Genomic DNA, 72089 nt, shown 5'->3' with positions numbered 1-72089 from the left:
AAGAGTGGGAATATAGTGAGCTTCTAAGTGTAATAACGACAGAAATACGGAAAGAGAAACAACACGTTGGGAAGGACAAAATAAATCGAAAAGCTGGTGTAACAGGGAGATACGAGAAGCGATCGCCAAACGACAGAAAGCATCCGGAGAGCACAGGCAGGCAAGGAAGGCACAGTTGCCACAGGATGAAGTAGCCAGTAAACGGGAAATATACCAGGAGAAAAAGTCCATGGTTTAAATACTGGTGCAAGCAAAGATTAAAGGTGAAAGTGAACTTTGGTTGTCAGAAATACGTGAGAAAAAGAAGGCTGCAACTAGAATATTTTGGAACCAGATAAAATTATGTGGCAGGAAGTCGATCAACAACAACACAACAACATATCCTAGACGGCAATAAATTACATCCGAAAATTAACAGCCGAATCTTTCCAAGGCAATGCCGAGATTGTGTTTGAAGAAAAAAAGAGCATGAAAGAGACCTAGGTGGAAAAGGAGGTGGTGCAGACAAATTTCAACTGGAAGAAAGCCGAAGAGAAAATTCCTAAGCGTACAGCCACAGGGCTAGACGAGGCTCCCGTTAGGCTGATTAATGAACTAGGACCAAAAAGTAAGGAAGCTCTGGTGAAAGCAGTGTAAAAAACTTTAAAAGATAGACGAATACCAGACAGTCGGCGACAAAGTAGAATGAATTTAATTTATAAAGGTGAGGAGGAGAAAGATAGAAGTCACTAGTATAGACCGTTGACCATTACAACGGTAATATACAGGCTAGCAATGCAGGCAATCAAATTAAAGCTCCAAGCATGCGCAGAGAATAATGGCATTTTGGGAGAACTTCGGAATGCTTTAGAAAAGGTAGGCGCTTAGATGATAACTTATTTGTTCTTACTCAATGTATCGAAATATCAAAAGTAAAAAGCAGACCGTTATATGTGGCATTTTTAGACATTGCCGGAGCCTGTGACAACGTAGACCGCAACATATTGTGGGATATTCTGGAAGTGGAAGGCTTAGGTGCAATTGTCTACAGCTTTCCAGAGATTTACCTATAAAATACCGTTTGCGTTGAATGGGAAGTCATGAGGAGTGAGGAGAAAGTTCATATCAACAAGGGACTGAGGTAGGGGCAGTGGCGTAGCAACAGGGGGGCAGGGGGGCCGTGGGCCCCTGGTGCAAGGGGCCAGTTGGGGGGGGGGGGGGGGGGGGTGTCATATACGCCTGAAGACTTTCCGCCGGCTTGACTGGGCGCAAATTGCAAAGAATGCTCCGGTATCCAGTAGCCCGAGCTCAAGTACCCGATGCGTTGCGCCGCAGAATTGTCAACTGCAGCTCTATCAACACCCCACGAAATAATTGCGCGAATGTGCGGGCTAAAAAATTTAATTCGCGAAATGGTCGCTAAACTACTTGCCTTAGCGGAACGTTTCATGTGGGGTGCGCTCGTGCTGTGCGTTCATGTTGGGAGCAGGAGTCGCTAAACATACAGTGAGGCGTTGTAAGGCGTTGAGGCTCTTGGGTCCCTCTTCCGTTCAGAATGCGCAGCGAAGACGAACAAAGACAGCAGCAAGAGGGCGTTTACGGCGAAGCGTTCGTTGAGAGCGACGTTGCATAAGTGGGGCCGTCAAAAGTCGCGAATGGGATTCTCTGGATCGTCGTCGGTTCGGCCGAAGAGTTTGGCGGCGTATGACTCGACAGGCTGTAGTCGCGGGCCCGCGCGATGCCCGGCTCGCTTTCACTTCGCCTCTCCCGCTCGCTCCGAGAAGCCGCTGCGAAACCTGCCGTTATGTTTCACGCTTTCCTTCTAACCCTCGAAAGTTTCAGAAAACTGTTGTTGTGGTGTGACTTCATGTCACAAGTACAGTCTCTGCATCAGCTGCACAGAATTTTATTTTAAAAAAGGTGAATTTCGTAAGGATATTTCCCGATCGAGATTCTATGAAGTTATGTCTTTTTGTGATTACTATAGGAACTCGGTAGCGCGAAAAATATGGCAGATAAGTAATAACGATATCCCTAATAATCCCGTAATTAGTACTTATAGAGAAAACACCTCAATTCGAGAATTGAGTACTCATAGCTCAACAAAAACTTGGTGCGCGGTAAGGTGCGCGGTATCCAAGGCGGCTGTACTGGGGCTGAAACCCGGAAATTGGGGCGGAAACCCGGAAACCCGGAAATATCCTCGCCTTGCTCGACTACATAAGGGCGGGGGGGGGGGGGGAGGGGTGACAGAAGACCTATGGGCTCCGGGTGCCAGACGACCTAGCTACGCCACTGGGCAGGGGTGCCCTTTATCCCCACTGCTGGAAGTAATATTGGCTTTAATCTCTCACACAAACAGGCAGGTACAGTAGTAGTGCAGCAACTTCCGGGTTTATTTTATGCGGACGACATTTTGTTGCTAGCTAACAAGCAAAGTGATTTGCAACGTCTGGCTAATATATGTGGATAGGAAGGCAACAATTTAGGTTTGAAATTTAGTGTTAGAAAATCGGGTGTTATGGTATTCAATGAAAACAATGGACAGACAGTGGCGATACAGGGCCAGGAAATACCTCAAATAACAGCATATACATACCTTGGTATATGGATAAAACGAAGGCAATAGATATATGGAAACACAGGAATAAACAATAACAGTGAAGGGGAAGAGAAATGCAATCATAATGAAGCACAGAGCGCTATGGGGATACAATATGTACGAGGTCCTCCGAGGTATGTGGAAAGGTGCAATGATTCCAGGACTTGCTTTTGGAAATGTGGTTGTTTGCTTTAAATCAGGGGTGCAATTAGGACTCGATTGGAACCAAAGGTCAGTGGGTTGCCTCACATTGGGCGCTCACGGAAAGACTACAAATGAAGCTGTGAAGGGTAATATGGGCTGGACTAGATTTGAAGTGAGGGAAGCTCGCAGTAAAATTCAGTATGAAGAACGACTGAGGAATATGGAAGAAAATAAAAGGGTTATGAGAGTGTTGAGGTATCTGTACAGGAAAAACATTGATTCACAGTGGAGGAAAAGAACTAGGAAGCCTACCAGCAAGTATGCGGCCTGTAGGGTGGGCAACACAACAAAGAACGTCAAGCGGAAAGCCAGAGAGGCTGAAATAATCTCATAGGTGGCGGCAATGGAAAAGAAACCTGCCATGAGTAACTACTTAAGAGGAAAAAGCGAAATCAGGAAAGAAACAATTTATGATAACTCAAAGGGAAGCTCATTATTTTTCGAAGCGAGATCGGGATGCCTTAGAACACGCACCTATAAAGCGAGATATAAGAAGGAAGAAGAAGCATGCGCTTGCTGTGGTAAAGCTAGGGAAACTATGGAGCATGTTTTCTTAGAATGTGAAGACATCTACCCAGCGGTCGACTTAGGCACCACTGGCCTCCTTGAAGCCCTTGGGTTCAGCGATAGCATTGGAAAAGTAAACACGTTCGCAATAGGGATTAGTAAGAGGCGATTGAGGCGATCGGAGGATTGGTGAAATAAAAGTAGGGAAACGACAAAAAGCGGAGACATACAAAAGCACAGTTCACAATAGGGGATCAGAAATTTTGGTTGTGGGAGCTTATCGTGTTCTTTTTTATTCTTTTTTTATTGTTTAACCTATGTAGGACATTAACCAGTATAGTAGCAAGAGCTTGATGGAGCAACCCCCCGCCCCGTTCCAAAGGGGACGCTGATAACATCCATCCACATCCATCCATCCATACCTGGAGAACACTACCTTTAAAGCTATTCGCAGTTATTTCAAGTTAAAACTAGACGAACTTCCTTGACAATGTTTTTCTGACTTTTTCAGCAAAAAAAAAAGTTGCTTTTTGGTCTGCTGCCTTTATTTTTAAAAATTTTTTGGACAAGAGCGGTATGTTCGCGTTGTTCGCTCTTGGTCTGCGTTTAGCAGAATATTTGCATCATAATATAACCCTCAGGCTTTTTTTTTTTACTTTTGCATCTCTATAGAAGATTGCATTTGTCGGTGTAGGAATACATGCTTATATTTCATGTATACCTGTAAGATTGTGTAAGTTTGCATTCTGCTACACAACTTTCTTTTGTTAGTTTGTCTGTACAATTTTTCAAAACTTATAAACTGATTGTGTTGTTGCTGTAATGTTGGGCCTGCGGCTTTGTCAAGCTATCGAAATGACAGCTTTTTCCACACGCCCCTTTGTATCGTTACACTGCACTGATGCGAAAATAAAAATCATTGTCAACCTGCTCTGCTAGATTTTTGAAATGCTAGTTTGGACGTTTGTAGAACAGTATATTTTGAATGTTCCAGTACGCTATTTCCTGCTAAATCTAGCCAAGTCGCCTTCGTCACCACGCTTAGTATCGATTGCTCCTGGCATCATCTGCTATTGACGGCTGGATGGATGGATGGATGGATGTTATGAGCGTCCCCTTTGGAACGGGGCGGTGGGTTGCACCACCAAGCTCTTGCTACTATACAGCCTAATTTTCTACCTAGGTTAAACAGTGAAAAAGGACACAAAAAAACCACTATGAACTACCACGCCCAAATTTTCTGATCCCCTATTGCGAACTGTGCTTTTGTACGTCTCCGTCTTTTGTCGTTTCCCTACTTTTCTTCCACCAATCCTCCAGTCGCCTCTTACTACTGTCTATTGCGGACATGTTTGCTTTACCACTGCTCCCTCTGAACCCAAGGGCTTCAAGGAGGCCAGTGGTGCCTAAATCGACCGCTGGGTAGATTTAGGCACCACTGGCCTAAATGGCGGCGAGGAGTTACGGAGTCGCCATCTATCGGAAGCGCCTCGCTGGCGTAGTATGAGGGATCGCGTGGCGCGCTCCTCATAGGTTTTGCTGTCAGCGTTCACTGAAAACACCAAGCGCGAGCTCTCCCGGACATTTCTGTAAGTACTTTCGAAACGAGAGAAGTTTCTTACTTTCTAAATAATAATCTTGGGCAAACTGAAAGCACACAATCGTTTACAGACGCTATCTCTCTACCGAATACGTACAGTGAACGCCACTGTGCGCAGTCGCCGCGATGGAGTCTCCCGAACCGGCTTCTTGCGTGAAAGGTAGGTAAACGCTGAGATCAAACTATGTGAAATATGTTCTTATAGTGTTTGCATAACTAAAAGGAGTGTAATAGAACGAAGCCTCAATGCAGCGATCGCGCAGATTCGCAGCGACCGACTGCGCGTCTGCATGCTTGTCCGCGCAGCTTCGCTTTCACCGCGCGCGCGTTTTCGCACCGTGCCATGAGCTTCAGGCCGCAGAATATGAGCATTTGACAGTATACAAGCAAGCATTGTTGCGTGGGCGCTATCAGAGCTGTTGAAAAATAATTTCATTGTAGAGACTTCGATGCCTACGCGGACTGTGATGTGCCGTCGCGACGATTCAATCTTTGTTTTTTTTCTTCTAAATTCTTTGACCTTTCAATATTATTTCCCGAGTTACGTCGCACTGTATGTTTATCGGTGTTCTCAGCGTGCAATTTCCCGCTGCTCCTTTTTTGTAATCCAGTGCATTAATTCATAACACAAACATGACCATATGCCATGTTTTTTTTTTTTTAATGTGCTTCTTACCGCTGCCTTTCCACTCCACTGAACTTGCCAGTATCTATAGCATCGACAAGTTCATAGACCAAACCGTCATGACATTAGTCGGGCAGCGGACTCGGACGAGCGTCTCAGTGCGCGTTTTCAGAACATCGCAGACCGGGCGCGGTTGCAGAAATCTTCCTCGTGTCTGTGCTTGCTGCTGTTACGACACCCAACCGGTGCCACCAGTGTTACGAACTTGCACCGCTGCACCACTATTACGACTTTGTGGTCCCGTAGCGCTCGTCACCCGTTTCGTGACAGAGCGTTGGTAGCGAAGACTCCGAGCCAGGCGTCGATGAGAATAACGAAAGGGATTTTATACATTATATACAGGTCATTGTACAGGACAAGATCGGATCGGCACTGGGGCCGAGAGCTCACACAAACGCGACTGTTCCCGCACGACGGCGTCCGGCGAAAACGCGTGACACATCTCACCCCAGTCGGGAGCGACACTCTCTCCCGGTGGGTCGGCGGATCCTGTTTTTCAGGCGGCGTGTCGCGTCTTTTATAATCCCCGAGGAACCATTGTCACTCAAACGGACCAATACAAAGTCAGCACACGACGGTCGTCCGAGGGGTCCAACCAGCGACCGCGCTGGCCACCCGGTTCAAAGTTCGCGCGCGCGGTGACCTCCAGGCAAAGGGAGGTGCGGCGCCGGGCTGTCTGGCACACGCTGACACGTCCAAACTTGCGGCTCGCCGAGGCTTCTCCCGCAGGACCCCGCTGCCTGACGGCTCAGCATCTTGACTTGTGAAGGGAGAATTAGGGCGCTCGCAGGATAGATTCTGCATCTTGCAGATTCGGAATCCGGGCTTGTGGTAATGGCACAACACTGCATACTCGAGTTGTAGCCGATGACTGTTTGCCGGTTTTATGCTTCGCGAGCGAAGCTTCACGTAGCTTCTTGTCCTACGGCTACGTATGAATAAGGCTGACACCGGGCTCCGTTGCGTACGTCCGGCACTGCGGCACCGAGCAGTAGCCTACCATGTTTCGCGCTTTCAAAGGCAACCACTACATATTGTAGTGCTTTGAAGCGTTGTGAAGGAGACACTCGAAGCGGGAAAATCTCGCCACTGAATGAGGAACGCCCGCGGCGTACGAGGGAATTAACGGGCAAGATATAGTCCGGCGTAACGCGCGCGCGCGGCCACGCGCGTCGCGGTTAAGCGACGTCGGTGGAAAACGCGCACTCTACAGTTCGGCGTCACTCTACAGAATGGCGGCCTGCGGTGCGCGTACGGACCGTGCGGCTGTGGTTTTTTCAACATCCGTGTGTGATGACAGCGCGAGTGAGGACGCCTGCTTGAAGCGATTAGCAACCATCCATGTGTATACGATGTGAAACGCATGGACTACCGCCACACAGAGCGGAAGAACAACGCGTGGGAAGCTATACGAAAGCAGTGTGGTCTCGCCACAGGTAAGCTGCATTTCGCAGCTCCTGTACTAGCTGGTGGTAGACGCCGAGTTGAGGGCGCTTGTCGAATAGCTTTCGTATGTACATGGTCCGCTTCCTTTTTTTAACGTAGCCGACGTACTAGCATTATGAGTGGTAAGTTAACGCCATGCCGCAAAAGTTTTCGTTTTATGCGCGCGCTACCCGAACGGCGCGCTATTCGCCGCAGCCGTGAAGTTGCGCTCCCGGACGCAGAGATGGCGCCAGCCTCGCGCTGCGCGCGCACGCCGAACTGTAGAGGAAGCAAATTTCTTGCACCCCTGGCGTCGCTAGCGCAGCGTATCCGACTTAGCCTGCCGCAGCCTGGCGCGCCGAGAATGTCGGACTATATATCTTGGCCTTAAAACTCGTTTTCAGCTCGCTTCGGCGCGCCCGAAGCAGCCGGCGCGGCCGCTATGTCCACGTGATCCCTCCTAGCACGTCACGCCGACGGTGGCGCCAGCTTTTCCAGTGGTGGAGCTCGAGGCCATCAGCATAGCCATCAGTGTGTACATGTGCGTTGGTACGGCCTGTACGGCGGCGCTGTTGCTGCTTGCTTGTCGCGGCGCACTCATGATTTGTCGACCCTTTTTCGACGACGAACTGCAGCATTTAGCCTTCAGCTACCGCGTCTGCGATGTAATACTGCGTTTGTCCAGCGTGTGGTGCGTGTTCGGTCGCCCGCTCCGTTGGCCACAGACATTTCGTTAAGCACATCACGAAAGACATTTTGATGCCATTCTCAGGAAACGAGGTGGCGGGTGCGGTGGGTTAATGCATGCACTGACCCACAATGTGGTTTGGAATGTCTGATAGAAGGGCGGATCCACAGTGCCGCCCCCCCACCCCCCAAAAGAAAGTTACGTGCAGACTTGTGGTGCTCTTTGCCATATAATTTTAATTCAACTTCCGTCGTGACACAGCTCGACCCTGCCAGTTAGTTGGCTCAGCGTAACCCTTAATTTCTTTGTTAGCTCCTGACATAGGTAGCGAGATCATTTCGTGGGCGACGTTTGTCCAGCGATAATTACTGCAATAAGAACAGGTAACAACCTTTGCTTAGATACCGGTTTCGATATTGTTCTGTATGCGCATAACACATGGGTGAAAAACAGTGCAAAATAAACGGGGACAAGGGCGGAACACTGCATGACGAGCTCGCCCTGTGTTCCTCGCTTATACATGTTTATTTTGTGGTTTTTCACCCATGGATTTGTACCAACTAGCTCACATTCATGCCTTTTTAAATTAACACAGTTGAGAAGTTTAGGCTGGGTACATGACCGAATAAGCAGCCGAAGTTTTACCTAAACATACCTGAAAAAAGAAGGGCGGTGCAGAGAGAGGGAGAAGGGTAAACGTACTACAAAGGCGCAACAAAAATTTCACATGCGTTCCGGCGTTTTCTTGCCTATAACAATATGTTGAGTGCAGCTCTTAGGTGCCCGCTCTTGCAACAAGCGTCGGCTAGCCGAGCGGGCGAGCACAGCGCAGGATGAAAGAGCGAACGCAAAGTGCAGTGGTTGAAAGACGCGCGGAGGAGGAGGGTGCAGCGGAACCATCGCGAAGGTGCAGTGTACTGTGCAGTGCAAAAACCGCTAATGGTCGGGACCCCTAGTCCAGGGCTCCGCTGGCTCTTGCCATCTTCTCAGCTCTCGAGCTGGACAGCAGTGCCTCCCATTGCTTTGTGGCGTTCGTGTCAGGGTGTTCTATATTGTGTAGTGTGCACTCCCACGTAATGTGGTATAAGGTTGGGTTTGCACGCCTCATCCGTGATACGTGCCACGCCCTTTTACACGGTGGCGACACGTAAAGCAGGAATTTAGGTTCTGTGCTCGCTGACAGTGTAAAAAATTATAATTTTCGCAATTTGTACGATTATGTACATTGGAATGTTTACATCTCACCTTAGGAACAGAAGTTGAACGCTTACAGTAAAGCAATACCAGAATGTTTCGAGCCCAGCAGATAACTAGTCTTTTGCCTTGCTTTCGCTTACGCTAACAAATTTGTTTCAAGCACAAAGTTGACGCACATAGTGTACACTGAGTGTTTTGGAAGTTGCCCTTCAAAAGGACTGACGCAATTTTTGATCGTAAAACTTTAGCTGCGTCAAGGCGTGAAAAGATAGGACAGCTAGAATACGGCAGCGTTACCTATAGCATGAAGGTACTGTATTCACCTAGACAAAAGTTGCACATGTTGAAGGTAAGAATGATAAAGAGCATGTTGTCGAAAACAGTCTTACATTAGCAGAGACAAACTATCTTAGTGTAGCAAAGCAAGCTCGAGGTCGCGGTTTTGATCATGGCCGTGGCTGCCGAATTTCAAAGGGAGCAAAATGCAAGAACGCTCGTGTAGTTAGGTGCATGTTAAAGGGCCCCTGAAACGGTTCAGACAAATTTTGTAGACGTAGCTAGGGTACAGCTTAAGTTAATCATTCGCACCACCATTTGTGTGAAACATCTCATTAAGAGAGCTACGGACGATTACAAGTTCCCCTCCTCCATAGTCATGCATTTTCAGCTCAACTCGTTCGCCAAGTGATCAGGGCTAAGCTCCGCCTTCGCTGGCTCTGCGTCATGATGAAACGTCATGTCGTCGACTTCCGGTACTCTAGGTGCGAGCACGCGAAGCCTCTCCAAACTTTCCGCCGACTGCTTGGCAGTCGACTCCAAGCGAGAGCTATCGAAGTAGCGTGCGTTGCAATCATTTTGTCGCAGCGCCGAACGTGTCTGGTATTCCAGTAACCACAGGCGAACTGGTCGTTTCGATGGTACAGTGGAGGCATAAACTCAAGCTAATGAAGGAACTTTAGCGCAGACGTACGTGAGCGGCCCGATTGGTCTGCATGGTCCATCCACCTCTTCACGCAGAGTTTAAAGGGACCTTGAAACGATTTTGTACAAACGTACTGAGCCATTAAAGTAGGTCCTTCTGATTATTAATTGACGCATTTAAGCGCTCCGCATAAAGCATGCAAATTAGCCCAGCTCAAGAAACTGTGCTTCTAAAACGCGTAATTCTCGGTATAAATAAATACTCTTGCATTTTGACGACTGGTTTGGTAGAGCTCTTGTGGCTGGAATGCTACAGCATATGCCGTATTGCGTAAGAAAAATAACCCCGTGCCTTCTACAACGCTGCCTGTCGTCTGCTTCTTAGCTTCATTGCAAGGGACAGCTCTGCATGGCTTTTGCACTGGTTTACATGTACATGGCACATATAACACTCATTTTCAAAGCATAAAATGAATCAGTTTGTTTAATGAATATTTCGAAGTTCGGCAGCGGTGCACCACAGAGCAACGACTAATTTCTGTATCTTCTGCAGCTTTCGGCACGTGCCCATCTACCGAGCAAGGCATTGCTTCGTCGCTGGTCCGGTGCTATCAGCGGCCGTCAGCGGATAATTGCAAGCATTGCAAGCTTCGAGTGGCGGAACAGCGCATGCACAAGGACGCCCCTGGTGGACGATTCTGCCTATATTAGGAGCAGCGCCTCAGCTGAATCTTCAGTTCCGCAGCGGTGCACCACAGAGCAACGACTAATTTCTGTATCATCTGCAGCTTTCGGCACGTGCCCATCTACCGAGCAACGCATTGCTTCGTCGCTGGTCCGGTGCTATCAGTGGCCGTCAGCGGATAATTGCAAGCATTGCAAGCTTCGAGTGGTGGAACAGCGCATGCACAAGGATGCCCCTGGTGGACGATTCTGCCTATATTAGGAGCAGCGCCTCAGCTGAATCTTCAGTTCGGCAGGGGTGCACCACAGAGCAACGACTAATTTCTGTATCTTCTGCAGGTGAGCAATATTATTTTCTATTGTATAAAACCAGAAATCTTGACTGTGCACTGCTGCCGAACACAGCAAACATTGTATTTGACACTGCCATTGCTTTTGTTGGATACTTCTGTAAGGCACTTGCTATACTTAAACGTAAATGGGTAAGGACGTGAAAGATATTGCCAAGGCGCTTGATGACCTGAGGCGAGAACTAAGTACAGATCTCAGATCATTGAAAGAAAGTGTGAAAAACTTCAACGATACCTGTGATGGTGTCAATGAAATCATAAGTGAAATGAAAGAACTTAGAAAGGAAGTCCAAAGTTTTTCAAAGAAAAACAAGGAACTGGAAGTTGAAAACTGCAGATTGAGTGAAAGGATAGATCAATTAGAACAGTACCAAAAGATGAACAACTTGGAAATAAAAGGAGTGCCTGAAAAAGGTGACGTTGTCGATGTTGTGAGGAGGATCGGGAGTACTCTGAATGAACCGATTGCTGATTCGGACATTGACATCTGCCATCGTGTGCCCACATCAAACTCCTCCGAAAAAAACATTGTTGTCTGTTTTGTACAACGCACAAAACGGGACAAAATTCTGCAAAAAGCAAGAAAGCAGAGGATAACTACAAAAGATCTTGATTATGGTGGAGACGGCACACCCATCTATGTGAACGAGCACCTGACCCGCTCAAACAAGATAATTCTGGGTGCTGCGATCGCTCAGAAAAAAGTAGCAGGATGGAAGTTTGTGTAAGTGACTGGCGGAAAAATTTTTGCCCGTAAGGATGAGCGAACCACAAGCCACAGAATTAGCAGCGTTGCTGACATAGAGCAGATAATTGTATAAAAAAAACTGTACAAGCTGTACAGTGCAAAACAGCTCAAATGGAAGACATATCACAGGAATGCCACTATTATGAATGTGTTCATTTCAATGAAAAATACAAAAAAGGCAAAAGAAAGTTTTCAGCAATTCACCTAAATATGAGAAGCCTTAAAAATAAGGTTCAAGATCTTGAAATGTTTCTGCAGACATTTAGCTTAAAATTTACCGTTATAGTACTCACGGAAACTTGGCTGTCAGATGAAATTGAACCCCCTTACCTTCAAGGTTACAAATGGGAAAGCATAAGTAGAAAAAACAAAAGAGGTGGTGGGATAGCCATTTACTTAAAAGATAATTTACCGCATAAGGTATTAGACAGCATGTGCAGAATGGATGAAAATGTCGAGAGCTTGTCGGTGAAAGTGCTTAACACCATTGTCTGCGCCGTGTACAGGCCACCTTCTGGCTGCGTATCTGAATTCATGTCATTTTTTGAAAATTCTCTTAGCTCTTTTAGCTCGGCCAATGCGCCGTTTATGATCCTCGGAGATATAAATATTGACACAATATCCGGTAACTTACATGCTAACACATTTCGTGATGCTGTTCACCAGTACGCGTGCAACAATGTGATAACACTGCCCACTAGGGTGACCGTTGACACGGCCACATCCCTTGACATCTGCGTCACAAACATAGATAGCGATGGTCTTTCCGCTGGTGTAATCTTGAATGACATCAGCGATCACCTGCCCGTGTTTTGCCTAACAAACGCATCCTACAAGGAACAACATAATGATGAAGGAAACCTCTTGCTCCGCACGGTAAACGAAACTACGCTAAACATGTTCAGCTGCCTTATCAACCAAGAAAGCTGGCAGGCCGTTTATGATGAGCATAACCCCAGAACTGCGTACAAGATTTTTTTGGATAAATTCAAACAGTGCTACAATACAGCCTTCCCTCTGCGAAAGCAGAAAAAAAGAAATAAAAAAGTTAGAAAACCATGGATAACTGCGGACTTATACAAAATACGTAAAAAAAATAATTTGTACCACAGTTTCATTAGCTCTCGTAGTTGTGACATATTGACTGAGTTTAAAAAATTCAGAAATAAATTAAACTTCAATTTGAAAAAGGCAAGGGATGATTATTACGAAAGAACATTTTACAAAATTCAAAACAATCAACGTAGACTGTGGAATACAGTGAACAATTTAACTGGACGAGGGCGAAAAACGCATATCGTGAATGAAATTGTAATCGATAATGCCAGTGTAGTTGGGCAACAGCTTGTTGATGAAATGAATCGACACTTTGTTAGCACAGGGGTATATAGTGGACAAGACTTGGAAGTGGGTATTTTCATGACTACAGGGCAGGTTGATTCCATTATGCTTACACCAGCGACTCCTACTGAAATTGAAGCAATTATCATGACCCTAGAAAACAAAGCTGCAGGCGGGGAAGACGAAATAAAGGCCTTACCTGTCAAGTATGTCGCTCATCTTATGAGTCCTGTATTAACCCATATAATAAATGAGATGCTTACACGTGGCGAGTTCCCAGATGAATTAAAAATAGCTAAGGTCACCCCTGTCTACAAGGGTGGCGATGAGAAAAAAGCTTACCAACTACAGGCCGATATCTGTTTTGCCAGTGTTTTCCAAGATATTTGAGCGTGTTATTAATGATAGGCTTGCGTCTTTTTTTCATAAACACAAAATAATTACGAAGTCGCAGTATGGCTTTCAAAAGGATAAGTCTGCAGAACTAGCTTTAACAAACATTAAGGACAAAATAATTGAAAATATTGAGAACAAACTGCTCACTCTGGGGATTTTCTTGGATTTAAAGAAAGCATTTGACACTGTGCAGCACGATAGCCTTCTAAAGAAGCTTGCTGCGTATGGCGTTCGAGGAGTAGCACAGAATTTAATTATATCATATCTCTCAAATCGGTATCAGTATGTATGCGTCGACAATCTGGTATCACAAAAATTGAAAGTCGAATATGGCGTTCCTCAAGGATCAATCTTAGGACCCCTCTTATTTCTTGTATACATAAATGATATAACGTCCATACCAAACTCCCCTGAAATAATAATGTATGCTGACGACACTAATATCTTTTTTACTGGCACTACAAAAGAGGTCATAGAATCATCAGCTAACAGTTACCTCTTGCACCTCTCCAGGTGGCTTAAAAGCAACCGGCTGAGTTTAAACACAAGCAAAACCAAATATATAATTTTTAAGCCAGCAAATAAAAGAGACCCCTATTGTGTTCATCTGCACATTGAGGACACGTTACTGGAACAAGTTACAGAGCAAAAGTTCTTGGGCGTATGGTTTACAGAGGACCTTACTTCGAATACTCACGTTGACAAATTAAAAAGTGAGCTATCTCGAGTTACTGGCTGCATGTATAAAATACAAAATATACTACCCACCTGGTTGAAACAAACATTATATTACTCACTTTTCTATTCAAAACTCAGCTATGGCATTTTAGTCTGGGGAACTACGACAGCTTCAAACTACAACAAACTAATCATTGTACAAAAGAAAATATTGAGAATGTGTGAAAACTATGTGGGTGACAAATGAGGACTCCGAACAGAACCGCTCTTCATTAAATATAGCATGCTTAAAGCAGATCAAGTTTATTATTTCAAACTGCTCCAGTGGATATATAAAAATAGGCTGCACACAATACCTGTCGACAGTTGCACCTCATACCCAATACGTAAACCACACTATGTAAAGCCCGCCACAAGAACTAATTACGGAAAGCAAACATTGAATTATCAAACGATTAATTTATTAAACAGTGATCACTTTAACGTACAATACACACAATCCTTCCACAGCTTCAAAAATGACTGTAAAAACCTATTAGTGGGCAGTGACATTGCATTCTCATTTTGAGTAACTTGTGCTCATCCCTGATAACACATGTAACCTCACTTATGTTACAGATTTTTCTCAGCGCTTGTAAACCATGTTTGCCATTGTTTCGGCATTTACATTGTATATCAGTCTAAACCTTCGTTTTTTTTTTTTCTGAAATGTTTTTATGTACTGATCTACTTACTGTATATGCTATTTATTTTCGAGCAAGTGATTCTGTTTTCTTTTTTACTTCTAGTGTAAGCCAATTTTATTGTTATTTAATACTTATTGCATATGTATCATCTGCTTTTACGAAGTCTATCCCGTTGAAGCAAAAGTAATGCTTTGGAGACATGTGTTCTGAATAATTGACTTTTTCGTTGCTGTGTGTTAAAGATATGTTCGGCAAATATGTATGTGAATGATATGTCATGCTGCCTTGAACTGTAGGGGCGCAGAGGCTCTGTCAGGCATTTTGCCTTTACCTCTGCCCCCTACACAGAGAGAATCCGTGAAAAAAAAAAAACAATAAAGAAAAAAGATAAACAATGCATTTATCAAAACCGTTACAAACCTGGGGCAAGATGATCAAAGCAGAAAAGGTACAAAAATGCTTAATTCATTGTTTTAAATACTACGTTTTAAATAGTATAAAATTTATATTTTTTTGTTCAGTGTTTTCACACTTATTTTCAAGAATGTGACAGCTTTCTTTTTCATTTTTTTTTTACAGTGACACAGTACGCGAACACACCCGCTGCTAACCGTAGGCACCAGACTTTGGCAAACTTCCCTCGTCGTAACTTCCCTTTGGAGCAAAACAAAACACCATAGAACAAACACGCAGCATGTTTATTTGTAAGGGTGTGTCGCCACGGGACCCTGTTTTCAGACGAAGTGTAGCGCAGCGTCAGCGATACTTGCTACAATCTTTCGTTGCTGGATCACGGCTCAGAACAAACGCATGCGGCACGAATGGTGCATCGTAAGCTTGCAGTAATATTTTGGGCATGATAGACAACTACAAACAGTTCGGGAATTCACTCCAACATGGGGCAGACATACACGACTGACGCGATTCGGCCCAGTTCGGAGCGTGGGCGGTCATCTTCTCCATCGGTGGGGTCACCAGCCATCCAACTCATGACGTCAGTCTAGAGTGCACGCCCATTGGTGGAAGCTCATGTGTTGTAGCCGACTATTGACATCCTACGCTGCTGCAGATGCGAGCACCATCTGGTGGTCATGCACAGAACCCAGCAGTGGCGAGGTTGGGTGCGCGCATCTTCCACTGTGATTGTTTGGCCTATTCAGCTAGAGAACAGCCACACCGCAGCCACTACAGTCACGAAAACCCGAGGTTCACAAATACAGCCCCCATAAACAGCACAGAGCACAAAATTTTATTCGATATGCAAAAACGAGTTGCAGATCAATACAGTATTTCTTCTTTTGCAGACTCTTTTGCTGCAATACTTATATTATTAGCTACTGTGTGCACCCACGTATGCGATGTTACACACTTGTAATTTTTATTGCTGTTTCATAAAGCTAAATATCAGTTGCATTAAAAGCAAATTCATGAAAGAAGGGTAGCTTTTTGTAGTAAAAGAGGCTGCAATTAGTAGGCAAAGAAATGTTCGCCAGCATGTTACACTCCTCTAACACCTGAAGGCCTTCGAAGGCCTGTGGCACAATTAGTAATGCATCAAGTTATAAGATCGAAGGGGTCAGACTTCTCGCAAGACATAACGAGCCGCAGTGCAAGATAAACATGTGTGCTCCGGCCTCCTCTCTATGTTGCCGTTTCACATCGTTGCATTGCTGCTTTCGTAGTTAGGCTTCAGGCTCATTTTCGATGCTTAGCTGTGACTTCCCCTGCTCGTATAATGGGGGTCAGACTTGCGTCAAGAACAATTCTCTTCGACTTTGTGTTGTATCTTCTCAGCAGGGGAAAGCAGCACGCACGGTCTAATGCCTCACTCCCACTGCTTCACACGTCGCACCTCGTTCGTTTCTCGCTTGGTGAGCATTTTCGGCTGTAACGTACTTCTGAGGGGGGTACGTAATGCTTTATTGAAGATTCGGATGGTTGTCTTGAGCTTGTTCTTTATGGAAACGTATGGTGTATGGTGTTTTGTATGGGCAATCTAAATTAATGTATGCGCTGCTCCCTTTGCCGAACTTTGGTAGCCTATGCGTTAAGGGGGTAGGAGCCATTGCATTTCTTGCTTGCTTACCCGGGTACGTGCCATTGCTGATATTTTTGGTACCATTCGGCTAGACGCCGCATTCTTCAGGTACGAGCCATTGCAACGAGCCACTTAAGGCTTTTGCCTTAATATACAGAAACTCTTGCATTTGATGCACACTGGTACAGTGAAACCTCGTTAAACCGTACCCACTTAAACAGTAGTTTCGTTTTAAAAGTAGTAAAGCCAAATCCCCAACTCGGCAGCCATTGAACATGATGCGTTTTGTATGCGCATAAAGCATACCAGCTTATTGCATATATGTATCGGTTAGCAAGTAGTGTTTCCACTTTTCGTCACGCAATCATATGGTGTGTCATCCCCATCGGCGGCCCGTCAGAACAAGCCTCAGAGATCAGAATGGCCTCCAAGTGCCCCGTGCGTTTGTGCATGAAGCCAAATCAACATAATTTGTTGTGCAAGCAAGGACTCGCGTCTTGCCGAAGCTTGCATAAAAAACACCAGGTGCTTAGCACAGAACAAAAATTGGACATTGTTCATGCTATCGAACATGACACGAAGTCGGCGCTGGCCGGCGACAGGGAAGTACCGCTGGCTATGGTGTGTGGAATTTGGAGTGCGAAGAAGTTGCTTGGCAGCGCCGCTGCAACCACGAAAAGATGTCGGCTATGAGGTCCGACTTTTCGCCATCGTTGCCTCTGTCGCTGAAGTGTCGCCTAACGACAGTGATGAGGATGACGCGGAAAGCAACATCATGGGCGATTAAGGCCAGACAGTAGCAGAATCTGCACGTTATGTCAGCCTCATGGCTGCAGTGATCGCGGCGAGAACAGCATCCCGCAATTAAAAAGGCGCCCTGCAACTTCTGCAGTGCTACTGCGCTCGTGCATGCAGAATATGCAAGCCAACGAGGCAGCTGCCATACGAGTGTTTGCCAAAAAGAAGGGGCTGGCTGAAAAGCTGGTTTGCAGCATCAGTAAGTTTGAGGCCACTGTCATCGCTGCTAGGCCGCTGCAGCATCAAACAAAAACAACAGACTTTTGTCATGCAAAGTGAATAAATACTGCACGTTTCAGCCCTTTCATCGTGCTCTCTCCGAGTTCCGTTTTCGACAGTTAAGTGGGTGATCTCGTGCTACTTTGGTTAAGCAGTACTACCGTTTAGCACATACTTTTTCCATGCTCCAGCTAACTACGGTTTAAAAAGGTTTAACTATATAACAAATACATGTGAAAAAGGCAGAACAGCAGTAAACGAACATACAACCTAGTACATCTTAACAAAAATGACTGAGGTGACGAGTTTTGCTTACGCTTTTAGATGTAAAAGTCTTATCACAAGTCAGTGCAACACGGACCAGGAGATGAACTCCTGTGATGAAGAAGTTAGCATGTGCACAAACAACTAATTTCGACATTGTGAGATGCTAACATTCAAACTGTTGTTGTCAATGCAAGTTTCAATTTTAACTATTGTCTCAGAGAAAGTCCTACACATTGGACTGCAAAAGGTCACTTCATGTGCAAATAAAATGTCTAAGATGGAACAAAACCTGGAATCCTGTTTCATATGCTGTCTTCGAATGATTGAGTTTAAATTTCAATACCAATGTTAAAATACTGCATGTAAGTAGGCACATCAACCATGCACATTTATACATCATGCTTCAGCCTTCAACCTTAATGAGGAATGGTGTAAATGTCGGGCAAAAAACGGATGCATTATAAGCTAATACGTATAGTAAAATTTATATGATCATAATCAAGTTTATGTGGTACCTACTCACTGTTGACACTGCCTTTACAAGAATGACTCTTAGCCTTCATGACTAAGTTAACTGCACTGCTCCCTTTAAGCATCGGTTGTGACTAGAAATAACACTTCAGTCTACAGCCTCAAGTAATGGCTTCATGCTGCAACAACATAGTATGTTCCTCAATTAAATGTTATATTAAATAAATTCAGAATCGAACATTGCAACCTCGAGTTCTCAGTGCTGCACCCCCTCAACACCCTTGAATAAATCTCAGTTTGCCCATATTAGAATACAATGCACTCCTTCAGTGGGCACGTTAACCATCAATGGTAATGCTTCAGCCCTCAGCCACAGAGGTAACTATTTAGACACAGAGCTGCAACAGATAATGCATTGCACATTTAATAAATAAAATAAATTACGTATTTCCAATGAATCGAAAATCTTTTTCACTGCCGCATTTACATGTGTGACTATGGCGTCGATGAAAATTGAATGCATTGAGTGGCGTCCATGCTCTTGTCGCACATTCAATTGCGAGACTGGAAGGTCCTGCCAGGGTGGTAGTACATCTGCTGCGCCGCAGACTTCAGTTGCCAACCGGAAGCGCGCAGCTCAATCAGCTCCAGCAGGACCTTGCGTGAGCGTGCCGACGTGCCCGGCTCGAGGAAGGCATCGCGCAGTCGAGCCATCAGTGCGTACATCACGTGTGGTGCCACACGCTCCATGGCCTTGCCAGCAGCCGTCACCGCTGACCTCAGGCACTCCATCTGTGGGCACAAGACGAGAGTGCAGCTGGATTACAGGCACGAATGGTCTTTGAAAGTGCAGCACTCAAGAGCCCCATTTAGGGTGTAGTTCTGGTACGTAGTCAAGCCTCATTACAGTGGCGTCACATCCAACAACAACAACAACAACAACAACAAAAAACTTTGTTATACTGATATCTGTTGTGAGCATACATTTGTTTCGTGCAATTGCCGGCAACAAAGATTTCTGTTTACATAGTTATATCCAATTAAGTTGTTATAGTTAGACATCGATATAATACGGATATAAAGAATGATTAAATATAGAGTGAATCTAAAATGCTTCTCAGCAATACAGCTGAACCCGAATACAACAAATTATTGTGTATAACAATCAGCTGAAAAGTCTTGAAAGTTTGTGTATAAAATCTTTATATATCAAATTACTGATATATCGAACTATTTCGCAGCCCCCTTCGAGGTCGATATATCTAAGTTTGACTGTATCAGCATGTAAATTACAAGAGTAGAATAGTTAAACGGCACTTATAACGAATACTGGATACAACGAAGGCACTTTCATATTGGATGCGACTTGATTTTAATGAGGTCCAACTGTATATCAAGAAAAAAGGGAGCCAATTTACAATAGAGGTTACAAAGACAAATTAGGAGGAAATAGCTATACATGACAGCAATAAAATATTTTTCATGTCCATGGTCACATGCTGGTCGTTTAGAATGAATTTCAGCATTTCCATTTGTTAAGCGTCTTGGTAAACTGACTTTCCAAGTCAGTTTACCAACACGCCCAACACGCACATTGTGGTGTCTCCCTTCTGTCCTTTTCTGCTGGCGCTAAATATGCTTTCCAATTTAGAACGAAGTTACGCCATAGTGTCCATGCAGATTTGTTGTGACTAAGCATTCGCAACACCCCACTCCAGTCAGTGCCTGAATAACACAGCCAAACAAAGGACGTCTCCACACTCTTTTCCGGAAGTTAAAGAGCTGCACACAGTTCCCGAGGTTGTTGCTAGCGTCGGTGCTCACACTTCCAAATGAGCATGCCATGGCTCTTGACAGAATCGGGTCGGTGATATCGATAATATCAAGTAGTGCGTGCTGAAAAAGGTCACCGATTCTTTATAAATGAACATCGAAGCATGCTACAATAAAATATGAATTAGCATGCTTAGACTGCATCGTTTAGCCTTCTAAGGGACGTGAAAATTATAACTAAAGGGACTGTTTTCCTTCATTTAGAAATGGTTGTGATGGTACTCATCCTGAGCCCCTTCACCTAACTCCAAGTCATTCAATTGAAACCTTGAGTAGCAAATGAACATTATGGAATGACAGCTGCAACGACCCAATGAGTATTGTAATGTTTCAATCTGACAGGAGCACATTTTACATGCTTTCATGTTTTATTTGAGGCCGACAATCAATGAGAAACTCAATTATGGCAAAATAGAACAGTGATCCTCCTAAAGATAACGCTTCTGCAATAGCATACCAGCCAATCTTGACTCTGAGAGGTGCATCTGCTTGGTAATACCACACTTGAATGGTCACCCCGATTTTCTGGCTCGGAGTGCATTTATAACCAAATTCAAGCAAGAGGACTGCTGCACGACCCGAATGTGTGATGCTCTCTCCGAACGGGCACGCAAGACTAATGTACTAATGCATTAGGGACCCCTCCTCCACTGTAGGCTGAAGAACTCAGTGGCACCACTGCCTGGCCGAACTGGGGACAAAAGAAAAAAGCTTAAAAGCATCACTGCAAGGCTCTGCTGAACTCATGTCTTAAGAGGAAGCTTTAGCTCAGGCCCAACTCCGGCACGGCCTATTCAAATACATGTAAAACGCAAAAACGTTTTTCTGAGACAACCCCTGGACCGATTTTAATGAAATTTGTTACACTTGAGAGAGATAAAGTTAACTTCTAGTGACTGTTGGAAGTGGAATTTCGATTTAGGTCTTGGATGTTGTTTAAAGAATTTTCAAAAATTCGGAAGTTCGAAAAAAATAGAAGAACGAAGTTTACAAATTCATAACTCTGCATCAAAAACAGATATCGCAGTTCTGTAAACGGCATCCATTAGACCATTGAAAGTAGACAAATCTGATATGTCATTTTATATCTTATGTGAATTTGTTACGTTGTTTACAAAGGTTCTGCAAAAGCTGTATATCCACATTACTAAATTTTTTGAGGTTCATGTATAGCAGATACATTTTGTCCGCTTTAGATGTACTAGTATAGGCAATTCACAGAATTGTATTATCATTTTTCGTTTCTGAGTTACAGAGTTGTAAACTTGATAGTTCCTGTTCTGAAAATTTGTGATTTTTGCCGATTTTTAATAAAAAATTAGACGTAAATCGAAAATTAGAAATGAACAGACACTAGATTTTAAGGTTTTCTTTTAAAGGCAACAAACCTCGTCAAATTTGGTGCAGTGGTTGCCGAGAAAAACTCATTCACCTTCTACATGTATTTAGATAGGAGCATCTGAGAAAACGGTTCCTCTTAAGGAGGTGACCAAGCTGGAATGTGAGCCCCCCCGAACGAAATTTCTGGCTATGGCCCTGCCAATGTTCTACTGAGTTTGATTCGAAACAATCACTTTAAGTACAGAAATGGTCACGTAATCACAGTGGACACACCTACAACAAAAATGAAAAATGCGAAATGAACTATGACACACTGTGAGTTAGTTAAAATACACGCACAGACTGATCGCAGAGGCATTCAGCCTGTGCTACTGCGCCTCGTCCTTAAAGGAACACTCAAGATAAAAATGCATTGAGCGAGTAAACAAATCGCCGTGGCGTCCGAGATTTTGATGGTATCTGCTCAAGCTCAGTTAATATTTTATTGATAAGGATAAACTCAGTAGTATTTCAAAGAAGCATAAGACTGAATTCGTCTTGGTAGAAATGGCACAGAAAGAGATGAAAGCACAGGTGACTGTCCTGTCATCTAACCTTATGCGCTGTCTTATATTGTGCCATTTCTGCTGAGATGAACCTGTACCTACTAGGCCAACAACAAGACCTACTCAAAAGACCGAATTTAGCAAGATCTGAAAACTCTGAACGTGCCACAATGGCCCTAATACAAGAAAATACTTTTAGAAACTCACAATGTGACAGTGACGTACTGGTACAAGGGTATCAGAGTGAAAATTTGAAAATGCAGAGGCTTGTACTTCATTTTCACTAGCGTCAACAAACATCTAACCTCAAAAATAAGGAAAACACAATTGTGAAAATTGTCTGCATTTCTCCCTAGCATTCCTTTAAAGCACTGGCCTGATGTCGTCCTTCCTGACGTTTGTGTTTGTTGTTGGTGTTTGTCTTGTGCCATTTAATTCCTGAAGTGTAAGTCTGCAACTACCCTTAAAGGGGCAATAGAGGAAAATATGAAGTTGAGCTAGATCGATAGATTGTTTGCCTAGAAGCCTATCTTAATTTTTTTTTGTGCTGACATGTCACTTTATGGAGCAGAAAATTGCCACTAAAGGTCCCACTGTTGCTTTTCAATTTGAACCAACTGCGCCAGAACAGACCTGCTGACATAATCTCCATGTGACATCTTTCTACGCCACTCTGTTAATCGACCAGTGTTTATGTCACACTAGAAGTACCATAGTCCACAACAGGTGGTGGCATCACTCCAAATTTCCATTTGTCTTTTTCTTGCTTATTAAACCTCTGTTATCGCTACGAATGACAAATTCATTGTTACAAAACTCTAATCTTTACAATCTAGATTCACATAACATTGTCCTTTAGCTTAACTGGTGAGCCAAAACGCAAACAACTCCTTGCCTCGGCAGCACTGCCCAGGAATGGAGGGCGCAAGATTACATGGAAGCAGCTGCTCAGCAGAATGGCCAGGGACTGCACAGTCCCCTTCCAGGAGCCACTTGGCCTCTCGCCACCGCTGGCATCGACAGTGGTGCCGGCTGAATTGGCACAGTCTGATGACTCGAATTCCACCAGGAGCTTGGCCACGAAGGAGACGTAGGGCGTCCAGCGCAGCGGCACTCCTGTCGCAGCCTCAAGCGTGCCCATCAGCTCCTCCCGCTTCTCGAACAACTCGCGGCAGCTGCTCAACAGGCCCTCCAGGAACACGCTGTTGCTCACCTGATGGTGGACATATCAAAAGCAGGCCATTTTTATTGACTTACTATTTTTTGGGTACTTAAAGCAATTCCGGGGGCTATCTATCTATGTTTGTACCTATCTATGTATCTATGTTTGTGCCTAACTGTTTTTCCGCCTGTTTGGGTCACTGGGTGGCCGAATGGTTAGTGCCACGGGCTGCTGTGCTGAGGTAACAGGCTTTGAAACCAACCAGAGGATCAACTTGGATCACGGAGTATGGGCTAATGTATACACACATGCCTCTAATAAATTAAGCCCTCTCACGCCAACACAAGTCACTGTAGACGCTAAACTGGGTGTAGGCACCGCTATTCTGAGAAATGCTCTTACGCCGACTTAGAGGACTGGGTACGGGCCAGTCGGTCTGTGTCGCTATTCTAAGAACGTCTTTGTTGCCAGCTTGGGTAACTAGGTATGTGTTGCTGCTGGGAATGTGCCACTCTACAATGACTAGGAAGATCTGCCGTGCCGCGTCATCGGAAGCCCATTCATCGCACGAAGTGCGCATGCACGACCAAATGTACACTGTACAAAAGCAGCCACGCTATCTGCAATAAACCATTCTTTGGCTTGCGCCTATGCGTGTGGCGCTGCCATTCGCACTACTACAGTGGCGATGAAAATGGGATCGATGCGAGCATGATCTGCAGCGGACTGAATCGAAGGATGGCATCACGCCTGCCGCTTTTCGACGAGACGGTGAGCAATTGGAGTACGTACAGGATACGCCTGGAAGCTTATTTTGTGGGCAATGGGATCACCGACACTACAAAATGCAAAGCTCTGCTTGTGCCTTCGTTGAGTGATACTGTCATCTGCATGTAGCAAGGGCGCATTTCAACCGTGTCAGTCAACAGTGAAACTTATGATGAAGTTGTTGAATACATGGGGGAATATTACAATCCTCAAGTAAATGAAATCGCAGCAAGTTTCTCGTTCTTCATGCACAAGCAAAGGGATGGCAAGAGAGTTCGGGAATACATCGCTGACCTCCGGAGACTGGCGGGGAGTTGTAACTTCGGCAATTCACTGAACTGGATGCTGCGAGACCGTACAGTATGCGGAATCCGAGCCGCTGCCGCCTGTCGCTGCCTACTCAAGTGCAAGTAGCTAACTTTCGAGGAGGCAGAAGAATTTGTCATAGCTTTGGAGAAAGCGCTAGACGGCATGCGAGGCACGCAGGAAGGGTTCCCGGAGACTTCGGTAACCAGCATCACCGTTGTACAGTCACAGCAAGGACGGCGGCTCTGGACGCAGTGGGGGAACACTCGAACAAACAATCATTTATGTGATCAATGCGGCGGGGTCCCCACGTTACACGCACATGCCGTCACTGGAACACAAAGTTCCACCATTGTGGCAATAAACTGCATCTGGCAAGTTTGCAGCATGGGGCGTTCCCATAAGGCCGGGGCCTTTGCCATAGAGCAGAGAGAAGGTGAGAGCGAAGAAGAGGTGCTGCATGCTCTTGTCGCTCACAGCTCTTCCAATGGAGCTACATGGAAGCCTCATGAGGAAGACTTGACCTGGCAGGGTCGCAAACTGCGAATTATTATAGACATGAGTTCTCCGGTCAGTGTTATATCAAAAAGCATATTTCAGAAGCACCGCAAGTGGTGGCCGGCACTGGAAAAGACATCGCTCCGTTTAACATGCTTCCTAGTGCCACTACCTGTTGTCGGTCAGATAATGCCGGCACAGTTGGGTTTGACTGTTGTAACGAGGACTCTAATAGTTGTCAAATGTCACGGACCACTGCTCTGCAGTCAGAACATGACAGAAGCATTCCGCATGGTGGGCGGGTCCTTTTGAAACGCTGTAAGCACTTCAAGTGTAAATGTGGTTCGGGAGAACGGCAAGGTGAGTTTTCTGCTCGAGCGATCTCAGATGTTTTTGAGAACAAGCTTGGCTGTTGCAAGGGCCCACCTGTGAAACTGCACCTCAAGGAGGGAGCCCGCCCACGTTTCTGTAAAGCGCGAACAGTGCTTTTTGCTATGCACTCTATAGTTTCAGCCGAGATGAACCATCTTATACAAGACTGAGTGCTTTCACTGGTAAGCTTTTCGGAGTGGGCAACTCCAGTGGTTCCGGTGGCAAAGAAGAACGGAGAGATACGGTTGTGCGGTGACTTCAAGTTAACGGTCAACCCAGCACCACATTTGGAGCAGTATCACTTGCCCGGAGTTGAAGACATGTTCGCGGCTCTTTCTGGAGGCGATGTTTTCAGTATGCTATACTTGCGCAACGCCTACAAGCAGCTGCCACTGGATACAGAAGCCAGAACGACAGCGGTACTCAACACACACCAGGGTCCTTGCTGCTACAATCGTCTGGCATTTGGGATTGCTTCGGCCACTGCCGTGTTCCAGCGATGCATGGAATCGGTTTTGCAAGGCTTGCTGAATGTTCAAGTTTGCATCAACAACATGCGTGTTGCAGAAAAGGAAAACGACATCTCCGTACTACGGCAGGTGTTTCAGCATGAACACAACTTGAAGTTGAACAAAGCCAAATGCCTGTTTAGGGAAGCTCAAGTGTTGCTTCTTGGGCATTGCATCGATGCTAAAGGTCTTGATCCTCTGCAGGACAACCTTGAGGCTGTGCTAGCTGCGCTGAAGCCAACATTGGTAAGCCAGCTGAAATCTTTTTCGGGTTTGGTTACATATTACGCGAGATACTTGCCCAACTTGTCAACTACGCTAGCTCCATTATATGGTCTGCTGGTAAAAGGGATGCAATGGAAATGGGAGCCGTCTCAAGAAGAGCGTATCAAGAAGTAAAGCGTATCAGAGCGTATCAAGAAGTAAAGACTGGCTTGTGTAAAGCTAAATTTCTTGTGCACTATGACCCACAAAAGCCACTTCGACTGGAATGCGACACGTCGTCTGTCGGCTTGGGCACAGTACTGTCCCATCGTATCAATGGTGAAGATTATCTGATAGCCTTTTGCTCAAGAACCTTAACACCAGCGGAGCGCAATTACTCTCGACTGGAAAAGGGAGCGCCCATACTAGTTTTCGGAGGGATAAGATTTCGGGACTATCTTTTAGGTAACAAATTTTCTTTGATCATAAGCCATAGACAGACCTGTTCCATCGCGACAAACCTTTTCTGCAAATGGTGGCTAGGATACAGCGATGGGCACTACTTTTATCAGCATATCAGTGTGACAGACTATCGGAAAGGACCGTTGAACGCGAACATCGACGCCTTGAGCTGTTTGCCTCTGCCGAAACGTGGAGAGCCCAGTGAAGATGATCCTGTAGAATATGTGCTGCACGCGCAAGCCTTGACAGATTTTTCTCTTTGTGCACAGCAGCTGGCAGACAGCACCAGTGATGACATCCTTCTCCAACAAGTGAAGACAGATTCTGCATGGCTGGCCAAACCAACTGAGACCGGAGCAACAGTGCTTTGAGCCGTACTTCACCCACAGACACGAACTTACTGTGAATAATGGACTGATATACTGGGGTCATCATATTGTTTTGGCTGATGTGCGGTTCGTGGACCGGGATGCGTGGTTTGAGACCATTTTTGTCATACGGACAACATTACCACTGCCGGCACAGATTTTTTTGCGACATGGGGCCCTTAACACTCCCACGTTAAAATGTTTTCTAGAAGTAGTGATCATGACATAAACTTGTATTGCTCGGCAAGAAGCCGACCCAGCAGACATGCCAAACATCGAGAATGAAGGCACAGAAGGGTTCACATTAATGAAAGAATTCTAAGCTATATATTTGTTGCATTGAGAATATTTCAGTACATTTATTATTTCACTGCTTAATTTTGGCCTATTACTGCTAATTTCATCCTACTAATACTAATGTCTAATATACCAATACAGTTTAATCCAATAATCCAATAAACTTTCTCTATTGGAATTTATCCTATTACTATTATAAAGAATTGGAGTATAGTACGTTTTTCTGCACACTTTAGAGATGTCTCAATAGGTGCAATCGACAGATTTCTGACATCATTCTTTATTTGCGAGTTGCAGAGTTCAACATTTTTTCTAAAAAAAGAAAGTGATTGCCTAAAAGGAAGGCCTCCTCCCTACAGTCAGTCGGCTCATTGATCGATAAGTAGGGTTTAGTGCTGCAACGGCAAGGTATGGCTAAAGAGTACCAAGCAGGTGATCATTTGAGCCTTTTTTTTCTGCAACCTCTTTAATTTGACTCACTGGATAATTAAATCAACTTCGTTAATTCATCAGGGTCTGATTAACAAGTCAACTGCATTAAAATTATGACAATGACTTAACAGGTGTGCTACGAGCATAACAGATACGATTCCAATGCATGATATACTAAGACACATCAGTGCCAACAGCACTACTGCCTCACCATGATTGTGAACGCAAAGGGCACTAGAACGCACATGCTTATAGGGGTTCTGAAACACAGTTTGAACACTAAGGAATCATTGCCAATCAGTAAATGAGGCTCCTGTGAACCTGTCAGCCAAATAATGTACCCTTGCCGGAAGAGGCTCCACGTCGCCGGCACCCGAGAAGACGACGGAGACCTCAAGACGCTAAATCCTTGAAAGAACCAAATAAGTTTTTCTCTCTCTCTCCACTGCATGCGACAGGGAATTTATTTACAATTTTGTGTCAAAAGTGGTAACCACTTGCCCGCTCCTTTGCAATGTTGTGGGCAAATGCGTTGTGCTCAGCCGAGCAGCCTACCAAAGGCATTGGCGTAACTTTAAGTTAAATAATTACGAAATACATATGCCTGCAATCTCAAAACGATCAAAAAAGTATTTAGTCTTTGCACTTCTGGTCTACACATGACAGGTGCACATAGCTATGTCTAATACATGTGACGTCAAAGATTGCACCTACATGCTGCTTAGCATAGATACTGTGCCATGCCATGATGGTAAAGTTGTCAATGGCCAGAGGGCTCTCTGGCCCTTGACAACTGCGTGCTCTGATTGGTCTCTGTGGGTGATCTAGCTCCAGGGGTGTGGCGACGCGAGGCAGCCAGAGTGCCCATCTCGCATCGAGAGAGCAATGCCTGAACCGGAAGTAGCATCTTAAAGAAAAAAAAGCTAAAATGCCCAACTTTTGGCAGGCCATTGCCCCCTTGCCACCCCCAGTGTAGCTTTCAGCATGCCAGTAGAGACAGAGAGAAAGACGTGCATCAGAGCAATGACTACCTTGAACTCGGCTTAAACTTGAAGGAGCAGATTTGTGAGGCAACACCCTTTATTAGCAAAGCCATTCTACAATAAGGTAAAAAAGCTGTTTCAGGGCCCATTTAACAAAAGGCCATTATTGCAGCAGCCTCTGGCGAGAGAATGAGCTACAAATCTCTTGGGCTGGCAACATACAACAAAACCTGTTTTCAATATACATATAGAACTACATATCATATTGACTGCAAATAAAGATGGGGACAGTGAAAGAGAACACAAAAACGACACAGGCGACACCGCCTGTGTCGTTTTTGTGTTCTCTTCCACTGCCCCGTCTTTATTAGTGGTCAATAGATATGCAGTAAACACCAACTAGGCCAAACTGAAGTTATTCTGAAGCATATAGAACTCCTTTGATGTTAAAGAATGTTTCTGCACCTAGAAGCAATGCCAGATAAAAGAGAATGTGCTGTTATTCCTACAGATTGTAGATCTTAACTTTTTCTTTTGAAACGTAACCAACCTCATCAAATTCTGCATAGTGGATGCTGAAGAAAATTATTTCTCCATTGCGATGTATTTACCAGAAGCTCCCGTAATTCCCGTAAGTAAAGCTTCCTCTCTATAGAAAAATAAAACAAAAAAAAATAAATAATATAAGAAAGATGATGTGAGGAACAGAGTTAACTTCCTCTTTTGAGATGTACTGATATGGGCAAGCTGGCAATGCAAATCCGAGGTACCTTTCTGTGCATAATTACATACAACACACGAATCCAAAAGGAGTAAGAAACAAATGCAGCGCACTGTTTAACTTTTTTTTTTTCCAGTGTTTTTTCTAATAGTGCGCTGAAAGCTACCATTGCAAATCAGCTCTGCAGAAGTCCTCAAGGTGGAGGGAAGTTGATGAAATGCAAAATTGCCATCGACCTGACTGCAGCCTGATATTACAAAGGAAACAAATAGGAAAGCCTACTGCAGCCGCAGCAAAATTTTGTCTTGGTCCTGGGATCGAAGTCGAGTCCAGTGCTTTTCCAGTAAGGTCACTCTATCACTTCGGTTAACCAGGAGGCTAGGAAATCGCAGCACGAGGCCAAGTTAATTGACAAAACTCTAAGCAGAGGTACACTGAACATGGCAAATCAGTTTTGTGGAATACCAGAGTGGGTTTCCTCTGTAGCTCTGTGCTACGGTCAGGTGGATTAGAATTTTCCCTTTCATAAAAGCTACCATGAACTGGGCCTCTACACAACAGAACAGACTCTGCCTTGTCTGAAAAAAATGGGGTCAGAGGCCTTGCCTGTTCCACAGACCATTAAAGTTCACAACAGAGCACTGTTTGTCGCTACAAAAGCTATGCGAGGTGGTTACCAAAGCAATCCGGTGGCAAAACTTGGCTGCTGGTCCAGCGTGCTCGATGCTCTTGGGTGCCGTGTGACAGATGGCGTGCGCGAGCTTCTGAAGCTGCTGCGTGTTTAGCGAACTAGGGTCTGCACAAGGGGAAAGGAAAGCCCAACTCGCATATAGAAACCCTGCAAGCTTCTATAGTCGTGCAAGGCACTGCATTTGATTAGCCTAAAAGGCCAAATATCAATGTGACAAAATTTATGTATAAAGAGGCAAACCTCTGAACATACCGACTCCATTATATCAAGCACAGCCACAATACCTAGCGCAAAGTGTGACTGTTTCAAACACACAGTGCTACTTGCGTGCTCATATATAGTATTTGACACCCAAAGTAGCCAAAATGCAGCTAGGTAAAACACAGGGTGGTGCAAAATAAACCGAACCCAAAGCAAGGGGATGAGGTTCATTGAACACATTTTCTTCAGAGATACAGTAAACTCAGCGCATTAAGTTGCCTATATCTTCCAGCTCATCAGAGTGACTGAAACAAGATGAACAACGTTTTGCTTATTGATATCACTATACAGTTCACATGTTTTTCACTTATTTTGGGTTTGGTTTATCTTGGGCCACCCTAGCTGTACAAAGCAAAAAATTCTTGTGGCCAAGAGTTTCCAAAAGCACTCAATTTGGTGTAAAGTATATAGCCAAACATGTAACACGCTAAGGACGGTCCAATGTGCAATGGAACTGAATATGACGGGCATAATACAATGTTAGAGACAGGAAAAAAGTGGTGGGGGTTAGAGTGCAAACAGGGACAGCCAATATCACAGCTGGGATTAGGAGGAAATTGAGCTAAGGCACGTCATGTAATGCATAGGGCAGATAACCAACAGCCTATTATGATTACAGAACAAGTGGCAAGGGAAAAGAAGCGCAGCCAAGGACGGCAGAGAATGAGGTGGTGTAGTGATTTTACGAAATTTGCAGGCATAAGATAGTGCCAGCTGGCACATAACAGGGGTAATCAGATCAGCAAGGGAGTCCTTCACCCTGCAGCAGAAATGTAGGCTGATGACAAGCCAAAGTTTGACAACGCTGCTTGCCACCATTCACTCACTGCGCAAAGCTTGCTTGACCATCAGAAGACTGTACTCGTCCCTCTCGTAATCACTGTGCGACTGTGGGCTGCCGCCAGCGGGCTGCAGTTCCTCACAGGCCAACGAAGTAGTCTGTCGAGCCAGCACAACATCTGGAACCTGTGCAGAGGTCATTCATTGAATTGGTTAACAGAACACTGAACTAAAGGAGGGATTTCTTGTGGTGGAAAAGGTGCGAGAACAATTAAGGAAACGACCGGACAGGAAAGAAAGTCAGTCACAAGTAGTTGTGGCGTTCTTTCCTGTCCGATCATTTCCTTAACTGCTCCCGTGTCTTGTCAACCGCACTAAGTATGAGCCAACTAACCCAGCAACAAGCAGTAAAAGAGGGATGTTAAAGAAGCACCAAAGAAAAAAAAAAAGGAAAGAAATGGAGATTTCTTAGTAAATTACCCTTATATAATACCAAAAAAGCAACTTCTGCTATTAGAAAGGCTTGATAAGCAATAATGTGTCTACCAAGTTGACATTTTCTAATTCACTGAGTGAAACAGAACTTTGTTTCGTGTCAAGACAGGCTGACACCATGTCGCTCAATACTGCCACTCTCCTGTAAGCAAGTTAAACATAAGAAGACAACTTAATCCAGTTTGAATAGTAAGGAGTAGCATTTATTTTATGCAAAAAGAAATCAGAAAGGAGGGGTCAATAAGACACACAGCAAATAAAATAGCCTTGAAAAAATGGCAGAACTGGCGCGGGAAATCTTAGGGGCATTTTGCATATTCAAAAGTGGCCATGCGTGCGTCAGTTCTGCTTCCCTCACGCTCTCAACAGAAGAACTGGATTATCTCCGTGGCTAACGCTTATCCTTTTTTTGTTCTTATGTCACATTCAATGATGTCTTTATATGCTGCTTCTGCAAATAAAGCATTTGGTTGCTAGTCAGCGCTCTGTCCTGTGCTCTTTACTCGCTCGTCCTTTTGCACTGTTCCTGTTTTTATTCTAAAGATGAACCAACCAGCCCCATTGAACTCACTGCTAAAGCTAGGCCTAGCATTTACCATGGCAGCAAGGTAATCAAGATGGCGGCAGTGGTGGCTTTGATTAATGCCGTTTCGGACCTGCAGTCACGGCAAAAAGTCCGGAAAATTGTATGGCCCGAACGGCTCTTGCGTCTGAAATTTCAGACGTTCTGATACATTGACTCTATGGGATACGTGGTGGTGCCGCGAAGCCGTCCGAATTATTGGCCATCCGGAAAGTCGGTCATTGACTGTACACTGGCAACTCCTCCAGCCGACTACACGGCATCAAAAGACGCTTCATTACGATCCCTCTCTGTTATACGAGCCAGCATTACCGTGACTTTCATCCCCTTTCAATAAATTGCAGCTAATTTTCCCTCATAGAAGCACAAATTCACTTTGCTCCCAGAGTCTTTCCAGCCTATTCAAAATCTCTGAGAATTCCATTTTTCCGGTTGATAGACACCCTGAAGGACAGATGTAAAAAACAGACGCCACGTCGAAGTCCCACAGAAGTTCGCCATGACGCCATGTGCTCAAGCCTACTTAAATTTTTTTTTCTCTGGGAATATGGAATACATTGTATTCTGAAGGAGCCAAATAATGAATGCAGCAAGCTTAGAGAAGTTTCACAGGGCCACAATGACCCAAATACAAAAAGCACGGAAATCTGCAACCCATATGAGATTGAGGTACCCCTGCTTAGGTTTCGGCATGCAATTCAGAAAATTGATGTTTGGTTATTGCTTTACGTTCCAGTACTGAACATTTTGCAGGGAAATTTATGTCAGTAGAGTTCTGAAGAATTATTTTATCAGTCTAGACCAACTGATCTATTGTTATTTATAAGTTGAACAGCTAGTAGTTACAAGAAAACTTGCAAGTACTATCTGAAGCAATAAAGTGAGAAAAAAATGATGAGCACTTTTTTCCTACACTTCTGCAATAGCACTTCAAACAATAGATTTCTACAATAGCAAAGAACATGACGAGAGAAGGCCTTGTTTTGAAGAAGGATGCAAAAATGAGTTTTTGGATGACTTCTGCACCCAAAGTTACTGTACCTGCAGCTCACTGTGATGCCTTGGGATTTAAACAGTGCCTGCCAAGGTCTAGTTAACTGTCTTATAAGAGTAACCAAAGACAACCTAGCAAGTTCCAACAATGTCTCCTGCTCCAAAACAGCCATAGTACTGCTGCACTTCTAAAAATGCACAATTGATTCATGGTAAGTTTGGCTGGCCCTCATATTTCTTCAGAAATAATTGAACAGCCTAACAGCCTTTTTCTGCCAAGCACTTTAAAGGTGGCCTGTTATCAATGTGAACCAGCACACTTGTGAGTGTGCCAGCACATTATGTGTCAGATAAGTCACCAAAAACATGCTTCTCTCTCCTCGTGACCAGTCATCAAATGCAGCATTATTGGCTGCTACAAGAATTTAGACAAGGTGCCACCACATATCAAGCGACATTTCGTGCTGGCGAATTAAGTGCTCCATTCTCAGTCTATGCAGCCCAGCCTTGTCCTTCTCCTACGTCAACTTTGAGCCCTCTGTGGTCCTCAGCTCTCGAATCCCCACTCTACATACCCATAGCCATGCAACTACACCTGTTCTTTTGCGCTGGTGCTAAATAAACCCAGTCAAGCTCCGCTTAAAGAAACAACAATTGTTCTATCATGCACTAAATTAGCAAATTAAAAAAACACTGGTCATCCCTTAATGGAGCGCGAGTAACTTCATAGAGGCAAGTAGTCCTAGCCATAAGCAAAAAAAAAAAAGCAAGGTGACCTCGCATAGGGACAGCTAGATGGGATTTGGAGGCATACGAGTCAAGGTGGTGCAGTTGGCTATCTTGAAACTTGCATGTTCCATGCAGATAACATATGATGTCTCGGGCAAGCATGAAAAGTTTTCTAGCTGTATCTGTCCATGATAATAGGATGTATTCTTATGTGCCATCTTTATAAACTGACTGAATAGTCTCATAGGTTTAAAGATGAACATTTGACAGATATCTGTCTGGTCGGGAATAATTGATTTTGAAAGGACTGGATCTGACACCATCTAAAAGATTACTTAATGTACTCAATGTTTCGGAGTGGGACCAGCTCCTTCAAGGGTGTGGTTCAGTAGAGCCAGCAGCGCTGTCTTTAACCTTTTCTTTTCTCCAACCAAAGCTGTGAAGTCCTTTGGCGTTGATTAGATAAGCTGATGAGATAAAGGGCAGCATGAAACCTTCAAGTTCTATAGCACTCAATGTCGTGCAAGATATGTGGCTCTCGCTGAGAAAATTATGGCTCCAGCCAAGGAAATGAGTGTGGCTGGACCATAAGTAAAAACATGGATACAGTCCAGGTGTATTTCTCATACACATGGAACAGAGAAAGCCAGAAATGCCAGCTTAAATTTCTTCTTAATGATATAATTCCAGGTCTATCAGGACCACTTTGGTTTGAACACCAAGAGTGAAGCGATGGTCGACTTGTGCCAGTAAATTATGCCATAAGCACAAATAGTTGCACAAAATGTGTGTGTTTTTTCTGCTGGTGGCAAGGCAAGACCATGTCGAATATGCACTCCTAGCATTTATTTATTTATTTGTAGAATACTGCCAGCTGCCTTTTGGCAGCCAGAGAAGGAGTGGTTAACAATGAAGTAACGGCCTTACATTAGGCACAGGTATGTACATTTCACAGCAAAAGAGCAAGAAAAAAAGAATACAAAGAGCAAGAAGGTTTTCGAGCACAAAGAGAATATCACTTTTTAATAACAATCCGAAAACATGTGCACGTAATGAAAAGCAAAGATTCTATGATAACTGCACATTATACACACAAGAAAAATGGTACATAAATTGATTTTTTTCCGTATTTGGACTGCAATGTATGTTTACACCAAATAGCCCCTAGCAATTACAATAATTGTTGTGGTTGAAGCATATCTTGGGCAAGCCAAGACAAACACGAGAGAGCCTGAGCTTGAAGAGCCTATAGGGCAAGAAGACTTGTTAGGACTGAAAGTATTAGCCATTACAGTTGGCCTTGTTAATATGGACACTACGGTTCACGACCAATACTGTGCATTAAATGTGTCATCCATAACAATGAACCTTGATGGAAAACTAAGAACATTTACTGGGGAAAGGAAAATGCTGTATAATTTGTTTATGCAGATTGCAATGTGAACTGCGAGATCTGGAAAAATCTGACTTGTGAAGTGCATTACTCTGGTCACTGCGATGTGCAAAAAAAAAAAAAAAATGCCGTACAGCTTGAATCCCCCATGTGCCATTAGGGCTGCAACAGTATGGAGCTTTCATTCAAAAAAAGTTTATTCCACAAAATAGAATTAAAATAGATGGGCGGGTTAGTTGATTAGAATACATGATAGACTGTGTAAGTGCAACTGAATGAGAATATAGAAACAGACACACAGAGGTAGCGCTCTGTCTCCGTGTGTCTGTTTCTTTCTGCATCCTCATTCAGTTGCACTTACACATTCTATCATGGACTAAAAAAGAACGTAGTATTTTAAAGAAACATTATTTCTGGGGTTTTTCATGCAAAAACCATGATCTGATTATGAGGCACACCGCATGTTCTGGATTACTGTATTTACTTGAATTTAACGCTCACTTTTTTTCCCCAATAAAATAGGTCCAAAAACTGCGTGGGCGTTATAGAATTGAGTACGACCCTAAATCTGCGTTACCATATTGCCATCGGCATTTCAAATTGGCCGCCTCGCACGCCTTTTGAGCCTAGGTGCCGTGACTTCTTCCATGTGCTGTAGTATGTGTGCTTAGGTTAGTGCACAGTCTGTTTTTCTGGTCTTCCCATTTTCCGTGTTTGCTCTATTAGCATAGAAGTGCCGACTGCAACTACATGCCGAGTTAATCACGATGCCGAAATTAAAAGGAAAGTGATCATATGTGCGGAAACGGACAGAAATGTTGTTGCATCACAGGCGTTTGAAGTTCCTCAAATTCACGTGCAGGCCTGGCGGAGAAGCTTTCTACTCCGGCAGCTGCTACGTACGGCGCGGCCGTGTGGTCCCTATCTTGAAAGCGATCTGCGGTGGAGACAGCCTATGCATCTAGGCACACCGCGCTGTGTTCTGGTCACTTAGTTTGCGTTGAAGCAAGGGGCCGCACAAAGGTCAATTCACTCGCTCCTGCTACCGCACTTCCCACTCCAGCGTTTTGATAGTTTCCGCGGTCATTGTGTGACGCGTTATTGTTTGCGTGTGCGTGCATGACACCATGCTTGTTAATTCAGTTAGTAAGCGAATGTTTAAAAGTTTATACGGCCGCTAAAACTACATACTATCCTTACTTTTTGTACAGCTGTCTACTAATTTGCTATCATAATCGATGCTTCAACTTTTGAGCGAAACTGCAACTTTTTTTATTAATCGCAACTTTAGTGTATTGGAAGTAAATTTTTGTTTTTCCAAATAAGAGAAAGTTGTATTCCTGTATGAAAGAATGAGGTGCGGTAAAGGACTTTTATTTAGGTCGCAGCAAACGGGTGCGTGTTACAATCGAGGACGATTTTCTTTCTCTATTCTTGTGTCATAGAAAACAGGTGTGCGTTACAACCCAGGGCACGTTACAATCGTGTAAATACGGTAACTTCAACCACCTGGGGTTCTTTAACATGCACCTAAATTCAAGTACCGGAGCATTCTTGCATTTAGCCCCTATCGAGACAAGGCCATCAAGGCCAGGATCAGACAAGCAACCTCGACCTAAGCAGCACAACACCAAAGCCAATGGGCTGTCATGGTGGGTTATGCAGCATAAGTAGAGCTACAACAAGCTGCAAGAGGAAAAGCTACTTTGTCTTGACGAACTATGGCATACAAGGTTACCAGTAGAATAACTGGAAGACACAGAAATCCTAGTCTTTGCCTCAGTAAAGCATTTATGCCTAAGGAAACACTTCCGAGTGTGCTGAATCTGTCAAGTGACTGTCACAGTAGACGATGCGCTGGGCACTTTGGTTGTGCCGAGAGTGGTGGGTATTTGCCACCGCTAGCACGCTGTAGGCATTTCATTGCTAATGTATGTGGGGCTTTTGACTCCCTTTATTTAGATGAGAAAATTACCTATCAAGCAATGGGTCAGGCAAGGAGACACAATCTCTCCACTGCATGCTTAGAAAAAGTATTCAAACTATTAGACTGGAGAGAGAGAGAGAAGACAGGAAAGGCAGGGAGGTTAACCAGACGCTCGTCCGGTTTCCTACCCTGCACTATGGGGAGGGGGTATGGGGATGAAAAGAGAGAGAGGAAACAGAGAGAGCACAGTTTCACGCAGATTTGAAGGTTCACACCAAGCCTACATATGGTTGCCAAGACCTGTCGACTTGAGGTATTTCAACAGTGCTTTCGCGGCTTTCTGTGCCATCGACACATATGGCCATGGTCCAAGCATGTTCATTACCAAAAACGGTCTACAGTCTAGCTGGTTAAATGCTCCAGAGTGGTTCACACTCAATGTCTTATTGGGGACAGAGACATAGGATGTGTTCAATCGTTTCTGTGGTTCCACAAGGGTCATACAAGGGTGTACCCCCCATTTCAATGCAGAACAAGTAGGCCTTCGTAAATGCCACCTCGAGCCAGAGGCGGCACAATACTGTCACCTCAGAGCGGGAAACTTTTGATGGCACTTGTAGCTTTAAGGATGGATCCAGCCTATGAAGATGACACTTTGGGAGGTTGGAAGAGGACCACTATTTGTGTGTCATAGCTTTAGCAATGATATGAAGCTTTCTTGCTGCGTCAGTTCTGGATAAGGGGAATGGAACTGGTCGGGCTTCCAGATGGGCAGACCGGGGGGCTTTGTCAGTGAGGTCATTACCAGCAATGCCGGTATGTCCAGCTAACCACTGGAATATAAATTCATGCCTTTTAGTGATAGCTTGATGGCGATCTCTTATATCATATGTCAGCTGCACACGAGTCTACGATATAAGGCAATATACAGACTCTGAAGTGCTACCTTAGAGTCTGAAAAAATGACCCTTTTCTGAGGTGTTTCTCGCACAAGATATTTGACAGCAGTATGCAGGGTAGCAAGCAGGTATTTGACAGCAGTACGCAGGGCAGCAAGCTCTGCCGCCATTGATGTTGTCATGTGGAGCAGTTTGAATTTCACTGTGGTTTTCATAGCCGGAATGACAACGGCACCTGAAGAGCTGGTAGGTGAGACTGAACCATCAGTATAGATGTGTATTCGGTCCCCGTATGTCTCATTGATTAATAGCAGCGTCATCTGTTTCAGAGCTATTGTTGGAAGATTGGCTTTCTTCTTTACGCCCGGAATACTTAGGCGCACCTGAGGCTGTTGGACACACCACACGAGCAATGACGGCCTTGCTGCTGGTATGTATCCTAATGGAAGACAACCTGTACAGGCGATTATAACTTCAGAAAACGTTGCACGATATGCATCCTGAGACAATCCATAGCAACGTATGTTTGAATGGAATGATTTTTGGTGAGCATCATTTTTGCAGCTGTTGAAGCACAACGAGGAAGTCCTGAATGCGTGCACAATGCTTGGCCCTGTAAGCTCCCCAACCAGCGAATATTTGACTTGCATGCACGAGACAACGCTGGAAGGCTGTAGCGTAAATACCCAAGAACAGAGCTCTGTACAATTGAAGCACGGAGTGTACAGATGTGCCCCATGTTTTCTCGCACATTAATCTCAGTACCTGGGCGATCAGCAACAGTTTTTTCTTCAGGTACGTGCAATGAGGACCCCAGGAAAGATTTCGGTCAATCATTACACCCAAAAATCGATAGGTTCTTCCATAGGTGATAATGTGTCCATTAATGGAGACTGGGTATGGTGTCATAGCTTTACGTGTGAATGCAATCAATGCACATTTCTAGGTCGATACAGTCAAGCCTTGTGTTTGAAGGTATGCTGATGTTTGTGAGTCACTGGAACCTCGGAAGCTGCTTTCACATATATGGAGGTAAGTCTGTGGTCTTCGTTCATCCCCGCAACAATGACACCCATTCGCAGCTTTCGCCCTTTATCTTTCACAGTCAAACTGCCTTGATGGCGAGACGTAACAACGAATAAGAGAAAAAGACGCTTTGTTCTTTCTGACGCGGAGGCATACATATTGGTTGTAGTCATGAGGCTGAACTGTATGCGAAACATAGGCCAAGTCCGTGTGGATGTGGGGCTGACAGATGGAGCAGCACACTGTGGTATAAAGGTTATAGACAGGAATAAGCCAGCTTTCTGAGGCACCTTATCCCTGTTTATAACCTTTATACCACAGAATTAGACTGAGAAGGCTTAGGAGCAAGGATCAATCGCTAATATGTCGGCGACCTTTTGTTTGCAGGTGCCAGTGTGCTGATCAGCAACACTGGTGACAAATTACAACAGATGATTGAGAACCTTAACTGAGAAAGTGTAAGAATTGGGGTTGAATATTAACATGCCGAAGACAAAGGTAATGTTCAGACCCTCTAGAGTCTCTACAGGAGCATGTTTATCTATGTTAGTTACTCACAGCGGACCCTAATCATGAGAAGGAAATTTACAGAATAAAAAATGGTTGGAGTGCATATGGCAGGCAGTGCCAGATCCTGACTGGGAGCTTACCACTATCATTGAAAAGAAAGGTGTACAATCACTACATTCTACCTGTGCCAACATATGGAGCATAAACTTGGAGGCACCTGGGTGTCCATCAAGTTGACATTCCCAAATCCCCTGAGTTTTCCAGGTTTTCCCTGAGTGCCTTTGCGAAATTCCCTGAGTGACACAGAATTTTGTTTTACGTCAAGACAAGCTGACACTATGTCACCCGATGCTGTCACTCTCCAGTAAGCATGCTAAGAAATGACTTAATCTAGTTTGAATAGTAAGGAGTATCATTTGTTTTATATAAAAAAAAAACCTGTAGCGAGGGGTTAGTAAAATGCACAGCGAATAAAATAACTTCGAAAAAAAAAAATGGTAAAACTCATTGCAAATCGAATGCAATATTCTCAAATATGAATAAAAATGAGATGCATACTTAAACAAATGTTTTCGAATATTCACTTCAGTCACGAATTATGATCGACTGTCGTTACATATGTGCGAAACATAGATGGTACTTGAGACTCCACTGAAAGCAAATCAACGTGATAGAATGAGTCTTTAAGTCATTATAATTTCGGAGTAACTACATATTTGAATATTGTAAAGTCAGTCATGCTACACTTCTTCATAAAAAGGATTAAATCCCCCGCTCGAATTACGTGCACAAATTATTCATTAGCCTCAAGCATTTCAAGAAAGAAAAAAATTTATATATTCCAAGGTTGCCACTGACATGCCCTGCATCAAGTGTCACGTAAAACATGGTAGTGCTTGCACCAAAGTGACACTCTGTAATGATACACATCACTCAGAAGCAAAACGGAAGTTATTTAGGTTAACAGAACTTTGCCGTAGGCTTAATGTTCATGCTCTATTCCTTGTCACCACTGCACAGAAATGGCAAAAATAGGTCGCGTCTACAAATGTGCATGCCATGACTGAAAGTGATATGAACTTCTTTTATCAATTTATAGCAATTGAGCTCATTGGTATGAGGCCCGAACTTTGTCACAAATGAGGTTCTCAACAGCTGGTGTGTCAACATCAACTCTCCCGGCATACTCTCAGCCCACACACAATACCTCAGTGTTCTATTTCGCTGCTTTAGCAAGTTGATTTCGGTTTGGATGAGGAACACCTGCATTCCAGCGTCAGCCAACACTTTGTTTTTTGAGCTCAAGCTCCTTGAAAAAAGCAACGTCAGGCTCCTTTCCCGTTCATTCCTCAATGCGTAGATCCTTCCTGTTCTCATCCTCCTCCTAGCGCTTTCGCCCCACGGACCATTCCAAGCATCCTCTTCGTCAGCTGTACAGTCAACGTCTGATTTTGCTAACTCCGTAAGGGCTGCGAAAACATCCATAAAATCGGGCACTCCGTAAAAGTGAATGCATGTCTTTTACTGCCATTAAAGGCTCAAATCACTACAGGCACATCCGAAAACGCTACCATCACCCTTATTAGGCACATCGGTGCCTGTACTGTGACAGGAGATGGTGGATGGACGTGCATATAATTAAGGAATAGATACTGTGTCCCGTAACAATTGCCCCTTCCCACGCTTGTTATGCTTCACCGCGCAACACTTTTGTACTGAGGCAAAGCCGACTTTTGGGAACCGGCATTATGCAACGCTTCGTACTTTCCGAGCTTCGAAGCCAATTGCGAGGACCACAAAGACGGAGTCAGTGCCGCTGCTTACAGCGGCGAATTCTTTTAATGGAAAACACGGCGCCGCGTTTACCACGGTGGCGAGGTAATCAAAACGGCGGCAGTGGTGGCTTCGATTAATGCCGTTTCGGACCTGCGGTCACGGCAGAAAGTCCGGAAAATTGGACGGTGAAGGGCTCTTGTGTCGGAAATTTCAGACGTTCTTAGACATTGATTCTATGGGGTACGTGACAGTGCCGCGGAGCCGTCAGGCATCCGGAAAATTGGCCATTGGCTGTACACTCCTCCAGCCGACGACATGCCGTCAAAAGACTATTCATTACGATCCCTCCCTGTTATGCGAGTAAGCATTACTGCGACTTTCGTTCCCTTTCAATAAAATTACAGCTAATTTTCCCTGACAGGAAGCACAAGTTCCCCGAGTTTTCCCTGAGTAAAATCCCTGAGAATCCCCAGTTTTCCCGGTTGGTAGACACCCTGGGAGGTTCACAAATAAGCTCGAGAACGAGTTAAGGACTGCACAAGGAGTAACGGAACGAAAAATGTTAAGCATAACGTTGAGACAGGAAGAGAGCAGTGTGGATTAGAGAGCAAACTGAGATAGCTGATATTCTAGTTGAGATTAAGAGGAAATAATGGAGCTGGGCAGGCCATGCAATGTGTAGGTTAAATAATCAATGGACCATTAGAGTTACAGAATGGGTGCCAAGGGAAGGGAAGAAGTTGAGTATGGCATAAATTTCGGTGGGGTGACGAAATTAGGAAGTTCACAAGCCGAGTTGGAATCAGCTGGCACAAGACAGGGGTAATTGGAGATCACAGTGGGAGGCCTTCACTGCAGTGGACATAAAAAAAAAATAGACTGATGATGATGATCATTTAGATGAGGTCCTCGCCATACGTACCGTTGCTTTAACGAAATAAAAGTAGATGGGCTTCTACGAGCTTGGTGCTTTTCCCCTCCATCCAGTGTCTGCGCAATAAGTGTCCATATCAACAATGTGCGAATACAATGGAAAAATTTGGTGCCCGCAATAGTTGTCCATAGGTCAAGCAGTCTATATTAATAAATGTCATATAATAACAATGCATGACTGTGCAGACAAGCTGTATCTGAGAAAGTACAGAAAGAGTGTCTTGTACAACTGCAACATTGCATGTACAGACGTGCCCTTAGAAAATTTAACAACTGTGAAGCTGCTGTCAGGGGCTGCTTCACGTAGGTCCCTAATGATATCCTAGGTACTTGATGAACAGGAAGCCCACCACCAAGTAAATTAAACGGAAATGTCACGTAAGAAAGCCACGCCATTTTAGAGGCGTTAACCCATGCACACCTGCCCCTTGCGAACTCATTGAAATTTAATGTACACAACACCAGGGGTCGGGAAGCAGATATTTGAAAAGCTTGTCCTTTGGCGCACACACTTTTTCGGATATATACACTAGTTAATATTAACGATGATATATCTTTAGACATAGCACTAAAGCAGCAGTTAACTTGGAACAGGAAATACTGATAAGCAACATAATGTTTCTCGATTAGAGCAACTTTGCTGCTGCCAGTTTCACCTGCTTAGAGAACAATTCCCTCTAATAAACTTCCGCTAATCAAGTAGTACTTTTAGCTCTGACATTCTAGATCTGACATTCTGACAAGCAATACTGTAACAAGCACAAAAAAGTAATAATAATAAGACATTTTTAGTACAAGTAACAAGCCACACAAAAGTAATCAATTATTATTCTAATCTCCATACAAAGGTAGCGGGTAGACGATTAGGAGGACATTCAACCCAAGATGCCAGAGACTCATTGAACGACTGATGACCCTTAACATCGTCACAAATATAAGTAAATCTAAATTGCAGAATACTCAGCTCATGAAGACTGCATCAACTAAAACCTATGTACACTCATGTGAGTCAGTCTCTTCACTCTCCATGCTCTGCACTCTCCCAAGCATCTGTCTGGTAATGAACACTGTGTGTAAACCCGACAGAGATCAAACAAAAGCGTAAACTCTTCCTAGCTGCAATTTAGATGTGGTATACCTAGGTCCACCAGAACTGTTCAGCTAGTTCATGTTGCCACTGTATGCTTCAAGTTAACCCTGATTCAGATGCTATATTCATATATATATATACTTCAAAAAACGAACACCACCTTGTGCTCATGGTCCGCAGGACTCCTGAAAGTTCAACAGCAACAAAATTTCAACTTGCAGAACTTGGCTACAAGTAAGTAGTGTATATATGAATGAAGCACCCTTGAAAAAACTCTAGAGGGCTGGCAATCATCCAACCTTTTAAGTACAACACCCTTTGAATATAGCCCTTGAGCTGACATGTGCACCTTGTGGTTTAGCAGATATACATTAGTAAGATCTTGATGAGGGCTAGTTGATTCATATTTAGAACTGAGTCATTAAGCAGGACACCATAACAAGTGTCCCTGCACTCCCTTATTTGAAAAAACAAGTCATAGGGAAAGGAAAATGTAAGAGGGAAAGGGAAACAATAGAGACTTGTTACATTAGAAAGGAAGGAGATAAACGTGTAAGCGCTCCCTCTCTTGCCTTGTCGGAAAAAGAAATAGCTTTTTTGCATGAAAGATTATGATGTAGCTGATTTTGCAGATGTATTTGCAACTGGTGCATGCATGCCTATGCTGGAAAAGGTATAAAATGGCTGGAGAATTTCAAATAAACTTCCAGTTGGCAGTCAGCGCTTTTGCCTGTGGTGTTTGTTTTCTTGTGTCTTTGTTTTATTCGCACTGTTCAACCACAGATACACAAATCCAAGCACATCCCCACAGAGGTCTTTAGCGCAATGCAAATGCCGACCAATCGTAGAGCTTATACTGAAGAGTTGCTTCTCACTGTTCTGGGTGCTGTGTTGATAATTCCAGGCAAGTGGTACCGGCATTTCTTTTCCAGTTCCAGTACCAAGAAAATCTGTCTTTTGCACGCTTTTCATTATGTCCATTCACATCAGGTGTAACGTTACGAGACAGGAAGAGAGCAGTGTGGGATCAGAGAACAAACGGGGACAGCCAATATTCTAATTAAGAGAAAATGATGGAGCTAGTCAGACCATGTAATGCGTAGGATAGATAACTGGTGGACCATTAGAGTTGCAGAATGGGTGCCAAGAGAAGGGAGTGCAGCCGAGGACAGCAGAAAACTGGGTGGGTGATGAAAGTAGCAAATTCACAGGGGCAAGAATCGGTTGGTTTAGGACAGGGGTAATTGGAGATCGCAGAGAGAGGCCATCATCCTGCAGTGGACATAAAATAGGCTGATGATGACAATGACTGTGTTCATTCAAAATATTTAAAATGCATAAAATTCTGCAGTATATGCACACTATCTAAAACTAGGCTTTCTACGCAGTGAAAATGTTGTGGCAGACAGCCTTTAAGGCTCCATGCTTCTGCATTATTTCTTATAATTTAGAGAAACAATGCAGTTGTCCCAAGGGTGACAGCATTGTAGCAATAGTAATGGGAGCAAGTGAAGAAAAACACAATACACTCTTCATTCCAGCAGTGTCCATAGCCTTTTTGCACCAATGGGTAAATGTTTCAGCTAGCAGGCAGAGCTGAGTAATAAACATCTACAGGGCTAACAAAACAAATGAACAGACAGAAAAACAAACAAGCAAAATGACACAATAATCTTAATAAGCTGCACTTGTGGTCCAGAAAATGTGAAAAAGACAAAAAAAGATTGGTTAACAAGATGGGACTCGCTGTCATGATGGAGAGAGATCTTCCATGTTCCAGATATCTCAGGAAACGTGCGACTAACCTCAGAATGGTCCAGTCTTGGCTTCGGATGCGTCCCTGGGTTGCCGTTTGTTGTGGTGTTGAAGGGCTGGCATTGGATGTGGTCAGCATCAGACGCCTCGGTATCTTTGTTTTGTTGGCACTGCATCTCTGGGAAGCAACAGCAAACAACAACCGTGAAAGGCTCCTCCGTTGTAGCTATAAGTTGCCTTTGAACTGCCCAAATGCATTTTTTTGGCTATAGTCAGCCCACAATAAAAAGCAGCCTAGATTTTACAAAAAGTACTGTGAAACAAAAGTCAGTCATGCAAATGCACTCTGCGAGATGTTGTGATGTCAAACGGATGAAGGTGATTTTTATGTTTATTTGATGCTTACGCCTAACAAAGAATGTTAGGCGTAACATTGAGAGGAGGAGAGTCGTGCGGATTAGAGAGCAAACAGGGATAGCTGGTATTCTCACTTACATATAATTTAATCAGAGAAAAGAAATGGAGCTGGGCAGGTCATGTAATGCGTAGGTTAGATAACCAATGACCCATTAGGGTTACAGAATGGGTGCCAAGAGAAGGGAAGTGCAGTCAAGGACAGCAGAAGATTAGGTGGGGTGGTGAAATTAAGAAATTCGCAGATACTAGCTTGAATCGGTTGGTGCAGGACAGGGGTAATTGGAGATCGCAGGGAGAGGTCTTCGTCTTGCAGTGGACATAAAATAGGCTGATGATGATGATGACTGAGAGAAGACTGTAGGAAGTAAAAGAAAGAGCTTTAATTATAGCAGGCATTAACATGAACTTTGAGGAATGCCCCAACTTGCAGCAAACATTTGATTACTGCTGCCAGTCTGTCTGTCCCAACACATCCCAGTTCATTAGGCATGCAGCGACGAGTTGATTGAAATCAAGCTGCCGAGGCCACTGCAAACAGGACACTATACTATAAACATTTTTATCGGTGAGGAGGGAAGTAGCCTCTAACGAGTGCAATTTTGCTGCTGTGTCGCTCTCCTCACAGTGGTATGTGTGGACTCCCATTTGGGAACAGTAGCAGTGTGACTGCTAATAACGACAATTCTAATGTGCTTCCCGCCTAATTACTGCGATGTCAGATGACCCAAGCTGTGGTTAATTCACCAGCGAAAAACCCTTATGGAAGCCATGGTGGCTCTGTGGACATAAGCTGTTTCTGCTGCACCACTGCAGTTGCAGACGAGCATAAGGTTAGGATTGCCACCATAAACAGAAAGGACTCGATGCCGCTGGCTTTGTCGCATGCACATTGAGGTCATTTTGTTTCTGGTGAGCACATGGCAAAAAAACTCAGCACCCATGACAAACACGGCATATGAGTGAAAGGTCAATATGAGCATTGAAGCCGATCGACTACAGTGAATGGACCAAGTCAAATATTTCATTGTGCACGCACATTTAAGTTAACCTGTTCAAATATGCGCTAGGATTATCGTGCTTGGGGACCAACTATGTGGTGGAAGTTGGCTGGCGATGTATTATGAAAACAGAGCAAGTGCCGATGAGAACAATGAAGATGTTCTTTACTGAACAGGGTTTAAATGTTGAAAAAAGAAAATGTTCTTTTTCATTCCGCAACCCAGGCCATGCTGACCATATGATGGTTACCGCTTCCTCACTGGACTCTTCCATGGTCACGCAGCTCAACGGCAAACTGCCGGGCTGATGCCACGCACCACACACTATCCTATTATACTTCAAAGAATAAAGTTATCGAAGGCAGCAATTTTGTGTTCTGCTCTCCAGAGTGGGCAAGGTGCCCTTGCGCAAGCATTGTGCGAGACGAGTGAGGCTATTTTTTTTAAGTGCTTTGCACACGCCTGATGTCAACCAGGTGCGTGTCCTGATGGAGTTGCATTTCATTTTATAGTTCGTTTTTAAAAGGATTGATGGCAGGTGCCAGAAACAATGCCCTAAAAATTGTGTTGCAAAACTTTTAGGAGCATGATAGCTGCTGAAACTTGATTCCTCACAGCCCTCTGGTTACCAGAATTGGGAAATATGCTGGTGTGGCACACTGCACGGCATATGAAGAGACCTCCGAGTGTTGTAGCCGTAGTGATCCCTTGATAGTCTTCAAGGCCAGACACATTGCATGTACGTCATGCATTGACACTATTCAGATTTGACTCGTTTCCTATTTCAATCACGGGCACAACTGTGGAGGCACCTTGGGGCCCGTCACTATTTGATACTGCGGCCATCTTAAGCTCCCGGTTTAGCAATGACACGCTAAGAACTTTCTCAATTGCAAGAACTTCTTGAAATTTCTCAGCGAAACCTGTGAACTTCCAGCTTCTCATTTACAGTATATCGCTGTGCAGCCTCCAGAACGATCCCACATACCAGCCTGGTGGTGTAATGTGTCAGCCGCAGATGGCGCTGTAATCTCAATATCATGACGCCCTTGATGAAACGGTCTATATACAGACTGGCGAGGAGAAGTGTGTGTAAAGAGAAATGTGTAAAGAGATAGTATGATGCGTAAGATATTGGTAAAATTGGCTAGCATTAATCTGTTTCATTCCTGTGCCTTTGGCCTAATGCAAACTGGCACACACACAAATGCCAACAGTCTCGAAGAACTGCTTGGTGTTGGTATGAGAGAAGTGTGTGTGTGGTTGTGGCCCAACTAATGGTTAGAACATCAGCCTGTTATGCTGGGACACCACAGTTCAATTCCATCATCAGACACAAAATTATTTAATTCCCTTGTGTGAGCTACTTGGCAATACAGCAGCAAGAAAGCAGAGATAGAAACACTGGCTCCGACAAAATTTTTACGATTCATCTCAGTATGCTCATTATAAGAGTATTGAGCAACCACACCAGACCCCGACTAGGAAAGCTGATAAAGTAAAAGGGAAAATGACAGAAGGGTGTAAACGCTCACAGTATAAAAGCCATTGAGAACACGCGGTAGGTTATGCCTCATGGAGAAGTGTTGCAACACTAGGTGACCATACCACCAACTCTGACATTACTACCTGCCAGTGTCGGCCAGCAAAGTGCATGTACATTCTAAGCGGGCAGCACCATCTACCATGACTGAGTATGGCACAGCAAAGGGACTCTAGCAATGTCGATGATGCAGTGTTAGGCGAGTTGTCACAGATCCACAATTTACAGCGAAAAAAAAAAGGAGACAAGGAAAAAATAGGGACGACAGGAGTGCCGTCTTTTAACTTAATGCTTACTGAAGATGCATTAGATCAACTGTTCCCCTACCGTGTGGAAAATATGTGTTTTTATAGGTTACACGAGATTTTCTTTATTTCTGAAGGAACTACTGCACTCAATATTTTATGTAACACATAAACAAAAAGCAGAATGAAGATACTTTTCAAGCATAAATGTTTTATTAACAAGATGTATGTCATAAAAAGGATATAAATTGCTTGAATCAATATCATGGGATAAAAAGTCAACAAAGTTTCGAAAGACACGCTTATATTTTCTAGGAAAAAGTGAAAAAAAAATTGTGACACATACAAAATGTATTGCAACTAATAGGCACTATCTACAATAAAAAAAAAAAAAACTAAGCTATATTCAGTGAACAGGTCTTCAACTACAAAACCTTAACTACAAGGACTACAGTTGAGCATGCCATGCGGCGAAGCAGTTCCTCAATGTAAAACATAACGAAACGTTGCATGTCTTGCAGTATGAACTTTTGTTTTCTGTTCAGGTTTTTTGTCATTGTAGCATTTCTTGCAGTTTCTATAAGTCTTCACCTTGGCAGGCTCTCCAAGCGCTCCAAACAACAACAAAGACGAGCCCGAAGCAAAACGCAAAACTAACCGGGCTGTGGTCACTGATGTTCTGGGCTTGTTTGCCACATCATTGCTCTCAGAGTCAAAGTTCGAAGAAAAGATAGCATCCTCAGACATGCTGCTGCTCGATCCATCAATAAAATCAGCCGCAGACACAGCGGAATCACGAGATAAGCAATCTTTTGAAACTTGCACCACTTTCGGAGGTGACCATTTTTGCTTTAAACTTTGATGATCGCAAAACTTAGGAGCATGTCGGAGCGAACAGGAAAAGACAAAAACATAGTTCTCCTTCATATCCGATGGAGCAGTGTGTCCGTGAGCAGCATGGAAGGTTTCAAAAGCGGCATTTCAAAGGAATGTTAGTGGGTTAATGATCCCACGGGTGTGGAAGGGAAAGAGTTAAACTTTTAAGGTCGAAAAAACAACATGAGACTATTATAAGTGGAAAGATAAAATCAGTGGTCACATAGGCGAGATGCAGTTATGTAAGCGTTATCTAGAAAAGCAAACTCCTGCGTAGTCTGTGTAAGCCATCTATCTATTGTTATAAGTGGGAGTTTGCTTTTCTAGATAACACGTATAACTGGCCTTACCTATGTGACTACTGATTCTGTCACCACAGTTTCAATAGAAATTTCACGTTTAATTAGTGAGCTTGTAAATTTATTCGGCACGTGTTTTCAACAGACATTCAGTTGAATGACGGCGCTCCTGTCGTCCCTACATTTTTCCTGTCTTCCATCAACTTCTCGCAATGTAAACCGTGAATGGGATGTAGGCATTCTGCCGGGTCTCGAGAGCAAATCTCGAGCTCATAATGCACAGTTCCGGCTTCAACAAGTTCAGCTTGAAGGTGTGGTGAGGCCTGCAAACAGCAAGGATTCGATCACTACTAAATTTCAGTGGCTGCTATTGCACATTGGAGTACATGAAACAGACTGCAGACTGTCTGGTATATGCAATTCACTGAACAGCCATTCACTGAAATGCCGAAATGTTCTGCTCCCAGATAATCACGTTCTACATCCTGACTCATAGATGTCCCAGAAAACGAAAATAAATTGGTAAAAAAAAAACATTTTACACGAAATTATTTTGGGCTTTACAGAATTTACCGAAAGACTTACAGAAAAATAAAATTGGGTTGGAGTGCATACGACAGGCATTACCAAATCCTGACTGAGTGCTTACGATTGGCATTGAAAAGAAAAGTGTACAATCATTACATTCTACCATTGCTAACATATGGGCCAGAAACTTGGGAGGTTAAAAAAGAAGCTCGAGAACAAGTTAAGGATCATACAAAGAGCGATGGAATGAAAAATGTTAGGCATAACGTTAAGAGACCTGGGAGAGAGAGGTGTGGGTCAAAGAGCAAACAAGGATTGCCGATAAGCTAGTTGAAATTAAGAAAAAAAATAGAGCTGGACAGGTTATTTAATACTTATGGTAGATCACTGGTGGACCATTAGAGTTATATAACGGGTGCTAAGGGAAGGGAAGCGCAGTCAAGGATGGCAGAAACTAGGTGGGGTGATGAAATTAGGAAATTTGAAGGCGCAAGTTGGAATCGGTTGGCAGAGGACAGGCGTAATTGGAGATGACAGGGAGAGGCCTTCGTCCTGCAGTAGACATAGAGATAGACATGATGATGATGTCTGTTCGATGCTGATGTATGTTAAAGGATCACAACACCAAAGTAACAGAATTGCTGGGATAAACGCGTCAGCAACTAATCCCTATGGTTTACACCAAGAGTACGGCAAGGAATCAATTGGGTTGTGATCAGGGGTGTGCGAATATCGAACAGTAAATTGGAATTGAATATTGAATCGCATGAAGAAAAAAAAAGCAGAATATTGAATCTAATATCGAATATCAAAAAAGCTTTATAAAATTTAATGCTTACTAATACCCCTGTCAAACTGGACCTTTTAATGTTATTCAAATCAAATGGCATTAGCATCGACTGACATTTCGTTGCTACACAGCAATATTTAATGCCGTTAGAAGTGAATGACTTCCACAATCGAACGAGTTCGAGAAACTCATTTGGCTTCACACTCGAAGTGAAATGTATACTCTCTACCCCAGAGACAAGGCAAAAAATGACATTCAGCATTCATAATTTGAGAAGCATTAATGTAAAAAGGTAATTACCTTTGTGTGGTTTAAGGCACCTGTCATTTTAAGTATAGTAAAGTTGTATGGCAGGCTGTCAAAAAATGTTTTTGCTCCCCACCTCAGTGGCGTCTGGCTGCCGTCACTTTACTAATCGGCCATACTGTAAACAATCGGCCACCTGTGTGCACGTGTTTTTGGCGTCTCAAATGGCATCTGCATCTATTTGATGATCGAGCCTCCTCCTCAGATTAGTATGCTTCGCTCGCAATGCAAGGCAATCACCAAATAAGCGCTTCACCTACTGTAACTAATCGTCGTCGTTCAGCGCTGCCAAGTCAGTCATATTGTTTGTCTTCAATTTATTGGCTATTGCTTGGCGTATGGGGGGCAGACATTCTTTAAATATTTACATGCATGTATTTCGGTGTAAAATAAATACATTGACTTTCCTGATACTCTACACATACCTTGTTCCTTTCTCACCAATATTTTTGGTATGATCGAATAACATTAGTTTTTCCTGTGTAGCACCACTATGGGTTGAGTGGCATTCGTTGCACCGAATGCCATTCGTATCTAATGTCATCAAAATGTCCAGTGTAACAGGGGCATTACTTGGACTTTTAATAATTTCACCCTTTCGAGTCTACATGCCCATGCGCTGGAGTCTCCTAGCATTACGTAACAGTGTGGATTAAGCTGCCAATACCATGGGTATCTAGAAATCAAGATATGCAGTACGGTTCTCGGAACCTTTTGGCAGAAGCGTCCAGTGGCTGCTTGGTCAACACAGCTTTACACGTTTTCTATGGCGCTGCACTCCTTGTTCGCAAGATATGAACATTTCCAGCCAGCGGATTTTCACCACCTACAGACCTCCACATTTGAACCTAAGCTACATCTTATTTAAGCAATTAGCGCCCATCTTTTGTCGAGTTGATTTAGAGGGAGTGCAGGTAAGCACCGTTCAGGCTGCATTTCTTTGTTTCAAGAGCTTGTCTACACTTTTCGATGTGCTGAAACTGACATGTTAAAAGTGCAGCCTAAGTTCGATGCCTTGTGGTATCTGTAGCTGCACTGAATGTGCAAGAGTTCCCAAGCGAAAGCTTGTCGTGCAAGTGAATTAAGAGACTGTGGGTGCATCATGATGTGTACGGAGCACCGACATGCGCACGATGTATGCACATTGTGGAAGTGTTGATGCAGATAAGATACAGTAAAACCTCGTTAATTCAAAGTCATTGGGACCGCAAAAAATCTCTGAATTAAGCGGGTTTTCGAATTAACCAAACACACAAAAAAATGCAACCCAGGCAAAAAAATTTAGCTTCAGGAATGCGCTACTGTTATTCAGGGATCTTAGGATTACTTAAAGTAATCAGAGATGCTGGTCTGCTACGTCCTGTAGTTCAAGGCTCCAAGGGTCATGTTTTCTAGTTGGCCAACAACGTGCAGCATTCGAGAATTTCCACCGTGGCACTCAACAAAACTGCGGATAATGTTCAGCAATCTGATAACTTCACCGAGAGCGGGTGCTCGGGAGGGCTCGTTAGCGTCGTCATCGTTGCCGTCATCACACATGGTCCCATCAGCGGTAGCTTCACTCTCCAAGTCTGAGTAGCACCATTCTCAAAGTTTAGATACTCAGCGAAGCCGACTGTACTGGATTCACTATCCTCTGCGCAGAGTGCATTGATGCGGTCCCAATACTTTGCTCCTTCTTCATCAAGCACACATGAATAGTGAGCATCAGCATCGATGGTGCTTTCCTTCGAGAAGCCAGCGTGTTCAAAACACCGCATTATCAAAGTGGGTTTCACTTGCTTCCATGCATACACAATAAGACATATGACTCCGAGGAGGTCGATGGAGTACTCCTTGCCTAGGTCGTAGCAAAGGAGGATGCGCTTGAGCAGGTGGTGGCGGTAAGTCTTCCTCGTGTGGTGAATGACGCCTTGGTCTATTGGCATGCGACATCGACGTGGTGTTCGTAGGAAGAAATACCATCCTGATAGCTTTCAGGTGTGGGATGGCACCATTAGCTGGGCAATTATCAAAAACGAAGAGTACATTCCTGCCTGTGGTTGCGCACTTGCGGTCAAGCTGCCAAACGTAATCTTCAAATATTGTACCTGTGACCCAGGCTTTCTTGTGCCGGTAGATAAGCTCATCCCTTGGTGGCAGCCGTTCATTTTTAAAGCAACAAGGCTTTCCACTCTTTCCAACTACGAGTAGCAGCAGCTTGTGTTTACCGCACATGTTCGTGCCGAAATGAACAGTAATTCTTTCCTTGCCCTGCTTTTGACCCTTGACCGCGGTGTCACTTAGCTGCGAACGTTTTTGTGGGCAGCATCCTGTAAAAAAGGGCTGCCTCTTCAAGGTTGTACACATCGTCTGCAGTGTACTCGCTAAGCAATGGAGCCAATGTGTGTTTCTTCCAGCCGTTAACGATGCTCTTGCCTGGGCTGCTGCTCTCGCCACAGACGGCTACGAAGGTCAAATTATTGCACTCTTTAAAACAACTCAACTACCCATTGCTACACTTGAACTCTTCATGCCCCAGTTGCTGAGCCAAGTCGTTGGCCTTCTCCCGCAGTATCGTTCCGTTGACGGGAAGGTGGGCTGCATTTGCTTTCTGCAGCCAGCGATGTAAAGCTGATTCCACGTCTTGGTACATGGGAGCCCGTACTTGCGGCCGCTTCAAAGAATATGCCTTGCTGTAGGCATCCAGTACCTTCGACTTGTTCTTCAACACTGTGGACGTCGAAAGGGGCATGCTGTGCCTTTCAGCCAACTCGGTCTTGGAACACGTGTTCTTACCCGCTTCTTGGATCAAGCAGAAATTCTCCTGCAGCGTTAAAGTCTCATACTTTGGCATCTTCACTCACTGGCACTTTTTCACAGTTCAGAAAAAAAAAAAAAGAACACCACACTAGCTGCAACACCCCTAACCACCACACACAAAGAAACGGTGCAGACCGTCGTTGCGCGCACACGCGTCACATCAGACATGGAGAGAGAATGGGCGAATGGCGGCCAGTGGCAGCGGCACGGAACACACGCTGACGCTGCAACCGCTGCGACTTCGAGGAACGTGCGGAGTGGGAAAGCACGTGACAAAAACCGGTATGTCCACAGCGTTGCAGTGAAGCAGGTCTTCTCCTCTGCAGGCGCGCGTTTCGGCAGCGCGCGGGGCTTACCGTGGACTGATTTTTGTGCGAGCAGTCCTACAGGTCAGGCGCTTCGTCTATAAATAATTGCTATATAGCTCACGAAGGTTGCAATGTGGGCTTGTTGGTAATGCATCTTCAAGGGGAGTACAGTAGCACGATTAAAAGACGGGACAAAAGAAGACACCTAGGGACACACACAGCACTAACAATGTTAGAAGTTAGCGCTGTGTGTGTCCCTATGCATCTTCTTTTGTCCCGTCTTTTAATTGCGCTACTGTACTCCCCATTACTGTGGGAAGTTAGTGCTGTGTGTGTCCCTACATGTCTTCTTCTGTCCCGTCTTTTAATCACGTTACCGTACTTCCCATTATTGTTGGAAGTTAGTGCTGTGTGTGTCCCTATGCGTCTTCTTTTGTCCCGTCTTTTAATCGCGCTACCGTACTCCCCATTATTGTTGGAAGTTAGCGCTGTGTGTGTCCCTATGTGTCTTCTTTTGTCCCGTCTTTTAATCGCGCTACCGTACTACCCATTACTCTTGGAAGTTAGCGCTGTGTGTGTCCCTATGTGTCTTCTTCTGGCCCATCTTTTAATCGTGCTACCGTACTCTCCTCACTATGTAGCGTCCCCTCGCGGCTCCGAATGGCCGTCGTTTCGTCAGGTTTGCGGTGAAATGGGGATCGGGAATTACTGCATAGCACCCCAAATCTTCAAATTAACCGGGTTGGCCTAGGCCGCCGGTTCGAATTATCTGGTCAAATTTACATTGAAAAATACGGGACCGCAGAAAACCGGGATTTCCGGGATTTCGAATTATCCGAATTTCCGAAACCTAATTATTCGAAACTGAATTATCCGGGATTTCGAATTGACCGAGTTCAAATTAATGATATTTTACTGTAGTTTGAAGAAAGGTGAATTTTTACTCGCATCAGATTTATGCAATGCTTATATTGAGGCTAAATAACAAGAGACTGTGGGTACATGTGCGATGCATATTTAGTGTTTGTCAGGAAAAATCATGGCTTTGTCACAACATGTTCATAAGTACAATGCTGGAGATTTATTGAGCGGCCACGAAGCATCTGGTCCAATATTCAGCACCCAAACAATAGTTAATACAATTTTTTTCATTCGCAAGACTTGCATAGTACATGTCTTTATTGTTTCAGATGCCAGAGAGGGACCCATTGCAGAAGCAGTCATGCGACCTGGCTGCACAGTTCTCTGGTGAACAGGCTCATGCAATTCAAGGAAGGTCATTTCCAAATGCCCATACAAGACTGCTACTGATTAATTCACATCTTATGTTATCTTATGACCCAATCCCTAACCTACTATTACAGCATTTCACAACTAAGTCTACAATTTCTGCTAAGTGTGTATCGAAACAGCTCAATAAAATTCGACAAAAAAATAAACTGTAGTGGTAATTTGCTGACAAGGCGCTCGCCTTCTAAGCGCACATTAAGGCACAAGAGTGTGCATTAATTAAATAGCAAATTATACAGGATCTCTTTTCTTGTGTCAGACTATTCTTTTTATTACTGTTGCAGATACCAGCATTTTGCTTCTTTTTGGTTACATTAAACAGGCAGACATTGCTTTCCAAATAAGTCGTAGTGCAGAAATTTCCAATTGACAAAATCATATCAATTATCCTTTTAATTAATTAATAATACCCTTAATGTACACATTGCAATGGTGGAAATGAATCCGTTAACATGCAGGGCCTGTTCAATTAGAAACAATTTTGTAACTAGTACCAGTTTCAAGATATGTCAAAGTGTGTGGCGAAATGCCTTCAAAAATGTCCAAGTTGGATTCCAATTGGTATTGTGAAGGTCGAGAGTCAAGCCTAGAACTGTGGTGGGAATCGAACACACCACCATTGGTCCTAATTAAGGCAAAGTGAATTGAAGCACAGCTAATTAAGATAAAGTTCATTAAGGCGCTGGCTGGAACCCATGACCTTTGGTGGGAGTCGAACCCCCTTGCAGATATGGCCGATCTGGCCATATTCCAAACATGGATTCCAATTGACATTGTGAAGGTCGAGAGTCGACCCACGACCTTTGGTAGGAATCGAGCCCACGACCTTTGGTCTTATTAAGCCGAAGTTAATGCATTCAAACCCACAATCCAAAAACATGGAGATACGGGCGAAGCCACCTTATCCCCAAGTTGGATTTCAACTGACGTTGAGAAGGTTGATAGTCGAATCCAATACCCTTGCTGTTAATTAAAGTGAAGTTAATTAAGATACAGATGATTCGGATACAGGTAATTAATATACTCGAACCCATGAATTTTGGTGGAGGAAGCAAGTAATAAGTAACGCATTCGAATGAAAATGTCAAGTAATGTAATGAATGTCTCGTGAGTGCACAGCCTTTCGCCTTCATCCTTTTTAGAGTTCGGCTAAAGTGACAACGAAATGACTACCTAATAAGACTCAATGCTTACTTCAGGCATTAATATACACAGTGCAAAAGAAAACATTCTCCTCACACCACTACACAACAAATTTATTTCAGTTTGATTATTCTCAGCAGAAAGCTTGCTATTATGGCAGAACTTAGTCTTGTGGCACGTTTGTACTTCACGCTGCCATAGGTAACTCAGGCAAGCCGACTAAGTACTTACCAGCAAGCCTAGCACCTGAGACGAGCGATCCAAAAGGCAGGCAGAGCGGTGGGAGTTGGCAGCAACCATAGAAAGAAGGAAACATGGAGAGGAAAGTGCATTAAGTGGCCGACATGTGTATGGTAATTTTTCTTAATTTGTGTTTTTCTTACACAGAAACTGATAAAGGTCGAAGGGTACTTAACAGTAGGTGAATGCGTCCCGAATTCCTGAGCACAGAGTAATGAACGAAAAGACAATTTTTTACATTTTGAGCCCTGTGGCCTAAACGTGCTCAGAATGTTGGTGCTGCATTATGCTAGACTGCTAGCCTGCTCTTGAACATGCGCTGCCACGTTTCGTTATTGAAACTGCATGGCCCACCCACCGTACATGTGTACTGGAAGAATGAAGCACAAGGACATCGAATACCATATTCGTTAAAATATAAGTCAATCTTTTTTTTTTTTGATATGTTACCCGAAATGAGTTATTCACCTATATTCGTTATCAAAGAATATCAACCCACTATCATTAACAAGTTACTCCCAACAAAGTTCCTCCATTACGCATGCCACAACACCAGTCTGAAAATTATCCAAACTGCTTGCAAGAAATTCTGCAAACAATTCACACTATGCCACTGAGGCCAATATTGTTTGGGATGCCGAGGATGCCTGCAAAGCATCTGATGAGGACGACTTCTCTGGCAATTCCAACAAAGATGCTGCTTGTGGCATCGACTAACAAGATTTAGTAGCAGAGTTCTTTTATTATTTCACTGTGAGTTCATATATATATATATATATATATATATTTCTTGGCAAGTTCAATACATCGGGAGCTTTTTTTTTTTAGCTGCAGCCAATAAAAAATATATCCTGTGGCAAATAGCACAGTTCCAACCCTTGGGCTATATTGATGTGGCGGCCATTGCTTCTACAAGAAAATAAAATGCTTAATTATTAACATCGTTACACTAGTTATCTTTAAACTAATTATAATTTATGACACACATTTCAATCTACGAATTGTAGCTACACTAGAGCTGAAGTTCGGGCTACTCGGTCATTCATGATCGTCGAATACCAGTGCATAAAAAACAAGGGACAAAAGTAAAGAGACATACACAGCGGCTGGCCGTTATTTCATAGCAACATACTTATAGTGGGCACAGCAAAAAGGTGTTTACACCTTGCGCAGAAAGCACTTTTCTTTTTTGAGAAGAAAGAAGGGGTGCTCACACATTATGCAGCAACTTTGTCAATTAACTGCTTTAATAATTTGTCTTGTCGTCTGTTATCTTGCCTGTTTGATGACACGTACAGTACTTCTAAGACATGAGAGCACACCCACACCAAGCACAATGATCGGCCAGACTACCTTGCTTGTACTTTTCTACATCTACATTGGAACTCTAGATTATCAGAGCACAAGTTATTTGATGATCACGAATTGTAGCTGGTGAAATTGCAAGCCATACCGACAAATTCTGAAGATGGCACCGGTTTCAAGATACGTGCCATCAAACTTGCAGTACACATGCACTGTTGTTCTATTTACTTTTTAATGAAAGAGTTTTATGCAGTGAAGCACAAAAGCAAATGGAACACCACCTGAAAACTTATGTAGTCCTGAGAATTTTTCCCAAGTGGATATGCCTAGCGAAGTCACCGACTATAATTTGTAGACTGAAACATGGGACGTAAAGTACTTAATTAAAATGCTAATTAGTGTAATTATGTTCAATATTCAGTTAACCATTTTCATTTCTCATAGACGTAATGGCCGCCTCATCGGGTAATTCAGCTCAAGGTTTAGAATCGTGCTATCTGCCACAGCTATATTTTAAAATTTTGGTGCAGTTAAAAAAAAAAAAAAGCTGATATGGGGGTCAAGCTATATTCATGTTCGACGTATTTTTGAGTGAATATGGTGCATCAACCAGTATGTCAAAATACGTGCCCGCCAGTGAGAAATCTTAATGATAGGTGGAGAGGTTAGGCATGCAAAAGGCAGGGCATGCCCCGACAGGTTTAATATACACGGGTGCCAAGGAAAAGAAAAGAGAGAGAAACACACATGTACTCGTTCTCACAGAACTGTGAAATGGGCAGCAGTGCGCGCCACGAAATGCACAAGGTGGAAAGCGGAGCATTGCAAATGGCACCGTCGATAAACAAAATGTTAGGCATCTCTGTGGTGCAGCCCAAGGGACAGAGATGAACAACATTCTGTCTACAGGCAGGGCTGAAGCTCCACTTTGCACTTTGTTCATTTCGTGGTGCTCACTGTCGCCCGTTTCCAGGTTTGTGCGCGAGGAGAACACAGTGGAAGCGTTGCGAGGCGGTCAGCCTTGTGACATTGATGCCCTAGCTGTGTTCACAAAAATCATGAATTGTGCAAACAGTTACGTGATAGCAGAACAGCCCGATCATTACAATGCTACCCCAGCCAACTGTAGAGTAGCAGACAAACAAGTCATAAAACTGGCACCAATAGTGAATGGTTGAATGAGAGTTGGTGCAGGAGGCTCCCACAGAAGCCAGTTATCTGCGGGGGGCCTGGAGTTCAAGTAGGTAGTGACGAAAACATTCCTGGATGCTGGAAAGTACTAGGCTCATTCCGGATAAAACGACAGTGGCATCCAGCGTTGCCAACTAGAAATAAAGGAAACCATTAGTCGAGACGACAAAAAACGAACCGCCGTGATTCGAGCACCCAAATTCTACTAAAAACCCTGTTAAATGCAAAAAACAATCAGAATCACATTGAAATTATGTTTTACTACGCCTATGTAAAACCCAGTTGAAGAAACAAATTTCATTGGATGAAAAGTGTTTCCTCTGCAACGGAAAAAAAAATTGAAATATCGTTTAAATATCAGCTGTCCAGTTTGCCCTTGGTAACATGCAGGAGGACGCTTAGTAAGACAAAGAGTAGAAAGCACTAAATTTAAGAAAAATTTGATAAAATTGAAGATCATGACTTGAAAATGTGCGCATACCCTTTCAGGGGTTATGCCTTTCGCTATCTTTGTATTTGTACGATCAATAAGAAATTGGAAAGTTCTGTCCCCCGATATTGTTATTATTTCTAATGATAATTTCTTACGTGCTTTTGAAAAGTGATTGTTTCTTTTTTCTTGAATTGAACCCTTCTGGTGTAATGCCTACAATGGTGAAGCAGGTACCACATAGCAAATAACAAAATAGCGTGATGACATGTGGTATGTGGACATGATTATATATGGAAATAAAAGAAAAGCAAAATTGAAACTAAGGTTGCACAAGATCGCTAGAATTGAAACTTAATTACTCAATTCAGCTAAAACATGTTAGCAGGCTAATTGATTTAGATTAATAATACAATGTGCAAGCACAACTGGACAAGGACCGAGATAGAAACAGACTTTCGTCTGCACGTCTACTTCCGTCTTCGCACGGCTTCACTGAAAAACAATGCAGCAGTGACTTCACCAGATATCTGATCTGACCCGATTCAAAGACACGGTTGCCTATAATAACTGTGTGGTTATTGCCATGCAGTAAATTAGCTTGTAAAGCACACATTCACAAAGGCTCTGTTATGTAAGGGTTACCTGCAATGGGCAGTCACTGCAGTGATTATGTCACTATCACGCCAATTGCTAAAGTTAGCAGCATGCACCAGCCAATGAGAAAGAGCGCTTACGTAGAGACGTAGAAGATAGGAAGGGATCGAAGTTAACCAGAAGAGAAAATTAGGTTTCCTACCGTACACTGGGGAATAGGAAAGGAGAAGCAAAATTCTCCCTCTCTCTCTCAACATATATATATATATATATATATATATATATATATTGAGAGAGAGAGAAAGGGAGCACAGACACCATCCCAGCCAGTCACTATCACCGCAGGCTATCACTGCACAAGATCAATCGTAGCACAACAAGCACTAATTCAGGTCGCAGCTGCTTGCGCAGGTCTGTTTCCCTGTAGAAATACCTTCGTCATACCCAGCTGCAATGGCTTATGAGGTCAGCATTACAATATGGTTTGCTCTGATAATGGTCTGAAATCAAAGCACGCTAGTGGAGATGCGAGCAATCGTCCCTGTAAGCTGGAGTGAAGACTGTCACAACAGAACATGTTAAACAGATGTTTTTGCACAACCGGAGCCATCCCACGAGTTGTCATCGGCTATTTAGAGCACTTATGTAGGGGGATCGGTGTGAATACAGGCCCATGTTTTCATATTTTATGAATACCGTTCTAGTTGTCATGAGCAACCCCATACAGTCACTGCATGAATTAAGGCACATCAAAGGGGATCGTATTACAATGCTGAGGATAACAAACCCGCGGCAGCATCATGACGTGCATGTGGAAATCTCATACCTCAAGACATAGCTTACTTGCAGTGTGCATCACACGTAACAAATGGGGATGAGTGACTCACCGGGTGGCCTGTAAATTTCCGAGGTTGGCTTGGTTGACCTCCGGGAGCCTCCGGTCTGGTGCGAGGTGCTCGTAGGCGTGGTTGCGGCATTTTTTGGTCCAAGCTGGGTTGGCACAAACACGATATAGTCAGTTAATTCGAATGGACCGTCACACTTGGTCTTACCTAACTTTATTTCACCTACCATTGCACCCTAACAAGCATGTGCTAACTAGTCCAGCAACAAGTAGCGATGCCAGCAGAGTGCATATGTCACAGAGTAACATTAATCACACGTGCTCAACTTTGGAGCCGGACCATATTTAACTGCAAGCAACATCACAGTTTGCACACAGGAATTTTCTGAACATAAAGATGAACTTACTCACAAGGGTTAACCAACCAAAATTTTTAAAAATCTTCTACAATCAGCAAGAGCGACATATCATGTCAGGCAGCTAAAACACTGCGAGACCACGTCAATGAGACAAAAAGCATGCATTGCCTAGAAACTGACAAAAAGTGTTATCACCATCATTATTTATTTTTTCCTTAGGGACCCCTGTCGGGGTATTACATAAGGGGGGGTCACAGAAGATAAGGATAGAAACAAAGATATGGTTACAATTTCTTACAAAACTCAGCCTGTGGATTTGTTTTAAAAAAAAAAAGAAAGCCAAGAGGCACACTGAATAGAATGCAAAAGCAAATCAGCAGAACAGTCACAATATGAGACGGCAATCGCAAAACAGTGAAGGCACAGTACAGTCATTACAAGGTTAGGGTTTAAGGTGATCAGTAAGCAGCTGCTTAAAGATAATGAGGTTGCGCTCATTGACAACTCTATCTGGTAAATTGTTCTCCTCAATAATGGTGCTAGGCAAAAACGATTGATTAAATTGTATTGTATTGTATTGGGTTTTATGGCGCATAAGCAACTCAGGCTATCATGCGCCAAACACATGGCATAATTTATTTCAAAAGTTGAGTATCCTCAAGCGAAAGTCCTTGTCCGGACAAGGACTCTGAGGAGCCCAACAAATCAATTGGAGACCTCAGCCTTCTTCTCAGGACTGAAAAAATGGGTGAGGTGCATCATAAGATGCATGAAAAAACTGGGTAAGAATTTTTAGAATGAGTAGTTCTGTGATATATTATATTTCGTTTTATTGATTAAAGGAAAATGTTGAACCATTCAAGCGCTGGATGCTGCAAGAGTTAAAAAGGCGACGAGATGTACGGGTTGGTGGGATTAGAAGCCTTCCATGCAGTTCAGTGAAGTTATAATAATGTTGCTGGAAAAGGCACAGTTTTGCAATTTTCTGACGCAACACCAATGGTTCAAGTGCTAGAGATGATTTAATCGCACAGACACTTTCTTCACGGCTGTACCTGGAAGTTATGAATCTAGCGGCACGATTTTGTATTGATTCGAATATATTAATTAAGTAAACTTCGTGTGGGCTCCAAATAGCTGAGGCGTATGCAAGTTTACTTCGAATAAAAGTTTCATAAGCTAGTTTTCTTGTGGATGAGGGGCACAGCGCAAGGGTACGTCTGACGTAACCAAGTGATTTATTGGTGTCGGTAGCTAATTTTGTTATACGGTCAGACCAGGTAAACTTACTATTAATAGTGATACTGAGATAACGATACGATTCAACGGTGGATAGGGCTGCCAAGTTTAAAAAGTATGAATGATCCTTGTTAGAGTGTTTACGGGATACCTGCATAACTTTACATTTGGAGATGTTAAGTTTCATTAAAGAGTTGGAACACCAGGTTTCTAATGAATGTAAATCTTTTTGGAGCATTGCATGGTTGGTTGGGTCTGTAATGTGACGGTAGATTACCCAGTCATCTGCAAAAAATCGGATATTGGCTGATATGCAGTTGGGAAGGTCGTTTATGAAGATAAGAAATAGAAGGGGACCGAGGATGGACCCCTGTGGTACTCCGGAGATGACGCTAGCAGTGGTTGAGCAATGATTTCCGATAGCTGTGTAGTGGAATCGATTAGTAAGAAAGCAACGGATCCATGACAGTGCGAGAGGGTCGAGACCGAGGCATGAAAGTTTGGCCAAAAGCCGCTGATGGGAAACACAGTCAAATGCTTTGGCGAAGCCTAGATATATGACATCAGTTTGAAGCGATGAGTCTAAGCAAACGTCTAAAGTACACTCCCCCCATGTGAAACTAGGGGCACTATTCTTGACAATTCTTAAGCTATGTACTGGCTGTGGGAAGGTTGTGTCCTCTCCGACTGGCTCCTAAAAGAAAACATGGTGGCAGGCAGCAACAAAACGTGCAGAACAGAGATCCACATTCAAGTTGCCTGCAAAGGCCAAGCCTCGCGGTTCTGCAGAAAAGTTAATTGATGAAGCCAGAAAGAACTGGCTTGCAATGCCACCATTACGGCTGCCATGTTGAGGTGTGTTTATTAAATCCCCTTACACCTAGCTAATTTCCAGCAGCACCGTTGTAACGGTGACTGGTGCTCCGATTGTTGACCGCTCTACATCATGTGCCAACTGTTTTGACCAGCACATAGAACTGTGCGCCGGCTGAACTCGGCACTATGTTCTGCGCCTACACACCTGTTGAAGATGCTCCATCTGCGACTCCTGGATCTTTTTCATGAAGCCATGCGTCATGTCAAGTCCCGGAGAAGGCCGACGTGCAACCGACTTGCTCTGCAAGGTCAGTTTTCCAACAGCCGCTAATCCCAAGTCCTCGGCTCCGAACTGCATGGCGGCTGGGCTCTCTGGCTGATTACCAGCAACTGCACATGGGGAAGAGAAAAGTCCCGTTCACAGACAGACCCAAAAACAGCGGGAAAAAAAGTTCACCAGAGCCCATGTACAGTGGGAATAAGCATTATGCGAAGCATTTCCAATGATTACACAGGCCGCACTACCCACCGGCAGCCGGATCACAGGTGAATCCTGCCACATTACTGAGCCACATTTCTGACTGTCTTAGGCACTGGGCCATGATCCATGGATTAAGGAACGTGGATATATACAGGTCCCAACTATCATGTATCAAGATAAAATATGAAAATGCCACATGGCTGGACAGAACCAAAGTAATGTTGTCCGTCATCCCTTGGAGATACTTAGATTTTCTTTTGTATTACAATTACATAATTAGTGTTAATCAATCAACTTCTCAAATATTATATTTAGATGAAAAGTCAATGAGAAAATTGTAGAGCAATATGAAAAACTTCTGATACAGCTTTTTGTTGCTCAATATGCGCTACATAAAAGTGTTTTTCCGATCATGACAGAAACCTGCGAATGCACGCAAAGTGCCTCGAGCGGCCAGTTGAATGTCAATTTTGCATGTATTTGCATGCTCCATTCAGGCATGGAAAAGCACTTTTATGCAGCATGTATTGAGCAAGAGAAAGCAGCTGTTATTGGGTGGCTTCTTATGTTGTTCTACAATTTTCTCACTGACACTTTAAATATAATATTTCAGCAGGTAATTAATTCTAGTTATGTGATTGGCCGGAATCCAGTAAGTCATTCAAGTATCTCCAAGCGACGGCAAACAATGTTACCTTGGTTCCATCCAGCTATGTGACATTTGCATATTTTAAAATCTTGGTGCATGATACTTGCGACACCCTTCATATGCCACAAGCACCAAAGCTATTGCTATATACGACCATACATATATGCATCATTACTGTGACATTACTTAACCAACTCCATACTGCATGGTGTATACAAGAGCACGAACTCCACCCCTCCCGTTCCGGATGTGCTATATTGTGCAAGACAGTAGACAGGTGCAAAGTTAAAGGCAGAGGACAAGCAAAGCTTTGCTTTAAAAATGTTCTTGCAGTCCTGCCTGTAATGTCTGAGGAATGCACACCAACAGAAACCGCAGTATGTGCAGAGATAAGTACTCAAATGCACTCGCAGAACCCATGGCCTTCTTTTCTCACACCTGACTGACGTGTTCGGACTACCTCTGCATGATGTGCATCTGCTGTGCATGACGCGGCAGTGTGGTATGTCCAGTGCCAATGTTATGAACAATAGTGAAGAGTTCATAATATGTCTGGGACTTTTAAGTGGAGATATCCAAGGAATCTCAGTTGATTAAATGTAGATTCCTTGGACAAAGCAGGTCTACAAGGGCTCTTTTCCCAACATCATTGTGCTAGTACATGAGAAGACGAAGCAAAACAAGAATACAAGCAGCAGCACCCCACAAAATCCCAGATTTCAGAAAAGGTTGGCAGATGCTGGTCACTCCTTCAGTAGTCAGCACTTATTCATCAAGGAGGGCAAAGAACAGCCGGTAGTCATTTGCCATTCAACATTACTGACTGTGTCAGGGATGTTACAATGACATAGTGTGGAAATGACACTAGGAAGCACGTAAAGGGGCAGTGTCTTGGTGAAGCACAAAAGGTGCAATAAAAATAACATGGTGAGGCGAGTCAAGGGTTATATTGCAGATAACTATGTAACAAATAAAAAGTAAACAACGGCACAGTTCCAAATAAGTGCAAACCCAAATTAGTTTTCCACTTTTTTAAAATATCTGCCGAAATGCAGGCTGGTTTGCAATGCACAGTCACCTTATCTATGTTGCCCTACTTTTGTTACACGAACATGCAAAGTGAAAGAGCCAATGAAAAGAAACCAAGCTAAATTGCTTTCCAGCAACTGCTGCTACAACTTTCATACAAGTGCTCTTATCCGTTCTACAGACAGCTGAATACTTAGTGGCTCAGTCTCTCATGACACAGCTATAATAGTGAGCCGATCACTAATGTTTGCAAAATAGACACACAGCATAAGAGCAGCACCTCCCACACACTTTTGGGATAGATCCAGTTCAAATTGTTCCCAAATCCGCTTAGTTCATGAAGCATTACTTTATCTGGTCTCTCATGCATGACTAAGGTTTCCCCACAGAATGTGCCAATGGCAGGAAAAAAAAGGAAACCTTTCTATACACGGTCTTACATGCACCAAAGTATAACATGTGAATTGAATTGTGTAGCACTTTCCACAGCCATGTATTAACAAGCGGTGTGGAGGCAGATGGGAGAGACAAGTGCACGCACCTTACAGATGAGCAAGGTGACTCTTTTGGGCTATTTTGAGCAATTATCGCGAGTTTAAAGCATAAAGGCAAAACGAGAAAGTGGACAGGACAAGCCCTGGGAGATATTCTACTTTCCAAAAAACCTCTAACTGCACGAGGAAGGCAACATGAACAGAAACATAGACGCACATACACAAAGTGCTTTGTGCATGCGTCTATGTTTCTGTTCATGTCCTGTCTTCCTCACGCACTTAAAAATTTTGCTCAATCTATGAACCGACTTGCCCAACAACATGCCTCCCTTCACATATTCTACTACAAGAATGTTTAAGAACAGTTTGTAAATAGCGGAGATAGAAGCAAATGTAATATAGGAGGTGAGGGATGCCCTCCCCTTGCAGCAAATGCTCACCCCCATCGGCTGCAACCTTTTTCCCATTTTGGGGAAGAGGACACCTGGTCATGGTCGCGTCACCTGCTGCACCTCTTTTTTCTTTTTTGATATGAAAACCCAGCGTCTGTAGTAGCAAAATGGCACCTAAATTCCCACTGACTGTGACCTCACGTCACGTGCACGCCTCAACGGAGCAGAGCGGCCGAGGAAACATCTGCTGCCCCAATTGCCTGAGGGGAGAGGAATTGCCGTGACGCCACGTCATCCTCAGGTTCATTGTCCGCGCAAGCTCTCGCCTGCGTTCCAACTTCGCCTAGATAATTGCTATAAAGAAATTATTGTAAAAGAAGAACAGAATAAATTCCAAAGGAAAAACGTTGGCAGTGGCGAGTTTCGAACCTACGACCCCAAGCTCACACGCCGAGTGTTTTACCAACTGGGCTAAACTGGCCCAAGCATCTCAATGTGCTCACTTGCCCGCGAGGAGTTCGTAACTCGAAGGACCGCTCAACAGCGCTCAATTGGACATCTGCTTTCGTATTCACAACTCCTCAGACAGGCTTAGGTGTGCTCAGATTTTTGTCGTTCCCTCTGTCCTTCGAGGCGCGGGTAAATTTCCGGTGGCGGTTCCGTGCGATCTTCACATCACCAGAATCAATCGCCTTGTCGAATCGCTGTTGGCTGTCTGCGCACTGCAGGCAGGCCCTGCGATGTGATCGAAAGCTGTAAAGACATCTCTGCTGAAGAGATGACATGCATTGCTGTGAGAATAAAGGAGACCCAGCCTAAATTTCTTTTTGGTTTTCGCAACAGCGATCGCCATGCGTGATTATCGTGAGCTTGTCAAGTTGGTAATGCCAAACCTGGTGAGTGCCTTGTGTGTTAAGCAGTAATGTTTCAAGAAGCTTACTGTATGAAATACTGTTGAACAAAAAAGATTGCCCTACAATAAACAACATTGTGCAAATTTTTACAGCTGTCACTGCTACAACCACTTAGGGTTGCCTATAGTGGTTTCGACACTAAAAGCAAATATTAATAAAGTGCGAAACTTGGGCCAGTTGGTACTTGTCTGCAAAAAAAGAGAAAAACGAGTAACAGCACAAAGAACGGGAGGTGCAGACAGAAGCTTCATCTGTCGATCAATGTCTGCATGTCCAGTTGTTTCCGCTGTTGCTCGTTTTTTTCAAACAAATATTAAGTCAACTTGGACTGTTAGAATACGACTACAGAAATGTTGCAGCACTTGTTTTGCACCAATCCTTGGTTTAAGATCGCGTCTGATCTCAAGCGCAATTCAAATCGCCCAACCCCGAGCGGGGAACTTGTGGTGTTGCATACGCCATCGCCGCCCTTTACTGCCACCGGTGAAAAAAACGGCGCCCGACAGCTGGGTTTTTTTTTTTTTGCAGAACACATAAGTGCGGCCAGAAACTGAGTCAAAACAAAGTTGACAGTGAGAATGAGGAAGGAAAAGCGCGCACTGAATTGTAAATGTTCTATATGATTCACTACGATTCATTGTGATATAAACTGTTAAACCACTTTTTACTGATGCCTAGTAGCTGAGCGCAAAGTTAATTTTTTCATTCCTTTTCGAAATGAAAAAGCGCTGCGCGAAATACGTGCGCGACTACGGCAGTACTGCAGAAGGAGCATTTCGTGTGAGTGGTTTTTTGGCCAACATGGAAATTGCAGTAAGCTAAGAGTACGAAACGGCGAAAAACTTCCGATACCGTCAATTTGATAAACGATGCGGCATAAAATCTTGAACAATAGCGCCCCCGCTGTTTGTCATCCCCGCGGAAGAAAAAATTGCCGAAGCATTCCCACCTCAGTGATGGTTGCCGATGCCCTTGTCTCTGTAGTCTACCGAGAAAAAGGAGGTCAGTTAGCCTGCCGAAATTATCTCCTGGGCGGAAAAATGCCATTTCTAACTAACTCAAGCTCTGAGTTACCACCGAAGCATTCAATTCTGTTGCGAACAGACTTGGGCACACCTGTGTTTGCGCCGTTGACGGTATCTCCCGAGGTTCTGCATCTGAATTCATCTTCGGGGCCCTCCCTAATTGACACTTCTTTCTAGGCCATTGCACAGCTGTGCATCATCCTCTGTTCCTCCTGAACTAAAGAAAACCCTGCATGCACAAAGCTGGTTGCGGTGCCTGCCGGCGGCATTACTTCTTTCCGTGGCTGGCAGAGAAAATGAATAGCGCCGAGATCTATGCTGCAGCTATTGTTAGCATCGCAGGCGACAATAGAGATAGCTATTCCGGCAAACAGGGTTGGTTTGGGCGGATTGCCGGATGGTCGGGGGCGTAAAACGTGAGCGGCTGGAGCGGTGCAGCCGCCTGGTGGCATAGAGCTCTATAACCCAGACACAGAGCTAAAATTGCAGTGACCTACTGTATTGTGCTTTTCTGCTGGTGGAAATTTTCGGTAGCGGCATAATTGTGCACACGATTATCCTGCTGTCGAAAATTTACACCAGCAGCTAAGCAGAATATAGTAATAGGCTCTCTGTTTGTGTAGTTGAGCTTTACACCCCTAGCTGTCGCCACCAATCTGGGCGCTCACGTTTACGTCCCCGCTCTACCGGCAAACCGTTGCCCGCGCTTGCAGGAATACCGGACGCGCTAAAATTTTCGAATAAACAACCTTTGCAGGAGGCTCTAGCGGTGAAGCTTGCATAGACTGCCCGTACAATGTCCAACTGCACCACCACTTGCAGATTACCTGACGAAAGATCCGCACAAGTCGAAACATTAAGCCCAGACCACACGTACGCTTGCGGACGCTCGCGTTCACGCGCCAACGCATGCGCAGACGGTGCGGCATGGCTCGTACGCGGCGAAACGCGGCGTGATCTCGGGGAACAGCTCCGCTCTGTTAACGAGCGCTTCGGTTGACTCGCGTCGGCGCGCCTAGCTACGCAGCTACGGCGCGAAACGTTAACTCTCGGTGACGCAGATTTATATAATGCAAGAAAGTGGTACTTCTTTCCTTTTTACGCTGCCCTATCAGCTATAAAAATATTACAATTACGTTTATATAAATTGAAGCATTTTGAAACACTGTCGATAACAAAGTACGAAGCGGTGCCTACCAAGGCGTCTGTGAGTGAGCCCAGTGAGCGCGCGCTGTAGCCATAGAGTTTCTCACTACATTACCTAGAGGGAAATCTGGCGCTGCTGCGCTGTGGTATGCATGGGAATGCCGGGAATGCCCATAGAGTTTCTCACTATAACACCTAGAGGGTAATCTGGCGCCACCGTCTATGGGAGTTTCTTAAGGGGGCACCGTGCCGTCATGGGAATGACGGTATATGTGTCTGCGAGGCTCGTGTTGGCTGGTGTTGTAAGAGGCTTCGTCTAAAACGTGGATATGGCTACGCAAATAACGCGTTCTCAAAGTAAAAACTTCATAAAATGTTTCCATTCACGCATAATACATCTTTACTCACCCACGATGCATGACCAAGGGAAGAAAAGTAAGAACAGACGACCAACTGTTTTAAAGTGAGCGCAAACCTTGTCGTCTGTCCTCCAACTTTAGCGGCCCGCTGATACTTTTTACTTAACATGTAGTCGTACACACTATAACAAGTTCTCATAGTTGAACAAAACATGTTTTCGCGTAATAATAAAGCTACAGCAGCTTTTCCCGTGCTGCTCTAGTAGAAAATGAATCATTGTGACAGACGGAACGGTACTTGCAAAGCGCGTCTTCAAGGTGTCCTGTCTCTACGAGAACGATGTCAATCCGAATCCACAATATACCGGCATTCCCATGCATACCACAGCGCAGCAGCGCCAGATTTCCCTCTAGGTAATGTAGTAAGAAACTCTATGGGAATGCCGGTATATTGTGACTTCGGATTGGCATCGTTCTCGTAGAGACAGGACACCTTGAAGACGCGCTTGGCAAGTACCGTTCCGTCTGTCACAATGATTCATTTTCTACTAAAACAGCACGTGAAAGGCTGTTTTAGTTTTATTATTACGCAAGAACATGTTTTGTTTAACTATGAGAACTTGTTATTGTGTGTACGACTACATGTTACGTAAAAAGTATCAGCGGGCCGCTAAAGTTGGAGGACAGACGACAAGGTTCGCGCTCGCTTTGAAACAGTTGGTTGTCTGTTCTTGCTTTTCTTTGCTCGGTCATGCATTGTGGGTGAGTAAAGATGTAATATGCGTGAATGGAATCATTTTATGAAGATTTTACTTTGAGAACGCGTTATTTGCGTAGCCATATCCACGTTTTAGACGAAGCCTCTTACAACACCAGCCAACACGAGCCTCGCAGACACATATACCGTCATTCCCATGACGGCACGGTGCCCGCTTAAGAAACTCCCATAGACGGTGGCGCCAGATTACCCTCTAGGTGTTATAGTGAGAAACTCTATGGCTGTAGCCCGTCTATGGTGGCTAGAGCCACCATAGCCCGTCTTTGTGGATGCAAACCGCCATTATCACTCTAAAAACGGTTGCACCCTTTGGGGTGTATATTTGTCCCACAACAATAATCGTCATCTCTCTTGCCCGCGTTTCCTTTCTTTAACGCTGTGAGCCCGGTACTTCCCGGTCACGAACGGCATGCGCGTTATCAGTGTGACGCAGCATTCTCGACAGGAAAGTAGCGAGCGCCGAGTTTTCAAGAAAGGAAACGCAAGCAAGGCAGATGACGATTATTGTTGTGGGACAAATATACATCCTAAAGGTTGCAAACTGTTTTTAGAATATACTCGCGAGGCGCGGCAGGCGCTAGGCGCGCGGACGCGAGCTGTGACATGCGCGCATGGCGACGATAAAAGCACCGCGCGAGTCTAGCGCGCTTCTATGTGCTTTCCCCATGAACTTCGAGATCGGGGGCGCAGTCTGACGATACCAAAGGCCACGGCTTACGCAGCCTTTGAGATTGTGGGATTCCACGCATGTCAGAACCCCAAGCCCATGTTTAGCCAAAGCCGTAAATCTATCTCTAGCGCCGTCACCGGTTCTCCGTGTTGCGTTTGAGGAAAGAAGCGGCAAAGGGTCCGAGTGGCGGGAGCGCTCGAAGGTCCAGGCCGCCCCCTGCTCGGGCGTCTCAAGATTCCGAACTTCTGCTGGTTCCCTCTTCGCGCTAAGCGGAGCCCGCTGCCCGCAGGCTTCGAGTATTCCTGTGCAATATGTACGCATTTGAGTCAAGACGGGGCGAAACTTCGATTAAAGCGATAATTCCAATAAAACGACTACGCTGGAACGAGGGTTTACTATCCCAGTTCGCACATACTGGAACAGCCCCCGAGCACTGAGAGAGGGAGCGTTTCCATGTTAG

General features: G+C 44.1%; 1 protein-coding gene across 1 annotated transcript; it reads right to left on the bottom strand.

Moving 5' to 3' along the window:
• Positions 1-18892: 18892 nt before the first annotated feature.
• LOC139054843 (MIF4G domain-containing protein B-like) lies at positions 18893-69676 on the bottom strand. Its single transcript, XM_070532499.1, has 9 exons — positions 69504-69676; positions 63898-64082; positions 61322-61424; positions 56903-56917; positions 45177-45304; positions 31065-31203; positions 29963-30081; positions 23099-23416; positions 18893-19276 (listed from the first exon to the last, which is right to left on the bottom strand). The coding sequence occupies exons 2-9, from the start codon at positions 64048-64050 to the stop codon at positions 19037-19039; spliced, it is 1215 nt and encodes a 404-aa protein (XP_070388600.1). The 5' UTR covers positions 64051-64082; positions 69504-69676; the 3' UTR covers positions 18893-19036.
• Between the last annotated feature and the right edge of the window lie 2413 nt (positions 69677-72089).

The sequence above is a fragment of the Dermacentor albipictus genome, chromosome 1 (genome assembly GCF_038994185.2).
Source record: "Dermacentor albipictus isolate Rhodes 1998 colony chromosome 1, USDA_Dalb.pri_finalv2, whole genome shotgun sequence".
NCBI classification, from domain to species: domain Eukaryota; kingdom Metazoa; phylum Arthropoda; class Arachnida; order Ixodida; family Ixodidae; genus Dermacentor; species Dermacentor albipictus.
Note: the sequence above shows the minus strand (reverse complement) of the source record. Positions and strands in the feature narration are given on the sequence as shown.

Bases quoted from the DNA above. Each gene is read 5' to 3' on its own strand.
- LOC139054843 (XM_070532499.1), bottom strand. From the start codon at position 64,050: ATGCAGTTCGGAGCCGAGGACTTGGGATTAGCGGCTGTTGGAAAACTG. The intron at 31,204-45,176 runs GTTAGTCGCACG...ACCTCTGCACAG, and splicing joins CAAGACTGGACCATTCTGAG to GTTCCAGATGTTGTGCTGGC. The intron at 23,417-29,962 runs GTAACCACCTCG...GTCCACCATCAG, and splicing joins TTTGCCACCGGATTGCTTTG to GTGAGCAACAGCGTGTTCCT.